This window comes from Myotis myotis, unplaced genomic scaffold (assembly GCF_014108235.1).
Source record: "Myotis myotis isolate mMyoMyo1 unplaced genomic scaffold, mMyoMyo1.p scaffold_m19_p_9, whole genome shotgun sequence".
NCBI classification, from domain to species: Eukaryota; Metazoa; Chordata; class Mammalia; order Chiroptera; family Vespertilionidae; genus Myotis; species Myotis myotis.
The window spans coordinates 15969577-16041665 of NW_023416401.1; positions in this window are offsets into that span (position 1 = coordinate 15969577).

The following is a 72089-nucleotide window of genomic DNA, read 5'->3' on the forward strand; positions in this document are numbered from 1 at the left end:
GGGGTTTCTAGTACTATTTCAGCTCATAAATATTACTTATCTGCTGTCTCACCTTACTTGTATTGGGCAGCGGCCAGCTTACAACTCCTTTAACTACTGTGAAATCCTGCCTCATCTTTTCTCCCTCCTAGGTCTGGTATGAAAAGGTACCAGCTTCTCTTGAAGGTAACCTGCATCACCAGTGCTGGAGAGTTGGAGGTGGTAGTAAGACATCACCATGGGTTCCATTTTTATCCTGTGGGCCCTGGTTTACTATTTCCCATTCCCATTTTGTATATTTTCTTCCCAAGTGCTGACATCAGTCCAGAACCATAGACGCAGGTAACTACTTTACATAGACTGTATAAGCAGCTCTCAAGTTATGCAAAGTTAAATTCCTATAATAAATTCATTATTCTATATTATTTCTAGTAGTCATAATAGTTCTGCTTCTCTGACTGAAATTTATCTGACAGGATAGATAATTCTAGGCTACATTTGTAGGTAAGGAAATGTAATCTCAGAAAAAAAGTACATAGTTATAGACATGGACCCAACTCAGGTTGATATAAGTCCATGCACAATAATAGCTTAACGGATTAAGAAATTAGGGTAGAATGGAATAGATTGGGAAACTTCTTGAAGTACTGGAGCCATTACTTATATGTATTATCAAAAGTAGAATGGGAGGTCAGATACATAAAGAAGAAGAATTGGACGATGAAGATCATTTCCTCTTTAGACTGTCCATGTTTACTATTTCCTGTGAATTTTCCTTTCTTTTCTTACATTGCTGCTACCATTATAGTAAATTATTAGAAAAGTAAATGGTTGAGAATTAGTCTTATAAAAAATTAATTCCTACTTTTCCCCCTTAACTTTTTACTTTTCACTGAGTAAACCAAAATGTAGCACTAAAAACAATATCCGTGTATTCCCATGAGCTTCATTTGGTTCTTTGAAGAGAGAACTGTGTTTTTAAAATTGTCATCATTATTCATATATTTAAAGTTAAACCATCAGATTAATTTTGTCTTTTGATCTTGAACCTAATATACTAAATTTTAGAAAGAGTGTAGATGATCAATAGCTGGCAATGATTACATTTTTATAAGCAGACCTCCAGTCCCAGTTTCTCAGAGTCTAATGCCATATATTATGATAGAATAGTAAATATGCCTTTTAGATACTCTCTCCCTCTTGCTGTTTGACCTTGCAGAGAGTTGCAGAAGTTAAATGGAGCACAGGTTGGGAACATCCATTGTTCTCATCCCAGCTGCTCTCAACTCACAGAGCACATTGTCAGTGAAATGGAAAAGAAATTAGCAGCTCATTTTGTGCAACGTGAACTTTCTCTCTGTCTCGTTCATGCTTGATGGGCACACTCTCTTTGATAAATCAGTTCTCATGCCTTATTGCCGTGCAAGAACTGAAAGTAAGAAATGTCAACAGCACTCCCCTGCTTCCATTAGAACTAATCATGTTTTTCATCTGTCAAGGTAGTAGCTAACTTTTATTTAGATCCCCCCTGTTTGGGGGGGATCAGGTTGAGAAGGCAATTAGAAAGATAATGGAGGAAAGATTACTCAAATGCCCCAAACTCCTAGGCACTGAAGTAGTTATGGGCTTTCAGTGTTAGCAGTAAAGGTAGTAAAGGGCTGATTCTGCATGCTATTGTGAGGAGGCTGTACCTCACTGCACACCTCTGGCCTCCTTACACGCAGACTTCAATTAGCAGTTAAGGATGAGTTCAAACAGATTTAAATAATTAGTCATTTTTGAGACCTTTATGGGGAAATTTAACTCAGTCACGTTTTTAGCCAGCCAAAAAAAGGAAAGAAAGGGAGAAAGTCAGCGGGAGCTAGCTGAATGTGCAGATGTGGCTTCACTGGAGCATCCAGAGATGAGGGCAGACTCGGTATCTGCTGAGTAGCCAGCAGTTCCAGGACAGTAAAAGCAGTTTTAAGGTCACAGGAATTACTGTCGAAATGTAGTGCATTGGCAATAACAAATATTCAGGGGAAAAACAGTGCTCAACAAAGACTGAAGGTCAGTATGTCTAGGAACTTTTTTAAGTGAATATGTTTCTTTATAAATTTGCATTCCATGAATAATGCCTTGGAAAAGGTGACCTCCTTTGGCAATCTTGTAGAGGGCCACAACACTCTCTTTTGAGTCTCCAAGTACTCAGACATTAAATGATAAGGAATCATTGGCTTTGTGAAGCTATGCCAAATCTGTTCTGAGTGCACTGACCAGAGAGTGAGTGTTTGGGAGAGAAATAAATGGTCTATTGGTTTGGATGGCCCCAGAACCTTAGAGATCTGGGGTATTATATAATTCACGTCTTCTTTACTGTATGTCAATAAAGGAGACCTGGGCAGGACCTTGTTTATCATTAGCACTATCATAACCATCATTTGTATTAATTTGAAATTGTATCTGGGTGCACGTACTAAAGTCCCGAAGAGAAAATCTAGTTATGTTTTAAGAGTAAGCTACATTGGATCCAGACTCCTTTATGTCCCACATTCCTTGGCATACATATTTTTCCATTTAAAGTCTCACAGGATAACTGATCACATTCACATCCCAGGCAGAAAGCAGGAAAAGGAGACAATGAGATTTATGTACCCTTTTAAGGAGGCTAAGTTAGAATTCAATCCCATAAATTCTGGTTCATCTCATTAGCCAGAATTTTGTCACATGGCCACACTTAGCTATAAGAAAGACTAGAAATTATAGTCTTTTATCAGGGCTCATAGCTACTTCAACAAAATAAGGGTTCTTGGGATATTGGATATTGGTTAATCAACTCACAATTTCTACTATATCATCATTCATTTTAAAAAATAAGCCTTAAGCCAAAGTTCTTTGCTAATAACTTAAAATCTTACATTATTAGTGCAGATACTCATCAAAATAAACAAATAAATATTAAAAGCACCTGTGCATAGATAAATATATAAAACATCAGCAACAAAATTGATATTGAATAATACTTAATATGTTAGCAATTAAAATAGTTCCTGGCATAGAGTAAGTTATATTTATTTAATAAATATATTATCATATTTATGGATTAATTATTACAGAATGTTCACTAAATGCCAGTAGAAATTCTAATGCCTTTATGAGATAAGGACTCAAAGATTATTATGACAAAGAGGAATATTCATAATGATGAAAGTGTTAATTTACCCAGAGGTATGATAATTAATAAATAAACATAATAATGTAGTCCAAAAATATTAGAAGGAAACGGACAGAAGTGAAAAGAGAAATATGCCATTAAATAATAATAGTTAGAAAATTCAATATATCATTTTCAATAATTGATAGAACAGAAAGTAAATTAACAAGCATATAGAATACTTGAATAACATTATCAATCAACTAGACCTAACTGAAACTTATAGAATAATTCACCCAACAAAAAAAAAATCCAGATTTTTTTCAAGTGCAAACTATGTCCTATTACCACAATAGAATAAAATTAGAAATAAATTACAAAAATAAATTGAGAAGCTCTCAAACATTTGGGAAAATAAACAAAGTACCTCTATATAACCAATTGGTAAAATAAGAAATCACAAGAGAAATTAGAAAATATGTTGAAGTGAAATTGAATTATATAGCTATTTATAAGATACAGATATATCAATTCCTAAAAGAAAATTTAGATGTTTAAAGGTCTATAATAGAAAAAATACAAAATCAGTTATAAAGTTTTTTAGTTTGTTAAAGCAGAAAAAAGAAGAATAAACTAAACCCAAAGAAAAAAGGGTAAAAATTAATAAAGAACAGAGAAGAAATAGATGGAATAGAAAGCAGAAACACAATAGAAAAATTTTGGGAAATCACAAGTTGGTTCTTTGAAAAGATCAAATTGACATTTTTATTAGACTGAACAAGAAAAAAAAAGAGAAAAGGCAAAAATTAAAAAAAAAGTAACTTGAAAAAGGGAGCACTACTAAGGGTTTTATAGAAATTAAAGGATTTTAAAGAAATAACATGAACAACTTTATGTCAAAATATTAGACAACTTGAATTAAATAGACAATTGTCTAGAGACACAAATTACAAAATCAACTCAAGAAGGAATAGAAAATTAGAATAGACCTATAACAAAGAAATTTGATTGGAAAATTAAACTTTTCCAATAGAGAAAAGCCAGACCCAAATGTCTTAATAAAATTTACCAAATATTAAAGGACAAATAGTATTAATTTTGCACAAACTTTTCCAGAAATGAGAGAAGAATGGACAATTTTCCAATACATTTTGAAAGGTCAATATTATTCCCAACAATGCCATACAGAGTTTTAGAAGGAAAGAAAACAACAGATCAATATCTTTAATGAATAGAAACACAAAGGCTTCAACAATCCTAATATATAAAAAGCCAGGGGCTGTCATCACCGAAACACTGGAAGGATGACTGAACAGCAGGCTGTATGGGGCGACCAGGCCAGTGTGTGGGGGGGTGTAGTAAGGGGCAACCAGGCGGGGGTGGGAGGCAGTTGCAGGTGACCAGGCCGGCAGGGGGGGAGTTGGAGGCAACCAGGCCAGCAGGGGAGACAGTTAGGGGTGACCAGGCCAGTGGGGGGCAGTTGGGGGTGACCAGGCCAGCAGGGGGGACAGTTAGAGGTGATCAGACCAGCAGGCAGAGGCAGTTAAGGGTGATCAGGTTGGCAGGGGGTTGCATTTAGGGGCGATCAAGCAGTCAGGCAGGTGAGCAGCTAGGAACCAGCGGTCCCAGATTGTTAGAGGGATGTCCCACTGCTGGTTTAGGCCCAATCCCTAGGACATCCCCCAAGGGGTCCTGGATTGGAGAGGGTGCAGACTGGACTGAGGGGACTCCCCCCACCCCCGTATACAATTTTTCATGCACCAGGCCTCTAGTATATTAATAAACTTACCAAGTTGATTATACACTGTGACTAAATGTTTTTTATACTAGAAATGCAAGGTGGTAATATCTGAAAGTAATGTGATAACATCATGCTAATAAAGCTCAAAAAGCACTTTATCACCCAATAGATGTAGAAAGAAATTTGAAAAAATCCAACACCCATTCATGAAGAAAACTCTCAAAAAATTTAGAAATAAAAAGGAATATGAAAACTAGAAATGAAAAGGCATTTAATAAAAACCTATAAGTAAGTTGATACTTACTGATTAAAAAAATGAATGGTTTAGTCTAAAATCAGGAACAATTCAAGAATGTGCACTCTTGTCACTTCTGTTTAACATTTCATTCACTGGTCTTGCCAGTGCTAGAGAATAAATAAAGATTCACAGGTAGTTGCAAAAATAGTACATAGAGGTACCTGATACCCAACGGTATCTCCAATTATTTGATTTCTCTCATCAATGTTCTGTAGTGTAAAAGCATATAAATCCTCACCATGCTTTTTAAAATCCATATCTAAGTATCTTTGAGGTACTGAAATTTGAGTTTAGTTTTGTTTTGGGTTTCCATATGTTCATTGCTAGCTTATAGAAATGCAATTGATTTAATATATTAATCTTATATCCGATAAGTTTACTGAACTCATTTATTAGTTCTGGAGTTGTTATTTTATTTTTTATTAATATTTTGGGATATGCTATATAGACCATCATGTCAACTGTAAATAGGGATCATTTTATTTATTTCTTTACAGTCTATATGTTTTTTTAAATTTCTTTATTGATTAAGTTATTACATATGTGTCCTTATCCCCACATTACCCCCCATCCCCCCAACTCATGCCCTCACACCCCTGTTGTCTGTGTCCATTGGTTAGGCCTATATGATTGCATACAAGTCCTTTGGTTGATCTCTCCCCTTTACCCCCAGCCTCCCCTACCTTCCCTCTGAGGTTTGATGGTCTGACTGATGCTTCTCTGTTTCTGGATCTGTTTTTGTTCATCAGTTTATGTTGTTCATTATATTCCATTAATGAGTGAGATCATGTGATATTTATCTTTCTCTGATTGGCTTATTTTACTTAGCATATGCTCTCCAGTTCCATTCATGCTGTTGCAAAAGGCAAGAGTTCCTTCTTTTTTACCACAGCATAGTATTCCATTGTGTAGATGTACCACAGTTTTTTAACCCACTCATCTACTGATGGGCACTTAGGTTGTTTCCAAATCTTAGGTATGGTGAATTGTGCTGCTATGAACATAGGGGTGCATATACCCTTTCTGATTGGCGTTTCTAGTTTCTTGGGATATATTTCTAGAAGTGGGATCACTGGGTTAAATCGGAGTTCCATTTTTAGTTTTTTGAGGAAACTCCATACTGTTCTCCACAGTGGCTGAACCAGTCTGCATTCCCACCAGCAGTGCACGAGGGTTCCTTTTTCTCCACATCCTCGCCAGCACTTATAGTTTGTTGATTTGTTGATGATAGCCATTCTGACAGGTGTGAGATGTTACCCCACTATTGTTTTGATTTACATTTCTCAGATGATTAGTGACTTTGAGATGTTTACATATGTCTCTTGGCCTTTCTTCTGTCTTCTTTTGAAAAGTATCTATTTAGGTCTGTTGCCCATTTTTTGATTGGGTTGTTTATCTTCGTTTGGTTAAGTTGTATGAGTTCTCTGTAAATGTTGAAGATTAAATTGTTATCGGTGATAACATTTGCAAATATGTTCTCCCATGCACTGCTCCTAGGGCAATGGAAACTAAAAAGAGAAATAAACAAACAAATGGGACTACATCAAAATAAAAAGCTTCTTTACAGTCTATATCAGTGGTTCTCAACTTTCCTAATGCCGCGACCCTTTAATACACAGTTCCTCATGTTGTGGTGACCCCTAATTTCATTGTTACAAATTGAACATAATTAAAGCATAGTGATTAATCACAAAAACATTATGTAATTATATATGTGTTTTCTGATGGTCTTAGGCAACCCCTGTGAAAGGGTCGTTCGACCCCCAAAGGGGTCGCAACCCACAGATTGAGAACCGCTGGTCTATATGTTTTGTTTCCTTTTCCTGCCTTATTGCATTAACTAAGACTTGAGATTTTATTTTAGCTTATTAGTAAAGTTGATTGCATTGTTTAATTTTTGAACCTTGAGTCAATCTTGCATCCCTGAAACAAAATCCACTCGGTTGGGATATATCACTGCATTAAATATAATAATATTTTTTGAGGATTTTTGCATCCATGCTCAGGAGTGATATTGAGATATAGTTGTCTTATTTTTAAATTTTCTTTCTTTTTGATATAAGAGTAATACCACCTTCATAAAATTATTTGGCAGTCTCCCCATTTTTTTTTTCTTTTCTGGAAGAGATTGTATGCAATTACAGTTAATTTTTCTTTAAAGTTTAGTAGAAGTCTTACATGAAACATTCTGGGCTTTCTGGTATCCCTTTTAAGATTTTTTTTAAAAATCATAATTTCAACTTCTTTAATGGTTACTGCATTATTCAAGTTACCTATTTTATATTAGATGAGTTTGGTAGTTTATGCTTTTTATGGAATTGATCTATTTTATTTAAATTGTCAAATATATGTGTATGGTCTTATTTATAGTATTGTTTTATTATCCTTTTGTGACTGTTTTCTATTGTGCTGACTACTGTTTAATTCCTAATATTGGTAATTTGTGTTGGCTTTCCTTCTTGTCAGCATTGCTAGAGGTTTGTCAATTTTATTGATCTTTTCAGAGAATAAGCTTTTTTTATTTTCTTTATTTTTTTGTTTTCAATTGTATTGATTTGTGCTCTTTATTATTTCTTTCCTTGTGCTTGCTTGGAGTCATTTTGTTCTTATTTTTTAATTTAATAATGTGAGGGCTTTTATTATTGATTGAAGACCTCTCTCCTCTTTTATAAGTTAAGCATTTTGTTATACTTTTGTTGTTGTTGTTTTGTTTTGTTAATCTTCACCTGTGGATATTTTTCCATTGAAATTTAGAAAGAGTGGAAGGGAGAGGAAAAGACAGAGAGAAACATCAATGTGAGAGAGACACATCAATTGGTTCCTTCCTGCACGAACCCCAACCAGGACCAGGGTACCTGCAACCAAGGTACCTATCCTTCATAAGAATCAAACCTGGGACCCTTCAATCCATGGGCTGACACTGTATCCACTAAACCAAACCGGCTATGGCTATACATTACCTTTGTAATGTTTTACCTGCATGTTACATGTTTTAATTCTACATGTATTTTATTTTCATTCAGTTCTATGTGTTTGTAAAAAAATAATTACGTAAGGCTTTCTCTTTGATTCACAGATCACTTAGAAGTATGCTATTTAAGTTTCTAGTATTTGGGTATTTTTTTCTTATTTTTCTGTTATTGACTTTGATCCTATTGTGGTGGAAAATCACACTCTGTATGATTCCAATACTTTTAATTATGCTGAGCTTTGTTTTATGGCCTAGGATATGGGAAATAGATGTTCAGTTAACAAATTTATAGACAGTAAATTCATAATACAGCTAATATGAGCCATAGTCATCAATTTAAGGAAGGAAACACATGAACAATATACAGAATAATGTGAGGAATGTAAGGAAAGCAAATGAACAATTTGTCTTAAAAATGAATCATAAAATTTTTTTGTGAGCTTTCTGATTGTTCATTCTGTCTGTAAATATTATAAATACTTTGGGCAATCTTTTCTGTATTACAAGTATAAATGCAGAAAGAAGGCTTAATTGCTCAAAGTTTTTAGTGGTATGTTAGTTTTTCTTTGTCAACATCTATTTCCTTTCCCCAGTAGCATTTCAGTTTTCCTGTTGGGACAGTGTCTATTCTCCACTGAGTGTAATTTAATTAACTTTATCCTCCTTTATAATGAGTTAAATGAAAGTACAGTTTAGTGATTAAGTTTTAGTCATTTTGCCAGAGAATTTGAATCCTGAGCAAACTCCTGGAAAGACTGGGGAATGGCTGGAAGCAATTCATGTCTGAAGGATCCTTAGTTGATGTTTTTTTTAACCAGCCTAATCCAGTTGTGAAATAGTTGTCCTTCTTTTTGTTGTTATATCTCTTGCTTAATGTCCTTTCAGAATTTTCTGCTTCTTGGATTTTTCAAGCGATGAACATTCAACTTCCCACTTATATTGTGGAACTGGACCCCCACATCAATGACCTTTCAGCAAAGTCCCATGTTTAAAAAGAAATGGTTTATAGTTATTGCAGGCAAAAACTGATTGTGATGATAAAGGAAGTTTTCTTATTTTGACTGTAGTTATATCTGGAAAAATAGTGTATTCTAGTATTTAAAAGTTCAGGTTCTGTCACATACTACATGTGAATCCTTGGGAAAGTTACTTAGCCTTTTTATTTTCCAATTGGGACTATTAAAGTTACATACATCAATGAGTAATTCTAAGAATGAAAGTAATTAATATTGGTAAAGAGCTTGGAACAGTGGCTAATCTGTATTAAACATCCAGAAAATATCAGAAATTGATTTACATCAGCTATTTGTGAAAAACTTCACAAAATATACAAACTTCAGATTTCTAAATAGTGGAGGGGGTCAAAAGCAGTCTTATTATTATTATGGGGGACATTTTGAGTAAGAAAATAGGAAAAAGTCAGATTATTAAAAAAATGGAAGTCCTTAGAAATTTAAGAAACTGAATTAAATTTAAAGGAAATCAGCAAGCCTCTTCCTTTCATAAGGTAGTAGTTTAAATAGAGAACAAATTTTCCTTGTGATGACTAGGAAATAGTGAGGAAGATCATGAAAGTTTTCACACATCCACTCTTAGGCATCATTCAAAATCAGGCTTAAGCCTGACTTTTTCCAGACTTTTTTCAACAACTCTACATTCTTCTTGACCTTATGTAGCACAATTAACCTGGCAATTAATTGTTGTCTGCTGAAAATCTTTGGTGACTTCTTGTTCTCTTTATCCTCTCCACATTTATTTACCCCTGTCTTACCTGCCCAGTTTATTCTTTTTTTTTTTCCAGTCCCATTACTACTCCCGTAATTTAGGCCCTCATTATTCTCAGGTTGACTTTGCAATAGCTTCTTAACATGTCTTCCCACTTTAGACTTGATACCCCTGTTCCAATGTCTTCTCTTCCTTTCCAATCTGTTCTACAGTTTGTCACCAGAATAAGATGCTTCAAGGTCCACAATTACCATCTTCTCTCCAAAGCTTTTTCAGATCTATCTCCTACTAAACAGCACAGTTACCATCTATGTGCACTCTTTAGCATTTAAGTAAGACCTTCCACAAACTGAAAAACAGATTTTCTACCATTTTTTTTGCCTTTTTTGAGTACTTACAAGCAAAAAATATATTTTGTCCCTATTTACATCCCTCATATGCTATAACTATATATTTCACATAGTAGCATTGCCAAAGTCCACCCTAAATTGAAATAAATTACCATCTAATTGGTACTTAGCTGTATATCTTATCCACTTACTTTTTTCTTTTTTGAGGTAGGAGATCAGGCAATATTTTCTCATTCTTTACACCACATCTAACAAAATGCTATGCATAAAGACTCATTAAATTGTTAAATTGAATATAGCTGAATTGGAAATCTTAGGAGCTGGAAAAAGAGAGAGCTAAATTATTTTTCTCTGATTTTATTGCTTATTTAATGTAAAGCTTTGGACAGTTCACCTAAATACACAGTGCTTCATTTTCCTCATCCTTTAAAAGTCAATAATGATATGTTCTTTGCTCCCTGGGTGCATGTGAAAATAATTAATGTATTTTGTGAGGGTTTGGAGAATGCTGAAGAAGAACATTATTAATCATCATCAGGAACAGCAGGAGAAAATACTTGCTAAATACTGATATGAGCATTATTCTATGCAGAATGAGATAAGTAGGAAAGTTCCTTGTCCTCCAGGAGCCAACAATAAAAAATGAAAAGCACATCCAGATGTAGCATCCTTGAAGAAAAATATACTCAAGGGCACCCAAAGACAAGTGCCAAAACCAGATTGTAAACTTCCTGAAGCCAGGTATTAATATACAACCCATTAAACCAATTAGTAAATCAATCATAGCTTGAGGAAAATAATTTCATAGTTGACATATGTTAAGTAAGTTTGATACCAACTCATACAGACACCTTAGCAACAAAGGTCAAATGAAGATAGAATCTAGGCATGGAAAAACACAAACCAAAACAAAAAAAGACTACAAATTCATAATGAATCCTGATGTAACTGGGCTGCTGTACTGGAACCATAATGAGGTATATTTGGGCACATGTGTATGTGTGTATGTGTGTGGGCATGGAGGAATGCTGGTGGTGGGGTGGTGGGGTGAGGAAGAGGGCAAGGATTTAGAAAAAAATGTCAGGGAGAAGTAGATTACCATTATATAAATGTGATCCACTAATGATTTTTTAAAAGATCACTATACTTCTTTAAGGAAAGAATACCTTGATGGGTGGTAAGGCTTGGCAGAAATTTTTTTTATAGTAGTGATGGCAGGAGTGATTTGGACTTGAATAAGACTGTAGAGTTGGCATGATAGGTAATATATTCTAATTTCCTATTGGCTAAACAGGATGTCTGCTATCCTAGTTCAATGCTGTGGACCGATCTCTGACACCTTTAGGAGAGAAAAATATCAAGAAACTGAGTTTTTCACTAACATTACTACATAATGAATTGATTGCACAGCAGGAAGACAATAATGAAAAAGGTAGACTGAGTAGTTTGATGGAATATTCAGTTTCTCACCAGGCATGCTTGTCAGCATGTAGTCACTGCACTGGTTCCAATTAATCCTGGGGTTTGGATGGTCCATAATGGTGTTAGTTCCAGAAAAATGGAGGAAGACTACTTAGCCCCTGGCTGAAATGGGCAGCTCAGGTCCAAAGTGACTGCTTTTTGAGTCTGTACTCTAGGGGGCCAGCAGGACCCCAGGCACTTCACAACTGAATCACTTTGACCCAAAGTCATTTGTTCAATCATAGTTGACAAAAGGTAACAGAGACTTTCTACTGTTGGGAAAACAAATGGATCTCTTGGCTGTTTTCATAAAGATTGAGGGGGACTTAAAATAGCCTGAGGTTAATATTATAAATCTTTCTAAAAGAGATTTTCAGAACATATTCTTTATCCCAGCATTGGATCAATCTCACAAAATGACATATTTTCAAACTACAATGAAGCAAAACAACTTATTCTTCAAAAAAGTTGAAACTATTAAGAAAGCTTTTCCTTTCCTGGCTTTTTAGTTTGTTTCACTTATCCTTTTATTCTTGAACCTCAACCAAAGAAATAACTCAGACAAAAATGTGTGATGAATACGAATTGACCTTTTCAATGGCTTTGTGACTATTCACATAATCTTTATTGGTATCCAGAGAGTTCCTTGAATGCCCAATGGTGGAGTGATTCGTGGTAAGCTGGTATTAGGCATGAGCTTTAATGCTGTAGGGGAGAGAAAAAATAACATCAAAAAACCATAATATAATAAAGGAATCCAATCTCTAACCCATGTAATTATATAGACCTGCTACAAAATTAAAATGCCCTGGTAGTGTTGACTAGTAAATATTTTTGGCATTGTCCTGCACATGCTAATTTAAAAAAGAGGAGAGTAAATAATAAAAATTAATTTTGATCTTTAGATGAAAAGATATTTTGAGGAGATATGAGAGAATCTAAATTAAAATGGAAACTGAGCACAGGAACAAGACTTCAGGGAAAGAATAAACCAATAGCGCCAACTATAATATATTTATACTACTTTCCGGTAGGCCTTACAGTTTTATTTTATTAAATACTTAGTATTTATCCCCCTTTCCCCTCTTATATTTTTAATCCAAACTTGTTGACATCTCCTCTTGCATTGGGACAATTTTTGAAGCAGAATGGCCTGACTTTAATTGCAGCAGCATCATTTACTGATATAACCAAAATGAATGAATGTTCAGATTGTCCTCTAACTAATGGGAGGCCATGTTATACCCCTGACTCTGCTGCCCTCCATGCATGACTTGCAGTCTCAATTTGCTTATTATTTCTGACTGTGTGTTTGGTGTGTACACATATACATACACATGTGTGTGCATTTGTTTCAAAAATATGAAACCTGACCAATGCAAAAATTCTTATCAATAAGAAATAAAGTTTGTTGAGTGATGGAAAGTAAATCAACCCGTAGTATAAGAACATACATAAGAGACTGTTGTTATCACAATCAAAATGTAATTCAGGAGAAATTTATCTTAATACATTTGGTCTAATATTTACAGTCACTAAGTGTGTGAAGGGGCCCCTTAGATCTGTAATACATTATCACCTTTGATGGGGGAAATTTCATGGAGAATAATGTTATCTAATTTGAAGATTAAAGAAAGATTCACCTTTTCAAATACCCATGGGGGTTCTTCCTTTTCTTGCTAAGACCTGCTACATTTCTATAGTGCCTATTATAGGGTAAATTGAGTTTTTCATCACATTGTTATTAGCTCTTACAGAGCCTGAGGAGAAGTTGCTCTGACCTTCCTTCAGTACTTGTGAATCAAACCTGTTTTTAGGTCTCAGTTGCCAATTCTGGCTCTTTTCTGCCACTTACTAGGCTGTCTGAGCCTCGATTTTATAATTTGTAAAATGAAGTAATTGAGTATAATGGTCTCTAAAAATCATTTCTAATATTAAAAGAGACAAGTAAAAACAGAGAAGAAGAAGGAGAAAGAGGACACTGAGGAATATTTGGAAACCTTTGCTTCATGGTCTGATAGAGAGAGACACCATTTGTCATCCACAGTTTATGCACTGCTGAAAATGCAGTGGCCAGGTAGCAAGTGCACCTCATAACTCTAGGACCTATTGCACATAACTCATTGTTATGTAATTTTTATTTGGTGCCAGGTGGGTGCACTGTTTGCCCAGAATTTATACTTTAGCACAACAACAGGGCACACCAGACAAAGAGCTGGGTTGGGATGTCTTTGTTCAGGGAACAATTAAAATGTATTTGTACTGAGTAATAAAACCTTCCCCAAATGTAAGGCACTGCAGTAAGGCAAAATGTGTGATTGCACTTCTTCCATAATAATGTCAATGCTATTCCCCTTGACTTGCCAGTAATTATGGAACTAAGGTAGCAAAATTTACAAAAAAAAAAAAAAAAAAAAAAAAAAAAAAAGAAAGGAAAAGTATTAAAAATCATCATCAAGTGCCCAAATGTTAAATATATTTATGTTTAACTACAAATATAATTAGAGATTGATGACACTTTGTGAGATAAAAGGAAGAAACATAAAATTGATAATTTGGGAAATTTTATTGATCTTAGAAGTCTCTTGGGCATTCACCTTCCTTTGGTGGAATAGAAACTCTATTTCTTAATCCGTTTCCCAAGAGCCTTCACAAAACCAAAGTCTCAAGACCAAGATGGTTTTTTTGTCCATGTGTTTTGTTTCCATTGGCAACTTTACTCCTGGGGATGTTTAGCTCCAGACCCCTGAAGTGAGTGAGAATAGAAGAAGGAACTGCTTTTCCTTCAGATCCTGCTAACAGTAAGCTAGGTTTTCTTCACCCTAAACTTCACATTTAATTTCAGCTTATGCTATTTGGAAGCTTTCTAGGCATTTCTCACCTATAGTAGCCTCGAAACTAAAGGGTTTTGGATGAACTTTGTTGGACCCACAAGGCAAACCCTTCCAATATGATTTTTGTATGTTAGAAAGCTGAGCCCTTGCATGTAGCTTGAATTTTGTTCAATGTTTAAAGAAGTGTCTCAGCCACAGACACATTTTGTTTTCCTCAGAGTAAATTTTGCAGCATCATTTGTGATTGAAGCCTCTGTGTGCTCGCCAAGCCTTATCATCTCTCATTCAGAAAAAGAAAATCAATTTTAATTCTTGAAAGATGAGCAGTGAGTGTTATTTGTTATTTATACTTAAAGAAGGGTCATTTCCATTCCACCCATTCCACCACCAACCCTCTCTCTTCCTAGGGGCTTACAGAAGGAATTTACAGGAAACCAATAGATATGGATTATATTATATGTAAGGCCAGTTACTGTACAAATGTCTTTGACATTTTGAGACTAATCCTACACTAAGGGTTGAAAATATAAGGAGAGTCAATCTGAACATCTACTGTTATCTTACTGGCAAATTCAGTAGGTCCTACCACTTAACTGTAGCTAAGTTTAGTTTTCACATGGTGGAAAATCTTGTTCACAGACAGATTGTCTTGGGATGTCACTTTTAGCAAAGAGAATTCATGTATGTTAGTCACTTCGTTAAATTCAGTTACTGAAAATAGTAGGAAGTCAGCCTTCCATATCTGTTTGAATGGATGAATGATTACGTAATGCATTCTCTGGGAAATGTGCAGTCACAAGTAACTTCATTTATGCTGAAGACAGGATTTTCTTATTTTTCAGCTTTAGTTCACCTTCCATTCTCGATCTTTTATTTTCTTGGAGAGGCTCTTTAATTCTTCACCCAGTGAATGTACAATAATAAGACACATAAAATAGGAAGAGATGGACTATTAGGGCTAGGAGAAGCTTAAGTTACTAAATAGACTAGAGTCTCTGACTCCATTCTGGAGCCAGGTAATCCTTGAATATATCCCAGAAACACAAAGAGAGCTTCAGATAAAATATGTTCTGCTGGGGTCAAGAAGTAAAATGCATGAAAATCTAAGAAGTATAACGACATGGAGAATAGGATTCATATATTCATAGATGACAGAGAGCAAGATGAGTAGATCAATAATTAGACAGATAGGTTTTAATGATAAGCACTGAAACATATTACCATAAGTTAGGAGTATAATTAATATTTGATAAAAGAGTGAATAAACTAACAGCCAGCAGAGCACACAATGTATTGTCAGACAAACCTAGAGATTGTGTCTAAACTCAGGGACTTCTTACTTTCTTTTGCAATCTCCCTCCTTTCTTCATCCCTAAAGTGAAGATAATAATAATATTAATCTTCTGAGGATATAATTAGAATACATACTCACACATACACAGGAAAAGGCCCATCAGGTCAGATTTGCTCAGCTAATATATATATATTTAAATTCTTACCCAAGGATATTTTTCCATTGATTTTTAGAGAGAGTGGAAGAGAGAGGGAAGACAGAGATAAATATCGATGTGAGAGAAATACATTGATTGGTTGCCTCCTGCACACCCTCTGACCAGGGTCCGGGCCAGGGAGGAGTCTATAACCAAGGTACATGCCCTTGATCAGAATCGAACCCAGGATAGTCTGATGCTCTATCCATTGAGCCAAACTGTCCAGGGCTCTTGTTTATTTTATTTCTATCATTACTAATAGTTCTAACAACTACCACCTGTAATAGAAGAAAAGCATGATTTCTTTTTTTAAAATATATTTTTTATTGATTTCAGAGAGGAAGGGAGAGGGATAGAGAGAGAGATTGAAACATCAATGAGGAGAGAATCATTTATTGTCTGCCTCCTGCACACCCCTTACTGGGGACTGAGCCTGCAATCCTGGCATGTGCCCTGACCAGGAATTGAACTGTGACCTCCTAGTTTATAGGTTAACACTCAACCACTAAGCCATGCTGGCTGGGTGAAAATTATGATTTCTAGCTCTAAAATTTAAAATATATTTATAAGCAAAAAATTGTATCCTAGACAAATCCTGATTGAGTAGTTTCAAACAACTGTCCAAAATGTTCTCTGAACCTTATTAGTGCAATGTCTATTTTTTAATGTAAAACACCCAACATCTTTTACTTAAAGAAATACATTTCTCACCTACATGCTCACTGGCTTTTTGAAGAACTGCCCCAATTTACTTGGAAAGATAAAAACTAAACACATTAATATGTGAGACTCTTATCCTGGAGCTCACAAACTTTCCAAAAGATTCATGTATAGATTTTAGCGGGTTTTGAATTTGGATGGGAGAAAAATTACATCTATCTTTTCATTAACCTATAACTAAAATTTATCATATCCTTCAATTATGAATGTAGGTTACAAACTACAGTGTTACTAATAGTTTCTGAGGCTGTCAACAATAGACATCACACATATTTTCACATTATATTACTGTTGTCACAGATACCTTGAACTATCTTTCAAAATTATAGTAGTTATTAGGCCTGCTACTAAATTGTGTTATATGTGCAACCATCATATATAGAGCTACATCCCAAATTTAGCTTTTATGATATATTGTAACTGTATTTTAATATAATTGGTTTCTTATATATCTTATATATTTTATACTTAAGAATAATTATTCTAAGAAGGAATCATAGTCTTCATCAGACTGTTTTGAGATTCATTGCACAAAAAAGGTTAAGAATCTCAGGAATAAAGAGATAAGTTGGAGGATAAATAAACATGATTTTTATCTAATGATTAGATTATATTTTGTAAATGAATGAATATGTTAGGTATCTCTGAAAGGGAAACCAGAGTTCCTGAATGTTAAAAAAAATGGTTACCTGTGAGTTTTAGGACAACCTAAAATCTTTGGAATAGACTTAACAATAATTGGTAATGTGTTCTGGCAAAGGGATCTTCACACTGGTATGGTTATGTGCCCCTTAAAAGAATATTTTAAATTGGCTTCTAACATTTTCAACATAAATGTACTTAAGCGGAGTATAAATTCTTGTGTATTATAAATAATCATATTTAAAAAGAAAACCATTAATTACAATGTTCTTGAAACATTTCAAATAAAATATAATTACAAAGGTCATTTCATACCTTCAGTGTTTATTTAACAGGGTATACAAATGAGTTCTATTTTTACAGTTGGAAAATTTATATCCATTTTTAAAAATCTTTTAAAAATCATATTTCTGTTCCTGGCATTAGAGAACTGAAAAAAAAAAAAAAGCAATTACAGTGCCTGATTACAGAAATGACCTAATTTCTCCTTATTTGTTGTTCTGCTGACTTTTACTTGGGTCAGTGAATCAGTGTATAACTGAAATGGATGTAGGAAAGCAAAAGCTATACCACAAGTAATAGAGGACCTGGGAATTGATTTTCCTCAATCTACCCATGTCCTTAAACCTCTCGCAAATTCTTCGCACATATCCCAGTTGAGGGCTACTCTTCTGGCTGAAGGGCTTAATAAGTAGGTGGTGGAGCACTGGGAAGGCCTTTTTGAAGCATGAGTCATAGAAGAGCTGTAGTGTCATTTGGGGAGATGCCATGAGGTCAGAAGCATGAACTTCTCTTGGGAAAATATATGAAGGAACAGATGGGTAGAAGCATCAAAGTATTTAGTTTTACCCAAAGATTTACTACATGTTGGCTGGTTTATAGCAGCATAACCATGGTGCAATGATTGTTCTTTTCTGGGTAATGTTTACAGGCACCATGATGAATTCAATGGCAGGTATATTGATGCAAAACATTATCATTTCTTAATCAACCACTGTAGCAGAAAATATATATTATTTTCATATCTCAAAGCAATTTTGTAATGTCACATTATCAGCATTTCATAAGTGAGAAGAATCAGAAAAGTTTAAGACAACTTATCTGAGGAAACACAGAAAGTGGCCAATGTTAAATTTAATTTCAATCTTATATGACACCTGTATCAAGCTCATGACACTGTAGGTGGGAGATTGAATTCACTCACTTGTAGGTTTTTTTTTCCCCAATAGAGGTGCTATCTTTATGCCAAGGTGGATAATGTGCTAATATAAGGAGATCATCATGAGCATATGGTGTTGTGCGAGGTCAGTTGAGGACAAGTAACTGTAAGGTGGCTGGGTTGGAGAAGCTAGATGGAGGATGCATGACCTGAAGTACATTGTCTAAAATGAATAAGAGTGGGTATCTGGGAAAGTATGAGGACAATTTAAACAAAGTAACAGGGTAAGGAAAGACATAAAGCAGAAATTAGCCTTGCTTCTAGAGAATTCGCTGAAAATATTGGTCTGACTAGAAAAGAGGGAATATAGAAAAGAGAGAATGAGGTTGCATACAACAGACTAAAGACAGATTAAAGAAGTTCATGAAAGCCAGGCATATATAGTAATGTAAATAGTTGGGGACATTTTATAATTGAAACATCAATGATATTTGTTCAATAGATAGCACATAGTCTGTAATATCATCAGTTTCTAACATTTTACACACACACACACACACACACACACACACACACACACACACACACATGCGTACCATTTCGGTTTTTGAAGCAGTAGGCTTGCTCCTGTATCTTTGAGCAATTGAGTAAGTGAAATCAGCCAAGGGAACTTAAAGTAAAATAAAAATAGAATGTCTGCTGTTCAAAGAAATCATGGATTAAAGAGAAAGAAGCTAAGTAAGACTGTAGAAGGTCTCAGACAAATGCTAGGATGTGGAGAAGAAAGAATTGCAATAAAAGGCCAGAAAGAGCCAACAGGTAGCAGTCCCGGGAGCAGCTCAGGAGAACTCAGGAAAAAGGTCAAAATGATTACTGCTCCAAAGCAAGGAGATACAGTGATGCTTTTTTATACTTTATCTTAATTCTTTTAAGGTCTGAATCTCCCAAGATTAATATGGGGAGAAAAAGCACCCTGGTCTGACTTTTATGATAAAGCTTTAGGTCTTGAATAAGATATTTTCTTTTGTTTGTTTTATGTTTTGAAAACCATAAAAATTCCTATTTTATATTCAGTACCTTGTCTTTGCAAAGGGAAAAAATAGGTTCTTTTTGGACTGCCTTTCAGAAAAATAGAGGATCATGGAGGTGAAAGTAACCTCAAGAGGTTTCTGTATCTTACAGATACAACACGGAAACCCGTAAAGTTTGTCTTTCTGCACACCTAATTCGTTTTTTCCAGAGCATGTGTTAGCATTTGTTAATTGAACAACTGGTCTGTACCAAACATCTTACATACAATTTAATCCTCACCATTGAACTGCAATGGGTATATTATTGTCATTTAGCTTTAGAAAATTTATGAGGCAAAAGAAATAGATATAGCTTGTAGCAGAGCTTGAGATTGGATACAATGCCAGCAAACTTTCTGCCTATTATTTTGATGTCACACAGTATGACCCAGCTCTCTTCTTGGTTCATTAAAATGCCTAGTGCCCTGGTGTTCTGCCATTTCTAGCCTCCCCAAATCTACTCTCCTCTCTGTGAAAGATCCATAATATGTTCATTTCAGTGAATGTAAACCACGTGGTTACTTTTAGGTATGTTACCTGCACTTGAATACTGTGAAATGCAAGACTTGACTCTCTGTTGGTTGGAATTTTACAATGTAATCTTAACATTTTCTAAGCAATTTCTATTTTGGAAGGTCCTCAAGAATGGGCTTGATGTATACTCCCTTGCTTACCTTCCCAGTGTTTAATTACTCTTCAGACCAAAGCTGACAAAGCTGTTATAAACCATCTATTTTGTTCTATAAGGGTTGTTCCTGCAATCATAAGCCTATCCTTGAAATGCTGTTGTCAGCTCATCCATCTAGCTAACAGCATCTTCAAGCTCCTACAATTCCTGGACCTACTTTCTTTTTCTATCAAAATTTCTTTCTATTTTTAGAGTTGACCTAGGAAATGCTGGGTATTCTTGTATTTGCCCCCCCCCGCCCCCCCCCCCCCCCCCCCCGTTTATCATGCTATAGGTACAAAGCACTTATTACATTCCTCATTGTTTGAAAGTTAACAGTTATTTGTTTGTTAGTTGGTTACTTGCTACATGCCTGGCAACCCTATCATCCTCTTAAGATGCATGGACCCCCATTGGATTACTTCATACATCTACCCCCCAGCTATGTCTCAGATTTCTTGAGCTATGAAATACAATTGATCATGTAGTAGTTGGTCAATAAAAATTGACTAATTTATGGCATTCATCCTCTCTCTTTCTTTAGGGAAGAACTCCCCAATTTATAGCACCCAGGGGAGAGTATTACACATTCACATAACATAGGGTGAAGGACATCTGTTTTCTATGTTACAATAATCCTACCTCTTAACTATCTTTAAATGAATATATAGCCTTAAACAAATTCCCTGGTCTTCTCCCATAGTCATGGAGGAAGGAGCCCTGCTCTCAAGCCTTTTCTGAAGTTAAAAACTAAACACTTGCCCTGGCCAGTTTTGCTCAGTGGATAGATCATTGGCCTGTGGACTGAAGGGTCTGGGGTTAGATTCTGGTCAAGGCACATGCCTGTGTTGCAGGCTTGATCCCCAGTAGGGGGCGTGCAGGAGGCAGCCAATCAATGATTCTTTTTCATCACTGATGTTTCTATCTCTCTCCATTCTCCCTTCCTCTCTGAAATCAATAAAAAAAAAATACATATATTTTAAAAAGCATGTGAAAGTAGAAAACCATGTCTTGTTCCTGTTCTTAGAGGAAATGGTTTTACTTTTAGCCTATTAAGTATAATGTTTTTTTTAAAAACAAACAAAACAAAAAACTAAATACTTTCCTTCCTCCCCTAAACATTAACAAATGCAATAATAACAGAGAAGCTCATACCTATCTGTGAATCATTTACAGTATGCAACAGATAGGCTTATAAACCCCTTCTAAATTTGTCCCTCTGTAACCCAAATCAGCTTTGTTAGAAGTCCCAGACTCTGAGTTGGCCCTCAGTAAACAGGTTTGGTTGAATCAACTGTGCCTAATCCCCAAATTCCTAGAACTGAAATAGAGGATGCTCTTATCTTTAACTTTCACTGAGTTCTCTGTTATATAATTTGTTTCCCTGTTCAATTTATCATGTGAAGGGGATCTAATTTCCAGCCAGAGAGCTAGTTTTTGTCACTCGCATGTAGCTAATCAGCAGTAAGAGAAACATAAACACACTTGACAGCCCCATGGCTTCTATTAAAACTTGTTTTCCTCAGACATTTTCTGGGAGTGTCTAGAACCATACTGAAATGAAATAAACACATAAACTTAGGCTACTGTAACTAACAGACATATAATTGCAATAATAAAACAGACGGAGTTCTAAACTAAAGAACACTGGGATGTTTTTCTATTTTGGAGATCATTTCTATGTGAGTAAAGAAAAGTTATAAACTCCATTGGCTGTGTCAGTAAAAAAAAAAAAAAAAAGCATTTATTGATGGGTTTGAATCTCAGAAGCAGGCAAACCATCAGAGAGGGTATTTTGATAAGGTATGAAAAAGTTCTTTTATAGAGGCAATGATGTGTTTTCCTTTTGAAGTCGACACGATGGTTTGCAGTGGACTTTCACAGTTAAGTAATCTAAGACTTTGAATAGATAATGAAAAACAACCTGCTTACGCTGCAAGAGTAGCAATGAAATTTTTTTGTTCGTGTGTCTTTTGGAACTAGAAAAGGACTGGGATGTCTAAGGGAAACATCTTAGCCTATTGAACAAAATTAATACATATTTTTATCACCCTCAATTTCTAACACATTATAAGAAATGACTGGGTAAAAAGTTAGTGCATCTCTAAAGAACAGAATTAATGATACTAGACCCAGTTGAATTATAAGATATGGTTGAAAGGAACTGATTTTATATAGCCCTTAATATATACTCCTATGTCACAAAATTTCTAGCAGATTCTATAAATGGAATGCACAAAGCGAGGGAAGAATGTTTGTCTAAAAGAAGATAAGGTAAGATGCAGGGTGGAGGATAATTATATCTGTTTGAAAATCAATTTAGCTGAAACATTTATTGTCTGGCTCCAAACAAAAATTAAAAAGAAAACTAGACAACACTGCTTTGCTGACAGAACTCTGTAGGTGATATTAGCATCAGCCTGTCATGCACTCTGGGTTATTTTTGAGTAGGTGAAATGAATTATTCTTAATTATTCTTATTTTTATTAGGCAAACTCCAAATGTTTCCCTGATCACTACTCATTCATGTGCCTTGGCCTAACCTCTGGCCCTTTAGCATTTCTTATCAATAAGAATAGATCTGATTTCATTAGTTTTTAGTTTGAACTTGAAACCTACTAGTATATGCTTCTAAGTTCTGCCTGCCTACTGCCCTTGAATCTGTCTTTATATCAAATTCTAAGGACTCCTTGGGGGTGGTTTATTATCACAGTTGACCCCTTCATTTTATTTTCATCTTTGCCAAGAAATCTTTTTTTTTAAATATATTTTATTGATTTTTCTACAGAGAGGAAGGGAGAGAGATAGAGAGAGTTAGAAACATCGATGAGAGAGAAACATCGATCAGCTGCCTCCTGCACATCTCCTATTGGGGATGTGCCCGCAACCCAGGTACATGCCCTTGACCGGAATCGAACCTGGGACCTTTCAGTCCGCAGGCCGACGCTCTATCCACTGAGCCAAACTGGTTTCGGCAGAAATCTTTTTTTTAAAAGTATATTATTATTGATTTCAGAGAGGAATAGAAAGGGGAAGAGAAATAGAAACATCAAAGATGAGAGAGAATCATTGATCGGCTGCCTCCAGCCTGCTCCCTACTGGGGATTGAGCCCGCAACCCAGGCCTGTGTCCTTGACCGGAATCGAACCTGGGATCCTTCAGTCCTCAGGCCAATGCTCTATCCACTGAGCCAAATCAACTAGGGCACAAATCTTCAACTGGTCATTGAGATCACAGATATGCCACTTTTATGAAGTGGAACATAATATCAGTTAAGTTGATGTCCTAGAATAAACACTCCTGTTCTGACGCTAATTTTTATCTAAACCCCATCATCATCCTCCTTCCCCACCTAATCTCTTGCTTAGAGTGCTTCACCCACTTGAAACAATTCTCTCTGGACTTTCTTTGTTTGTCTAACTTTTATTTATTTATTTTTTAGTTCCCCTCCTGTTTTTGTCCCTTTCTTACTACATTTTCCTCCCTCACTTTTGTATATTTATTATGTTATGACCCTCTACTGCCTCATTCTACCTTGATGACAGATGTACTACCTGAACCTATATCAATATATAGTGAACAAGAGGTGGTAGTCATGGGGCTGACACCAACCTACCAAGGATACAGTGACTGATAAATGATCTGAGTCTCTGATGGCATAGCTAGACATACCATGGATTCTTAGTATGAAAGAATGACAGAAAAACAAACAAACTATTTTAGCTAATCTTGGGTTCTTGATTATTCTCAGCCAAATTTATTTCTAACCAATAACATAATCAATATGTATTATTGAATGGGTTAATAAATAAACAAATGTAGGCTTGTCCAGTGCTAGATTTAGCTCCTAATAATGTTTCTTCTACAAAGCCCACAAATATTTTTGTTTGATACTATTCTATACAGAATTATTGCTGGGTCTGTTATACATATGTGCTAGCTCATCACAATGAATGAAAAGCTCTTTAGAGCAGAGGATGTGACTTACTCTTCTTTCTATCTCTGCTAGATCAGTGTGTAGTAAAAACCTAATGATGCCCTAACTGGTTTGGCTCAGTGGATAGAGCGTCAGCCTGCAGACTCAAGGGTCCCACGTTCGATTCCGGTCAAGGGCATGTACCTTGGTTGTGGGAACATCCCCAGTGAGGGGTGTGCAGGAGGCAGCTGATTGATATTTTGCCGGGAGCCGGTCCATGCTTGCTGTTTCAAGGGACCTGGCATATATGGCATACTGTTCTTAATATGTTTGCTCACCTTCTTGGCACTATGTGTTTTAACCAAGGTCTCTGAGAAAGGTTGTTTCCCCAGGTAGGGATTTTCCCCTGAAGTTAGGGAGGGAATAAAACCTCTTAACTAAGTGCCAGGCGGATAATTAATCACTTTAACTATGAACAATCATGCTTAAGCTACATAATCTTTACTCCCTGGAATGGAGATAAGAAACGCCCTAACCTTTGTAATAGAGATTGATAGGATTGAATCAACTGGTATAAATACAGATGTAACAAGACAGCAACACACAGAACTTAGAATACAGAGCTTAGAACACAGAACTAAGAAGACAGAACCTACACAGAACCTACAGACAGAAGAACTTCGCTGGAGAGAACATGGCAAAAGATCCTGGACTGAACCTGACTACAGAAATTTGCAAGAGAACCTGACTAGAACCTGGTGACTGAACCTGGCTGGAGAACCTGGACAGAACCTGGCTGGAGAACCTAGCGAGGGAACATGGCTACAGAACCTGGCTGGAGAACCTGGAGAACCTAGCAAGAGAACATGGACTCAGAACCTGGCTGGAGATCCTGAGCAGAACTTCGCTGGAGATCCAGACCAGAACTTGGCTGGAGATCCTGGCTAGAGATCCTGGCTAGGCTGCTGATCAACTGAACGCTGTCTCTGTGTCATTCCTTCTTCGCCGACTCCATCCACACCTTTGGGGACCCCTGGACCTGCTGGGGTGGGACCCCGGCAATATTTCTCTCTCATCAATGTTTCTGGCTCTCTATCTCTCTCCCTTCATCTCTGTGAAAAATCAATAAAATATATTTAAAAACACACAAACCTTATGATTATGATAATGATAGTGATAAGACTGATAAATATAACAGTAATAAAACACCAGCAGTGAAAAGAATTTAAGTCTACTGTCAATTGCTTACATATTTCAAGCAATGGCTGACTGTATTCTACACTTTTCAAACAAAGCATTGTAATAAACATTGGAGTTTGTTGGAACTATAACAACAATTGAATTTAAGTTCAACACTGCTTCAGTCTCCAGTTGAAGAGAAGGGTTCTTTGCACAAGGTCTCCAGTGGATACTAGCTTTGCCATGACCTTCAAGCCCACAGATATGTCCATACAAGCCTTCCATGATTGTCCCATGACTCTCAGAGAGAACAAAAGTTATTCTGCATAGAATAAAAATGAATAATGATTGATCTAGACATACATGAGGACGAGGAGACTTCTTCACCAAAATGTGCCAGAGCAGCCAGAATCTTCTTGTAGTCAGTGTCTATTGGAGAACTGCAGGACACTGAAAAAAGAGACAGAGGAAGATATAAAAAGATGGAAGAACATACCGTGTTTATGGATTGGTAGAATCAACATCATTATAATTTCCATACTACCCAAAGCAATCTACAGATTCAATGCACTCCCCATTAATATACCAACAGCATATTTCACAGACCTAGAATGAACTCTCCAAAAATTCATCTGGAATTAAAACAGATCCCCGAATAGCTGCAGCAATCCTGAGAACGAAGAATGAAGTAGATAGGATCTCAAAACCAGACATCAAGCTGTATTACAAAGCCACTGTTCTCAAAACTGCCTGGTACTGGCACAAGAACAGACATAGATCAGTGGAATAGAATAGAGAACCCAGAAATTGACCCAAACCACTATGCTCAATTAACATTTGACAAAGGAGGCAAGAACATACAGTGGAGTCAAGACAGTCTCTTCAATAAATGTTACTGGGAAATTTGGTCAGATACATGCAAAGAAATGAAACTAGACCACCAACTTACACCATACACAAAAATAAACTCAAAATGGATAAAAAACTTACTACCATAAAGACGGGAAACCATAAAAATACTAGAGGAATCCAGAGGCAGCAAAATCTCAGACGTATGCTGAAGCAATTTCTTCACCAATACAGCTCCTAGGGCAATGGAAACTAAAGAGAAAATAAACAAATGGGACTACATCAAAATAAAAAGCTTTTGCACAGCAAAAAACAAACAAACTAACACCATCAACAAAACAACAAGTAAGCCCACTGCATGAGAGACCATATTTGCCAATGTTATCACCGATAAGGATTTAATCTCCAACATTTACAGGGAACTCATACAACTTAACAAAAGGAAGATAAACAACCCATTCCAAAAAATGGGCAACGGACCTAAATAGATACTTTTTAAAAGAAGACAAAAGGAAGGCCGAGAGACATATGAAAACATGCTCAAAGTCACTAATCATCAGAGAGATGCAAATCAAAATGACAATGAGGTATCATCTCACACCTGTGAGAATGGCTATCATCAACAAATCAACAAACAACAAGTGCTGGAGAGGATGTGGAGAAAAAGGAGCCCTTCTGCACTGCTCGTGGGAATGCAGACTGGTGCAGCCACTGTGGGGAACAGTATGGAGCTTCCTCAAAAAACTAAAAATGGAACTCCCATTTGACCCAGTGATTCCACTTGTAGGAATATATCCCAAGAAACCAGAAACAGCGATCAGAAAGGATATATGCACCCCTATATTCATAGCAGCACAATTCACCATAGCTAAGATTTGGAAACAGCCTAAGTGCCCATCAGCAAATGAGTGGATTAAAAAACTGTGGTACACCTACACAATGGAATACTACGCTGCGGTATAAAAGGAGTTCTTACCATTTGCAACAGCATGGATGGAACTGGAGAGTATTATGCTAAGCGAAATAAGCCAGTCAGAGAAAGACAAATATCACATGATCTCACTCATTAATGGAATATAATGAACAAAAACAGATCCAGAGACAGAGAATTATCAATCAGACCATCAAATCTTGGAGAGAAGGTAGGAGAGGCTGGAGAAGGGGGAGAGGTCAACTAAAGGATTTGTATGCATGCATATAAGCCTAACCAATGGACACAGACACCAGGAAAGTGAGGGAATGAGTGTAGAGGTTGGTGGGCAATGGGGTGATAAGGACATATGTGTAATACCTTAATCAATAAAGGAAAAAAGAAAACAAGTGCATTTCAAAATACACCAATCATTTGTTGGGCTAATTGGGTGTTTCATTCTATTTAACAAAACAAAATGCTAACATTGATCTATGTAAGGAAAATGCATTTTTACTTAATCAAATATGAAAATTAAAAAAAAATACTATTGCAATGAGCTAAATGTTCTGCTAATGTATCTCCAAAGACACTTAACTTTGTTAAAGTAACTACCTCAACTGAGAGAATCTAGGTGATTATTAGTATTTTAAAACATTGGAACTCTGTAGGTAAAATGTACTGATTCAATTATTTTTAATAAATTATAGTACAAATGTGAAAAAAATTCATTAGACTACCCCATCACTCTCCAAGGTTATGTCACAGATCCCTACCCTACAAATAGTTCTTAACTAGGTTAGGTTGATATGAGTACAGTAAAAATAAAACCTTGTAAAGTCACTGCTTGGAGTCATTTGGAGGAAAAGGTCGTGGAGGTATTGATTCCCCTTTCACCTTTTCTGTTGGTTGTTTTTGTAAGGTGTGCATTAGCTCTTATTTACTCTGGACCAGTATAGTCATCATAGCTTCTGTTCTTGACCGAATAATTTTACCACAAGTGACTATTAAACTCTAGAAATAAAGTTAATTAAGGACAAAAGGTTGTTGGGTTGATTGGCAAAGGCTCAGAATGAGGTTTTGAAAGTTTGTCAATTTGGAGCAAGCTTTTTATCTCTCTAATGAACTCTAACTGATACCTTAAGCGGGAAGCAGAGGTTTCTCTTCACAGTTTCTGATTAACCACATTCATACAGTGTAAATGCAGGCGTGGTTTTCCCCCAGCAGCCAGAAGAGCTTAGCTGCTTTCTTTTCAACCCCATCTTCTATTTGCTTGTAGCTTTTCCAGGACCTAAAAATAAGTCTGCCTTTTCCAGCACCTAAAATAAGCAATTTCTGAACGATTGCAGCCTACAGTTACCTATCAAACTTTTTAAGAGACCAAAAGACATACAAATAAATCTAAAATATCATAAGGCAAAGCATATGTGCTTTGATGGTAATAATGTCTTACTTTGTTCTGACTTATAATAAGGCAAAAATAAATAAATAAATGAGACAAAACAAAAACTTTTTAAAAAATCCTTAAAACAACTCTGGGTGATAGAGAAGAGCTATGCTGAGGGTTCAGATGATGACACTGAGATTCATAGGACTTTTCAAAGCTTCATAAATATTAAGTGGTGCAGCTGCAATATCACCTTGGTTCTTCTGATGAGGAAACCACAGCCCATCCCTCGCCCTGCTGCTATTCAACCTCTGTGAAATATTGCAGTGTTTGCTTTCAAACACCTAGAAAGTAACAACTGCATTTTAACTATTCTTCCAGGGTTTATAAAAGCCAAGAATAGTCTTTTTTCAGTCCTTCACAAAGAGTGGTTGTGTGGATAGTATACAACACTTCCAACAATTTAGTAAGACACTTGTCTTAGAGTAGCTTGAAAATGTAAAATTGTCAGCCACTGAATTCAAATTCATCCCTAGCTTCTTAGGATAGATCAAAAATAGGCTGCTGGGATCTCCTTTTCTTTCTTCTGAAAAATTTCCAAGCAGATAAAAAGCCGCACCAATTAAGAACTAGCACTATAGTCATTTCCAGAGTGATAAACTAAGTGAAAGGAGGGACCTTTATATATACCTACATATATGAAACCCTAAGTGACTGGTCCACTGAGCGCCGCTCAGCTGAGGGATGGGCACCAGATGCTGGGCTCAGGGCTGGCTAGCACAGTTGTGGCTGCGCGAGCCACTCCTGCCCCCGCAGCCATGCTACCGAGCGGCAGCAGCAGGCACAGTGGGGCTAGGATGAGCAGGAGCAGTGTGGTGCCTGGCTTGGGCTTGAGCTCCTTCCTGGCTGCCTGCTGCTTCATGCACTACTACATCCCTCGGGGGATGTTGGACTGCCGGTTTTGGCCCACTGGCCTGTGGGGATCAGGCAGAAACTGGCAGTCCAACATCCTCTGAGGGGTCTCAGATTGCGAGAGGGCACAGGCCAGGCTGAGCAACCCCACCAGTGCACAAATCCATGCACGGGGCCTCTAGTTTATAATAATTGTCTTTGTGCTACTATAGGTATGTGTATGTGGGGGACTGTAAGCTTGTGTGTGCATAACTGTATTTATGTAGGCAATGCTAATGATAATCAATGTTTTATTACATTAATATAAAATGTTAATTGTTTAATAAATAAAGATAGAAGTTAATTTAAAAAGTGTATTAACTCTTTCAATACAATACTTGTAAATGTAAAGCGGTTTAGCAGATGAATACTTATCTAAAATTAATTATCATTAAATATAGGCAGTTTTTTTTTTAAGTTTTTTTTACAGTGTTTTAAAAAGAATACATAAGTGGTAGAATAAAAAACTGAGGGCAGAGGGCAATTTTTCATTTTCCTTGTATCTGGGGTACTTCCTCAGCAGCTGTTCACAATAGGCATGCACTGTACTTATGTTCAATGCATGGGTAGAATCTTATACTTTTGTATTAAGAAGGACCATAATGGGGGGGCTATGGGGACAGGGAGAGTACAAGAAATATCTAGCCCAGTTGCAGTGGCTCACAGGTTGAGCTTCAACCTATGAACCAGAAGGTCACAGTTTTATTCCTGGTCAGGGCATATGCCCGGGTTGTGGGTTTAATTCCCAATCCTGCAAGAGGCAACCTGATCATTGCTTCTCTCTCATCATTGATGTTTCTATCTCTCTCTCTCTTTCTCCCTTCCTTTCTGAAATCAATAAGGATACATTTTTAAAACTTAAAAAAATAAACATTTATACCTTGTCCACAATTTTTTTCTGAATCTCAAAATGCTCTAAAACAATAAAGTCTTATTATAATGAACAATATAAACTGATGAACAAAAACAGATCCAGAGACAGAGAAGTATCAATCAGACTATCAAACCTCAGAGGGAAGGTAGGGGAGGGTGGGGGTAAGGGGGAGAAATGAACCAAAGGACTTGTATGCATGCATATAAGCCTAACCAATGGACACAGACACCAGGGGGGTAAGGGATTGAGTGGGGAGGTTAGGGAGGAGCAATGGGAAGATAAGGACACATATGTAATATCTTAATCAATAAAGAAAAAAATAATAACAATAAAAAGGACCGTGGAAGTTTTATACAACCCCCCTCATCCAGAACAACATTCAATTCCCCATCACATTTGTCCTTTATAATTATCCATCTTTGTTTGAATGTCTCAGGAAGAGGAGTCTGCGTTGTATGATACAAGGACAAGTGCTTCAATTGCTGAAAAGTCTCATTTGAGTCAAAAACAAAATCTTTGTCACTTTCTTTAATGGTTTAAGTTTAGTGGTTTGAAGGAGAGTAAATAAAATCTGTTGCCTTTTGATTTGTCCTTATTTTTAATATTAATGACCCATAGTTTTGCCTTCAGGCTCGTTTCTTTGATGGCTCTTAGGACAATATAATTTCTAGATACTCTGCAATATTGAGCAGCCTCCTCTGAATCCCACTCCTCATTTTGCCAATGCTTTCCTAAACATGATAACTAGTAGTGAGTCATGAGCTTCAGAGGTGGTATGATCTATGAAAAATGCACTAGAACAATGACTTCTCATTGTCTCAATAAAATCCATACTTTAATGATATATAAATTTATTTGCATTACATTATGGCTTCCTATTAATTGGCAATGAGTTAAAAATCTCAGATCCTTTTAGATGACAGTTTTTAAGCTAGGTAGTTTTTTCAATAATTATGAATCCACATTTTGGCACTATCATACAAATCATTTTTTTCCATTTAACAATGAGGTTATGTGAGACTTTGAGAGAAATTACAAAACAACATAACCTAGATCTAAAGAATTCACTTGTTCTAACAAACTACCTTGTGATTTGTTTGCAGTGGTAGTTTGGCATGACAAATCCAAACTGCTTCATTAATTATTGATTAAAATATACTATAGAATTTTAGTATAATAAAACAACAAAATTGCTCCTATGATTTCCAATACCCACTTTTTTGGGCTCTTCATATTTTATTTTAGCAGCAAATAGAGTAGTGCAAGTTGAAAGTGATATAATTGTGTTCTTTGACATTTTCTGTGTGTCACTGGTTAATGATATTTTTTAGAGAAAATTATCTTTTCCTTCAAGATTTAAAACAATTTTGGTCAATGATTCTATGGCATCGTAATTTCAATGGTTATTTTTATTTTTAATTTGGAGAGTTTAAACTGATCAGATGCTGAAAGACTTTCCATATCCTGCCGTCAATTTTTCCTACAGTGTAAAATGTGAAGAAAACCCCAGGGGCTGAGAGAGATCCATATGATGCTGCTTTCTCTTTAATGTGTTTGGAAGTTGCCTTGTCTTCTTCGAGTATTAGCAATTGTCTTCAAGGTTTAATTTTCTTTCCTCTATAAGCTTATTTGGTGTTAACCAACTAACCAATCCTATTTTTGAGTTTATTGGTTTTCACACTTATTTTATTATGCCTTGCTCAAAATGTTAAAAAAAAAATAAGTTCTTAATCTCCTTTTGATAATCTTTGTTTCATATCTGATTAATTGAGCATGGAATATGAAACAGGGTAAAATTTCCTCTGTAGCTTTAATGTTTATTTTTCTCTCCATAAAAGCAAGGTTGGGAGTGAAAGAGCAAAAATTATGTAGGTCTACTTGCACAGATTAGGTGAATAGGATAATAATATAAAAGTGGCTCAAAAATGCAAATGGTGAGTGTGAACAGCACCAGTATGAATAGTGTTAAAGAGAAAATCCAAATGAAAGGTCTCATTGAGCCTGACCATGTAGCTCAGTGCTTGAGCACTGACATATGAACCAGGAGGTCACAGTTTGATTCCTGATTAGGGTACATGCCCGGGTTGTGTGCTCGATCCTCAGTGGGGGTGTGTGCAGGAGGCAGCTGGCCATGATTCTCCCTCATCATTGATGTTTCTATCTCTCTTTCCCTCTTCCTTCCTCTCTGAAATCAATAAAAATGTATTAAAAAAGAAAAAGAAAGGTCTGATTGGAATATCTATTCTCAGGTGGACATTTCCTCCGCTACTTTCTGTCCTGATATTGTGATGAAGTGAAAGTTTTACAGAAAAGGAAGCAGGCCGAAACCGGTTTGGCTCAGTGGATAGAGCTTCCGCCTGCAGACTGAAAGGTCCCAGGTTCGATTCCAGTCAGGGGCATGTACCTGGGTTGGGGGCACATCCCCAGTGGGAGATGTGCAGGAGACAGCTGATCAATGTTTCTCTCTCATCGATGTTTCTGACTCTCTAGCTCTCTCCCTTCCGCTCTGTAAAAACTCAATAAAATATATATTAAAAAAAAAAAGAAAAAAAAAGAAAAGAAAAGGAAGCAGGACTGTGGAGAAAAGACACAGAAGAGAAGAATAAAAAATGTGACCATGGGTCATTGTGCCTCCCCCTTCCAATCATTATTAGGTTCAAGGTTATGTTGTGGGTCCATCAGACCAAGCCTTTAGGGTCCAAACTTTAAACAAATTGCTTGGTATATGTGCAAAGCTCTGTTATTTTAATGACTGGAATGGCATACAAAGGGAAGGAAAACTATCCACCCAACAGTTTTACTAATATGCAGCCGGAAAAAGAGGCAAGTCTGCAAAGAGTAGATAAAGGCATGTGGTGAAGAGGAGGAGGAAGGAAGATTGCACAGATCTAAATAAGAAGCAGAATTGAGTGTCATCTACTAAACATACTAACAAGCTACACAGTGCTAATATTTTGAGACTAGATTCCTTTAAGGGTTAAAATTCTTGGCTTTATGTGAAACTTGGCTACTTGTACTGACATTGCAAATGGATTTATCTGTATTATTATCTTGATTTGAACTCATTCTTTCTCTTTCATTGTACTCCCCATTTTGCCAAGAAAATTTACTTTCAATTACACATATATCAAAACACTTAAACATTAGTTTCACTTGCCTCTGGTTAATAACTCACCTTATATTCAAACATCCATCAACATAAAATCAGCATAACAACTTTTATGAATCCCTTTATCATCAGCACATTCTAAATGCTTATACAATTCACTCTCTGAATTCATATAAGAACTTGCTTAATAGCCCTTAAAGTTACTATAAACCTTGGTTGCTTTCAATCATAGGAATATTATTCATATTTTAAGAGTGAGCACAGTTTTAGTAATTGCCAAAGTTTAAAATCACTGGGATATAGATGTAGTTATCCCTATAATAAAAAAAAAAAATCTTTTTTTCAAATGGTTATAGAATCTCTAGTATTTTCAGTTGCCTTCTGTCTACCAAGAACTCTTCATAACCATCTTGATATAACTTTGAATATATATAATGAGTTTTTAGTGGAGAAATCTTCTAAGTGTCCCAGTTTTGGATTTGGCAGGACAGTGGGGCAGGTGGCTGTTTTGTCTGGAGGCTCCCTCACAGCCTGCTGTGGAACCTGCCTCAGTTGTTCCAGGGTAAAGAAATCATGTTCTGGCGAACAGCAGTACTGAGTGCTGAACTGGTTTGCAGGGAGCCAATAAGCAGGAAACAGGCACTAGGTGTACATAAAGTGAAGTTTCTGGAAGGATTAAAGGCACATGAAAAGAGAAGATAGAAACATGGCCAATGACATATTTATTTTACTTCATTTATACTCGGGGCCATCCTTGAATGATGCTAGCTGTTTTTCCTGCAATTCAGCAATGATGCATATGAAAATGACATAAGCTATTTAAAAATAATTATATTCATTGAAAATGACTATACATATGACAACAATAAAGAGAAAAATAATTTAGTGATGCCTGATTCCTATAATCAAGGGTACTGTTTTAGATTAAGCTCAGTCCATATCTTCCAGATGACATGCAGGAGTTATATGAGAAGGCATAGAACAGCATATAAGATCACATTACTTTCTTCATTCTTTCAACATAAATTTATGAAATAACTATTTATTTCCACTGTATACATACTTGGGCAAACTACTATGGGAAAGTTAAGAGAGTTAATGTCAAGACTCTCATCCTTAAGGTTTTCATGGTTTAGCAAAACAATTTGTAAGCTCAATTAGTATTATAATCAAACATATTTGCTACATTGACCCAAACTAGTGTGATGGCCTTAGGCTTCATGACTCAAGTCTGATTTCAAGTTTTCTGTGTCTAAATTTCTTTCCATAGCTAATTTTGACGATACTTATATTCTAATAATAGAGATTATTATTATTATTATTATTATTCATTTCTGGAGATAAACAGGAGATACTTAAGATACTTACCTTTAGTCAGGTAGGATATATGTGGGTTTTTTGTTGTTGTTTTTATGTTCCAGTTCTCCTTTTCCTTTTATTTTAATGTAGAGAAGCTGATATTTTTGCCCAGGAAGGATTGTGTGAGCAATCAGATTTTTTACTGTAGGATAAGTGGCTTTCACTGTTTAATAATTATGTTTTAATAGAAAATGTGCCTCCATCAAGTTTGCCACTCTCTGAGACTTATGGTAAATGAAGCTGACCCCTGCAGAGTAGGTGGAATCATGTTGCCTAGAGTTTCATTTTCCTAAAGGTCTTCTAGAAATGAAGGATATTGACTCCTAATGCCCATGGTTTGAAGTAGACCAAGCCAGTGGGCAAAATAATCTCTCCCAAAGCCAACTAGAAGGAAAAAACAACAATGAAACTGATGTAAATTGCCCTGAAAACAGAGAAGTGAATCCTAGATCTAGGTTTAAGATAAAGCTGTAGGAGGTACTGGGAGGAAAGCTGGTCCCGGTCAGGGAAGAGAGATTGAGACTGGCAACTATCTCTGAGCCAGTCCTTTTTGTCTACAAAGCCCTCCCACATATGTAGTCAAGCAGGATAATTAAGAGTGATCTGTATTGTGGTCACTTTGTAATGCAACAGCTTGTGATATACAGGGAGTCCAACCATGATACATAGTTGATGAAACTTAGTCTTGAAGAAAGGCGGTCCTTTTATCTTAACAGATTCTATTGCCTACACAGAAATCTAAACTAGTCAGGGTGCCTGCAAGACTTAGAGAGAGTTCTTTGATCCTTACACCCACGAATGTAACATAATGTAAGACACAGCTCTAAAGAGTCATTATCAGTCACATCAGATGACAGCAAGAAGCAATGTTGGAGATAGTCCTATTGGACTCATTCCCTCTTTTACCCTGAGGCTCAGGTTCTGAGGAGGTAGGGTGGCTGAGTCTCAAAAATAGGAAAAAGTTCTGTTAGGAACTCTTGAGGGAAATAAAATATTAATTAGAACTATTAAAGTGCCCTACCAGTATTTGTGCTTTGTGTTGTAAAGCAGGTCATAGTAGTTATAAAACTGGATAAACAGTTATATAAAAATAGAATAAATGGGCTGCCTGGAATTATTGTTTAAGAACTGAATACAATATGTATGTTGAGTTCTGAAACTGTCCAGAGAGAGATCAGCTATTACAGGCAGAAAGGAGGCATCCTGATGAAATGAGAGTTTGGAAATGAGCTGATCTTTGAAAGCCTGAAGAGTTCAGCAAAGCAGAGAAGATATGAAAGAACACACCAGTCAGGGAAATGGCACAAACAGAAGTATAGAGAAAAGAATGTATATAACATATGTTTAGGAATAATGAGAATATAGTAAAGTGTAAAGCACAGATTGTTTTTTCTTGTTTTATTACTAAAGGGATAGAAGATAAAGGAATTTATGACAAAAATTGACCATATCTAGAGCTACCTCATTAAAATGGACATTTTGTTCCAAAATACAATAGTACATAGCGTTAATATTATACATGGTTTACCATCAATGGGCCAAGCCATATGTAAATGAAAATGTGCCGGACCAATAGGTTTTTTTATTATATCACTGTCCCAAGTCCCAGTTTGTGTTTAAATAGAATAGTGACCATTGCTGATTTTGCTGATTTAGAATACAACAGACCCTATTCAGAGCTAATGCTTTCCACAGTTCCAGAGGGCATCTCGCACTCTATGTCCCAGGTGCACTACATCCCTGGATTGAGCTCTGCACACAATGCATGTCAGTAGTTGGTGACCCTGACTGCAACATCTCCTCCATTATGTGAGTGTATAAGTGTGTGGGATATCAAAGAAAGAGGTATGGCATTTCTTGGGCAAAGCATTGCTCTGGACTTTTTACAGATTTCATTCTATATAACCTTTACAGAGTCCTTATTGGGTAGATACTACATTCCTCATTTAACAGTTGAGAAAACGGAGATTTAATAATCTCTTCTTAGCCATACTCATAGTTTTGTGGTTGGTGAAAATGGAAATCATACATAGATCTACCTTAATCCTTGATACCTTAGGGTGTTTTTCAGTGTGACTTTTAAGTAGAAGGGTTGCAATTATTATATGCATAAAATTGTTTTATAAACTGAATACTATTCCAAATTATATAAAACCCTACTATTTCTCGAAGTGCTTACCTAGAGGAAAAAAGAATAAATAGGTAGGATGTTTAAATTACAGTATGAGAGACAGGGAATAAAAAGGACAGAAAAAAATAAAAGAAAGAAAAAAAGCAATGTATGACTTATTAAGGAAAGAACCAAAGTAACATTAACTGATGAGGCTGTGTCTTCAAGGAGAGGAACATAATTCATTCATTTATCTAATCACTGATTTTTTAGGTATTATATTGTTGTACCTAGCTTGTCATATCAAGATGAACAAGGCATTACTTAAGGGATTATTTTTGTTGTTGTATTTGCTGCTTGTAATACAGAAGCTCATTCTTCCCTAAATCTTTTGCATGAGTATATTTCATAAGGCTAGATATCTCATAGAAATGACACTGCAAAGTTCCTGTTCTCCTGGGTCTTTATTTACTGTATTCTTTTATTGTTGTTGCTTCTTTCTTATAAATATAACTAGTGCCCCAGTGCACAGATTCGTGCACATTGAAAGGAAATTAATTAGAAGGTGGCTGGTGGGGTGGGACTGGGCTAGATGGGCTGGACCTCCTGCAGTCTCTACCAGGCCAGGCCACGGCTCAAAGGGTGTCTGCAGGGTGAGCTGAGTCCCTCTAGAAGTTGGGGCTGGCCTGCAGGGATCAAGCCAAAACTGGCTCTCTGACACCCCTCAAGAGGTCCTGGATTGCGAGAGGGCAGTTCTCGGGTGATGCATCCCAGAATCGGGCTCCCTCCTCTCTGGTTTTGGGGTGTATCACTGGAGAACCACCGCTATAAGTCACTGCAGCTTGGCAGCTCCTGCGTTGAACATCTGCCCACTGGTGGTCAGTGCGTTGAGCATTTGCCCACTGGTGGTCAGTGTGCATCATAACTACCAGTTGGATGGTCGGACGGTCACTTAACCTTTTATATATATAGAAGATTTTCACATAGAGATCATATATAGCTGGTATAGCATAAATTGAATGCTTATGACAAGGAAATGTATTGGACACTGGATGTTTGTTTCTTGTCTATCTCACTGAACTGTAAGCTCTTTGAGGGAAAAGATGCTGTATTCATTTTTTTATGTTCATTACAATTTGAAGCAGTTACTAATCAATATTTTATGTAATTATCTTTTATGTCACACATACCTTTTTCTTACTTTCCAAGGCTTAGTATCAGCCAGTTTTTATAAATTTCTAAAATGGACATTTTCATGTGCATGCAATTGTCTCCTAATTAAAAAGTAAGTTTTCTGAGTTGAGTCTATGTGATAAACTTTTCTTTATCTCCTAGCCTACTGAGCCTTGTTCAATGCTAGATATATGGCAATAGATTCATTGATTGAATCACTCTCTCTGTTTCTCTGTCTCTCTGTCTGTGTCCCTGTCTCTGTTTGTCTTTTTTTTCTCTCTCTCTATGTGTATATTACATACACACATATATACATACATGCCTATGTACACAGATACCTATATATGTATATATTTGTATATATTTTACACAACATATTTGTATTTTACACAACTTCAACACAAATATTATGGATTTTAACTCAATCATTTGACAGTTTCTCATAACCATCAGTATTTCTTTTGAATTAAAAGAGAAGAGAGAAAGCATAAGTTCTTTTTTCAGTGTGACCTCCATGGGAAATAATTCTCCACAAACTGTTTGGAATTCTGGGTTTTCATAAACTTGCATGCAAGACTTAGAGTTCTTTGATCCTTATACTCACGAATATAACAAATAAAATAAGCCATTTGGTGCACAGAACTGCTGACATAAATGTGAATTAGGGCTTTGCAGTAGGAGTAACACTGTGTCTTTTTACATTTATCCCCGACATCATGTGCTAAAAATCACCTTATCTGGTGATGCACTCACCCAATCACTCTTGCAGTACACATCTTCCTAAATACCTTCTGGCCCCAAACAGAGAAATATTGTTATGATCAGATCTACTTCTCTAGTTTCCTTCAATGTAAACTTTCACAAACTTCAAAGAGAATTTTGCAGAATGAATGGCACAGTAATTATTCATTTCTAGGCCACAGGCATTATTTCACTAAGAAAGTACTTTTCCAGACTGATGGACAGTATTTTTATAGTTGCTCATAGAAAAATAAAATCACTTACTACAATTTGATTTTTATGTTGCTGTGGTTTGATAAAGGTTAGTGTCAGCCACCTCACTTTTAGAATTGAACTAAACGGCAACAGTTCACAAAAGCTGGTATTCTCCCAAAGAAAGGAAAAGTATAAATATGGGATCTGTTTATAAGGCAATCAAGACTCTGAACAATATAGTCAACCATGAATCATGGAACCTGTTTTTTATAAAGATAAGCTTATTAAATACACTAAAGACCCAGTTCATGAAATGAACTGGGGGAAAAATTCCCTCAGCCCAGCCTGCACCCTTTCTAATTCAGGACCCCTTGGGGGATGTCCGACTGCCGATTTAGGCCCGATCCCCAGGAAGGGCCTAAACCAGCAGTCGGACATCCCTCTCACAATCTGGGATGGATTGTGAGACCGCTGGCTCCTAACTGCTCACCAGCCTGCCTGCGTGATCTCTCCTAACTGCCCGCCCCCCACCAGCCTGATTACCCCTAACTTCCTCTGCCTGCCAGCATGGTTGCCCCTAACTGCCTTCTCCCACCAGCCTGGTCACCCCTTATTGCCTCCCCTGCTGGCCTGGTTGCCCCTAATTGCCCTCGCAGCCAGCCTGGTCACCCCCAACTTCCCCCCTGCCACCTGGTCACCCCTCACTACCCCCCCCCCCACTGGCCTGGTTGCCCCTAACTGCCCCCTTGCCAGCCTGGTCACCCCCAACTTCCACCCTGCTGGCCTAGTCACCCCTCACTGCATCCCCCACCGGCCTGGTCGCCCCACACAGCCTGCTGTTTGGTTGTTTAGTTTTCCCTCACTGCCCCCCTGCCAGCCTGGTTGCCCAACGCAGCCTGCTTATTCAGTTGTTTGGTCATCCCTCACTAAGCCCCCCACCGGCCTGGTTGTATGCAGCCATCTTGTGAGGGTGTGAGGGTTAATTTGCATAGTACCTCTTTATTATATAGGATATCTAATTTGACTTTGAGATACTATATTTTTCAAAGCTATTGTCTTAAAAACTCCCTTATCTGTCTGTGCAATGATCATTCCTGCTATAAGTTGAGTCACTCCTGGCAACATAGAGGCTTATTAAAGTGAAGTGATGATATGATTCTGGAAAAGGGAAGGGTTACAGGGAAATTTCCTGCTTCTCCAGTTTTTAGAATAAAAACCCTAAATTGTTTCTGTATATAATTTCTATGAGTATTCCCAATGAGGATACCATCAATATTTATTTTTTTATCTATAGTAATATGCTCATTTTTCATCTAGATTAGAAAGACTTGGACTTTAAAATCAGAGTTTTAGTAGCTATGTGCCCTGGTCTTTATAAAATAGGATTTGTCTGAGCATTAAATAAAATATTTATATAAGATCCTTGCAGTATCTAGTTTATGATAGATGTTCAATAATTGCTTTATCCTCCTTTTTAACCTGTACCTCCTTAGGGGACTAGTGGGGTGATTGTGTAGAAGAGCCTTAAAATTATAGGTTCTGGAAAGGACTGGGTTTAATTCTAGCTTCTTTTTATTAACTCTCAAACTTTTTATTAACTCTCATATATCTGAGTTTCAGGTTTTCATCTATAGAATGGGCAACAGGCTTTCTATCTTCTAAGATTATTATTGAAAGCCCATGAGATAATGGGTATTAAATGCTGATAACAGTGGGTGGAACATAGTACATGCCATAGAAATGCTTGCTACTAAAGAGAATGATCATGTGCCCTGGGACCCAGTGCTCTGAGTTTGTGGTTGATAGGACAGGAGAGACACCTTGGGCAAGTGCCACTGTGAGTCAAGGAGGAAGGAGAACTTCCTGAACTGAATGGAGAGGGGACCCAGAACCAGTAAAAGCAAAGCTGCTAATCACCTATTTTAACAAATGAGTTGAAAATTCAATATTTTACAAAGGCAGACAACTGAACTTAATTAAAAGTCAATGGGAGTGCAAACAGGAAGAATTAGACGTTTTCTGATTGTGGTAAAAAGTTGATGTTTTGAAAATAGGTTCCTGCTTAGATAAAACCTTCTACTGAGTTGCTCTCTGCCAGGAGGACTGGGCTGCATCCAGCCTGGCAGTCCAAGGGAAGAAGTAGGAACTCAAAAGGGAATAAACTTATGCCTGACAATAAGCTTTGAGCAAAATATGTCTAAAACATATGTTTGGATACATGGAGTATTGTCTCAAGGGCAAAATAAAATTTCTAGAGTCCAGACTTAAATACACCATGCTGAATAAAGAATATGAGGAAAATAATTACCTTATAATTTGGTACAATAAGTCTGATAAAACTGAAGTTGCCTCAGGATTTAAGACCCTCCCATCCCCCTACCTCACCCCCCTCCACACACACACACACACACACACACAAAGCACTAGAACAGAACAGAAGACCTGGAATCAGTCATAACACAGTACAAATTTTTCTTATCTTGTGTAATGTTGAAAACAATTTGAGATGAATATTCTTTAAAAGTTGATAACCAAAGTACTGCGGAAGACATAAGACATTTAATATGCAAGGTCTAGTTAAGAGTGAAAAGTGATGTGAAATGGGAAGACACCGAGATTTAGGTCAATGTCTTAATTTCTTTGCTCAATTTCTATAGTAAAATACAGAAGTCACCTTTTCTCTCTTCTCCTTCCCTACTGACTGTGCAAAGGTCTTCTAAACACATTATGAGATAATTATATTAAGGATGATCATATGGGATCCTCTCCACAATGTGTGGTTTTTATACTTACTCAGGAGACTCTTAGGGAAATGGCAACTGGTTAAAATACAAAAGAATGCCCATCAACTGGTAGACTTCCAAGCAGAACATTGCCATTTTGGAGAACGGTGGTCCTTGTGAATTCAATCACTATCTCTTTCCATAAAGATCAGCCCTACTTAAGCCGCATGCTCTCTCCTCGTGCAGATTTTCTCTGCATGAGAGAAGAATTTTAGGTCACTTCAGCCTGGAACATTAAAACAAATGCTGATAGTTCAAGGTTAATAGATGCATAAAACAAAAGTAATTCCGTGTCAAAGCTGAGGTGACAGGCGATTTGACTTGAGGCAGCCTTACAATCACTCTTCTACATGTGCCTCGTGCTGAGACCAGGCAAAGGCGTTATGTTTCTGACATCTACTTGTCAGGAAGGTATGACAGTAGAGATTGTTTCTATCTCTGCTGCTCCCAGATGTTAACCTTCTAGCTTTCGTTTGTAATTGTGGTTCTGTGGAGCTTTAACATTTTCTATTGATTCAATAGAAGCGATAACATTTCCAATCATAAGACAGCATTAGAGAAATATCAGGCAATTCACATATCAGAATGTTTGATAGCTGGGCTCACTGAATTAATTTCTGTCACCTTTGCTAGGAACCCTTTATCCTCTTTTTAATACTGAAGGACATCTGGGAGTAGTTGCTGCCACTTTTATTGTTCAATAAAGTAGACAAAAGTTTCAATTAACAACCAAGGGACCTCTAGGAAATTGTTAATGAGAATATATTTTACTCATTTTACTATATTTCTTTTTTCTAATGTGCCATCTGTGACTTCAAGGCTGTACTTCACTCAGAAGGCACACATAGACACACACATACATAGTCCTCCTAATCCAGTTTATGTTATATTAACTAAAATATTCAGCCAAGGTAAGCCAACATGTAGCCCATGAGAATATGGAAACTGTAAGTCAAAAAGCTTGAGAAAATGTGACACAAGGGTTAAAGGTCGCCAGGTTCTGGACTGTGAGACAAGAAGTTTCTGGACTCCACTTTCTTGCTCTTGACACTGGGACTGAAGTACCCAAGAATCCCTTCCACTGTGTAACCAGTACCTCTTCAAGAAGACAAAAAGTTATCCTGCATTATTTACTCACCTCAATTCTCATTATTTTATTAAAGTTTTGTATTTTGAGTTTTAAAAAAAGTTTACTAACTGCATTTTGAAAACAGTCAATGAACAAGAAAGAAGTAGGGATCTAGTAAGAGAAATTAAACATGTGGCAATATTATACTTTTTAAAGTTGCCCTGCTCGACTCACTCAACATAACCCTTGCCCCTCTTCATGAGTACTTTCCTGCATGTTTTTACAGGCTGTGAACATTTTGATTTTACATTTTTCCTTATCATATTTCTTTCTAACAAGCTCTGTCACTTGTCCATCTGTCCACTGATACCTGCCCATAGATGAATTCCAGCTCACCTCTTTGATGAAATACTTCTTGCCTCTGACCCCTCTCTATCTCTCACTACATAAATAATGATTGTTAATTTTAGAAGACAAAGACCTCTTTGAGAGCCTGATACTTTTTTTTTTCTCATAAAATTATTCATTTGGTTTTATGAGTTCATATATTGAAACTTTAATGTAGACTGTTAGACAAAAAAGTATTTATTGGTGTTAATGATACATAAGTTCAATATATGACTTATAATGTTAGCCTGTTGATATCTTTGCTATCTTCCACAGCTCAGTATTATATAAAATGTAGATGCCAATGTCTTATTTATTATAATTATTATCTAATATATTAATAAAATATTAAATAAAAAGGAGCAGATAAAACCCCATGAGTCTAATTCTAGAAACTTCTATACAATGTACCTTAATTAACCAGCCTTATTTTGATATGGTTTTTAAAATAATCAGTAAAAGAAATTTCTTTCCATTTAATTTATATTTTTACATTTTATTTTTAAAATCCAAGAGGGAGATGCTGTCAGCTGTCTTGAGGAAATCTAGATTTGCTATGTCTACTGCCAAAGAAACTATAGGCTATTGGAACATGACTTGTGTGTAGTACAGGCTTAGAAGGTCCAGCATTTGGGCCTGGCTTATCTCAGGCACTTACAAGTAAACTTTTTATTTTTTTTTAAATTTTTTATTGATTAAGGTATTAAAAATTAAGTTAATTATCTCCCCCATTGTCCCCCCATCCCCCAGTCTTGCCCTCAACCTCACCCCCTGTTGTCTGTGTCCATTGCTAATGCTTATATGCATGCATACAATCCTTTGGTTGATCTCTTCCCATTACCCCTCCCCTCCCCTACCTTCCCTCTGAGGTTTGAGCATCTGATTGATGCTTCTCTGTCTCTGGATCTGTTTTTGCTCATTGGTTTATGTTGTTCATTATAATCCATAAATGAGTGAGATCATGTGATATTTATCTTTCTCTGACTGACTTATTTCACTTAGCATAATGCTCTCCAGCTCCATCCATGCTGTTGCAAATGGTAGGATTTCCTTCCTTTTTCCTGCAGAATAGTATTCCATTGTGTGGATGTGCCAAATTTTTTTAATTGACTCATCTGCTGATGGGCACTCAGGCTGATCCAAATCTTAGCTATGGTAAATTTTGCTGCTATGAACATAGGGGTGTACATATCCTTTCTTATTGCTGTTTCCGGTTTCTTGGGATATATTCCTAGAAGTGGGATCACTGGGTCAAATGGGAGTTCCATTTTTAGTTTTTAAGGAAACTCCATACTGTTCTCCACAGTGGCTGCACCAGTCTGCATTCCCACCAGCAATGCACAAAGGTCCTTTTTTTCCACATTCTCGCCAGAACTTGTAGTTTGTTGATTTGTTGATGGTAGCCATTCTGACAGGTGTGAGATGGTACCTCATTGTGATTTTGATTTGCATCTCTCTGATGATTAGTGACTTTGAGGATGTTTTCATATGTCTCTTGGCTTTCCTTATGTCTTCTTTCAAAAATTATTTATTTAGGTCCATTGCCCATTTTTTTATTGGGTTATTTGTCTTCCTTTGTTAAGATGCATGAATTCCCTGCAAATGTTGTCCAGTTTTTTGGAGTAGAGTTGTTTGTAGGTTGTTTTTTTTTTTTTTTTTTTTTTTTTTTTTTTTTTTTTTTTTTACAATCCTTTGTATATCAGTACAGTCAGTTGTTACTTCACCTCTTTCATTTCTGATTTTGTTTATTTGCATCCTCTCTCTTTGTTTCTTGGTGAGCCTGGCGAGAGGTCCATCAATCTTGTTTATCCTTTCAAAGAACCAGCTCTTGGTTTCATTAATCTTTTGTATTGTTTTTTTTTTTTTCTTGGTCTCTATGTCGTTTATTTTTGCTCTGATCTTTATTTCCTTCCTTCTGCTTTTGCTGGGCTTTTCTTGTTGCTCTCTTTCTAATTCTTTAAGTTGTAAAGTTAGATTATTTGTTGCCAGTTTTTCTTGTTTTTTGAGGTAGTCTTGTAGAGCTATGAACTTCCCTTTCAGGACCATTTTCATTGTGTCCCATAGATTTTGGATTGTTGTGCTTTCATTGTCATTTGTTTCCAGGATGCTTTTTATTTCTTCTTTGATCTCTCTGGTAACCCAGTCATTATTTAATAGCATGCTATTTAGCCTCCAAGTGTTTGATTTTTTTTCATTGTTTTTATTGTAGTTGATTACTAGTTTTATGGCATTATGATCTGAGAAGATGCTTGTTATGATTTCTATTCTCTTGAATTTGAAGAGATTTTGCCTGTATCCTAATATGTGGTCTATCTTTGAAAATGTCCCATGTGCACTGGAGAAGAATGTATATTCTGTAGCTTTGGGGTGAAATATTCTGAAGATGTCAATTAAGTCCATCTGATATAGTGTGTCATTTAGGATTGCTGTTTCTTTGCTGATTTTTTGTTTAGAGGATTTATCCAGTGGTGTCAGTGGGGTGTTAAAGTCCCCTACTATGACTGTATTGCTATCAATCTCTCCCTTGATATCTTCCAGAAGTTGTTTTATGCATTTGGGTGCTCCTGTATTGGGTGCATATATGTTTACCAGAGTTATATCTTCTTGTTGAATTGCTTCCTTTAGTATTATGTAGTGGCCTTCCTTATCTCTTGTTATGGCCTTAACTTTGAATTCCAGCTTGTTTTGCATTTCCATTTGCCTGAAAAATTTTTTCCCATCCCTTCATTCTCAGTCTGTGTGAATCCTTTTTTCTGAGGTGGGTCTCTTGCAGACAGAAAATATATGAGTCATATTTTCTTATCCATTCAGCTACCCCATGTCTTTTGATTGGTGCATTTAATCAATTTATGTTTAATGTTATTATTGATAAGTACTTGTTTGGTGTCATTTTTATTCTTAATGTTTGTGTTTCTTCTTGCCTTTCTGTTTCTTCTTTTTACAGTGGTCCCTTTAGCATTTCTTGCATTGCTGGCTTGGTAGTAATAAACTCTCTTAGCCCTTTTATGTCTGAGAAGCTCCTGATTCCACCTTCAAGTTTGAATGATAGCCTTGCTGAGTATAGTATTCTTGGATTCAGCCCCTTGCTTTGCATTGCTTTGTATATTTCATTCCATTTCTTTCTGGCCTGGTGTGTTTCTGTTGAAAAAATAAGTTGACATTCTAATAGGAGCTCCCTTGTAGGTAACTTTCTGTCTCTCTCTGGCAGCCTTTAAGATTCTTACTTTGTCGTTGGTGTTTGCCAATTTAATTATGTTGTGTCTTGGTGTCAGTCTTTTGGGGTTCATCTTGTTTGGGACTCTACGTGCTTCTTGGACTTGCATAGTTTTTTTTTTTTTCATGCCAATATCAGGGAAGTTTTTTGTCATTATTTCTTCATACAAGTTTTCTATTTCTTGCTTCTCTTCCTCTCCTTCTGGTACCCCTATTTTGCTAATATTGTTTTGTTTTGTGTTGTCCCAAAGCTCCCTTAGGCTCTCCTCTGGCTTTTTAAATCTTCTTTCCAGTTGCTGCTGTGTTTGTGTGTTTTTTCCTACCTTGTCCTCTGATTTGCTGATGTGGTCCTCAGCCTCTTGTAGTCTACTGTTTAAGCCTTCCATTGTGTTCTTTATTGAAACTATGTCATTCTTCATCTCCTCTTGGTTCCTTTTCATGTTGGTGGCATTCTCATTCAGCTTCTTATAATTCTCATTGATTTGTGTGTATTTTTCATTGAGTTGGCATATTTGTCATCCAGCCATTTGAGCATCCTTATAACCATTACTCTGAATTCTTTCCCTGATATGTTGCTGGCCTCTGTTTCATTTAACTCAGTTTCCGGTGCTTCTTTTTCTTTCCTTTGGGGATTGCTTTTTTTTAAAATGATGATTTTTTAAAATTTTTATTTAATATATTTTATTGATTTTTTACAGAGAGGAAGGGAGAGGGATAGAGAGTTAGAAACATCGATGAGAGAGAAACATTGATCAGCTACCTCCTGCACACTCCCTACTGGGGATGTGCCCGCAACCAAGGTACATGCCCTTGACCGGAATCAAACCCAGGACCCTTGAGTCTGCATTCTGATGCTCTATCCACTGAGCCAAACCGGTTAGGGCTGGGGATTGATTTTTTGTCTTCCCATGTTTTGCTGTAATGTTTTAATTGTAGATCCAATTGCTTTGCTACTCAGGTTCTTTTGGGGATGGTGCTACTGGTGTGATATCTCAGGTCTCCTGGGCTTGGTAATCTAGCGTAGCTACCTACTTGAGCTATTTGGGTTCTCTTGATGTAGGCCTGTGAGCTGGAAAGGCACAACTGCGGTGTCTAGAAGTCAGCAGCAGCCTTGGAGGAGGCTGTCCAATTTTTGCTGTCTTATGTTCTTTGTTGAAGTCACGTGTGCCCAGAGGGGACTCACTCAGGAACTGTCTGTTGGGGTTATTGGGCTCAGGAGGCCTACACTCTGGAAAGATGTGACTGTGGTGTCCAGAGTTCTGTAGTTGTGGGGTTGGTAGACTCAGCTTTTGTTGCTGCCTCCGTGGTTGGATACACGTGCCCCCAGTGGCGACCCATAGGGGCACTAGCAGTGCACTTGCCAGTGTGACATACTGAAGCACTCTGAAGGGCCCTGGCACTGAAGCCATGTAATTGAGGCGTCTGTGGGCAGGTATCCGGGATGAGTGAATTCAGAATTTCTACTGCCTGGGGGAGTGCATTGCTGTTTGTCCAAGATCGCACCTAGCTGGGGCTCACAGCATCTCCCACGAGCTCCCTGTGGGTAGATGGGCTCTGGGTGCCTGCTGTTTGGAAATGTGTGACTGTGGCGGTGCATTTGCCGGCACAGAGCTCTGATGCATTCTGAGTGGCCCTGGTGCTGAAGATGCGCAGCTGGATTGTCTTGGGCAGTTATTCACGAAGAGGGAATTCAGAATTTCTACTGTGGGGCAGCGTGCCCTTGTCTGTTCAAAATCACACCCAGCAGGAGTCACAGCAGCATCCAAGAGCTGCCTATGGAGTGGTGTTCCCTGGAAGTCTGCGCGCTGGAAACACACGAATGTTGGAAACGTGTGAATGTTGGACAGGTGCAAATGTTGGAAACGTGCGAATGTGGCATCTGAAGGTCTGCTGCTGGGGAGGGGAGAAGTTGCACTTACTGCTGTGGGAGTGGTGCACCTTTGAAGGTGGAGGTCCTAGGGTCCATGGGTCTGTGGGTGGGGCAACAGGATTTTGGCTGGAGTGGCTGCTGGGTCCCGGGCAGTGTCCAAGGCCTATCTGGGTGGTGGTGCTAATGAGTTCCTAGAAGAGGTCGATCTCCCCTTCAAGATGGCGTGGGCTCCGTGCCTGAGTCCCACAGTTCGCAGTCCGGGGAGTGCCCGCAGCGGTGGTAGTCTCTCCCTGTCCAAGAGAGCCTGGTCTGCCAGCCTCTGCTGCTTTTGCCAGATTTAACTGTCCCTCACTCACTCACACACATGCCACACACATCCACAAACTCTCCTTTCATCCTCTCACTCACTCACTTCCTATCCCTCACCTTCGTCTTGCCAGCCACCATCTTTTTATCTCTCACAAGTCAGCCTTTTAATAATTATTTTAGAATTCTACTTGGAAGTTAGATTTCTTACTGGTCTACATTTGTAATCATCTTTGATCCCTCTTTTGGAAATAGTAGTGGCATTTTTTTTGTCTCCTGTTTTTATATGAATGAATAAAGTCATACCTAAGAGAAAGTAAAACAGTAGTGCAATCACACCTGAAGAATGGAGATCTAATATTGCTATTGGTACACAGAGATGAACTCTGACTATGGACAGACTTTGGAATTCAGCAAAGAAAATGGGGCAGTTTCTACTTTGTCAAATTTATTAATTAACTCATTATTTTGCCCTGCTCACTGGGTTGGGGAAGACACATACATGGATTGTAAGTTCTTTGTAACATTATCTTACCTTATCTAAGTGTGTGGTCAGTGGGCCAATATCATTGACATTACTTGGGAGCTTGCTAGAAATGCAGGCATTTGGGTCTACCCTAGAAATCCTGAATTAGAGTTTGAATTTTATTTAGATCCCTAAGAGATTCATATGTATATTAGTTCATATTCATGTTAACTGGTATAGATGGTTCCTTTGTCTGTCTTCAAACTTACTACTTTCCCTCTAAATATCCCTACAGCCAATCACCTACCTGATCCATGCCTTCTCCGACCAACAAAAGTGTTTGCATTGTATAAATGTGTTTCTTATATTGTCCAAACAATCCTCAACAAGAGCAAGTCGTACTTCAGGATACAATCTTTATCCCATATTGTTTATATATTTGCCTCCTAGAGAAGCTCTTTTAATATTGATTAGATGTCAGAAGATAAAGACCTAGTTGGTTGTTTTTTTTGTTTGTTTGTTTTTTAATTGTTTGATTCGTTTTCCATGAGGTGGTTCTTTCTTCAGAGACAAATTGTATCTCATTACCCATTTAGAAATCCAGGTTATACATTTTTAGGTTAAAACACATATGAAAAAAATACTACTCACTATGGTCAATGTTTAGGGATTATGTTAAAGGCAGATTAATACATAGTTAGTGTAAGTGCTGGAAGGATGTTAATAGCAAACTCATTCTTAATAATGTTTTACACAATGGTATGTGTTCAGTAACTGTTTATGGAAAGAATTAGAAGGGTGAGAGGGATTTGGGGATGTAGTAATATAGGTAAGTCATAGCATTTCAGATGGAGACATTGTGTGGCTTATCCCTTTCAATAGTAAATACATAGACACGGGTTCTTTTCTTTAAGGTTTATTCTGCTGACCTCTTCTACCTCCATCAAGAAGAGAGCCCCTCCATCTCAGAGGTTCCATCACAGGAGACAGATATTTCCCTTAGTCATAGTGTAGAAGCCAGACACCAGTGTTTTGAAACCAAACAAATATGTAATTTGTCAGTCTGCAGATAGAATGTTTCTGCCTTCACATTCAAAATGGTTTTCATTTATTCATGTAAAAAAGAACCATTTCAGTTATAGTTGTAATATTTACTTATCTGGTTTCCTCATGATGGATAACAAATGTATCCAGAACTTCCATGCATCAAAAAGATGCCACTTTGTAAAATGGCAATACAATTCCATATTACAATAAAAACAGATACCATTCAAAATGCCTCAAATAGTTCCAAAAGCAATTATGGCATTTCGTACATAAACATTACTTACAAATTCATAACCACCCATCAAAATTATTTCACTAAGGAAGCTAAGGAAGCATCTACTATGATTTATGCATTTTGAGTCTTTATTTGTCATAGGCAACTGTGAAAAAAAGGCTCCCATTAAGCACTGTGGTCCGAAGTGAAGTCAAACAGTTTGCCATTTACCTAGGAACATGTACTCTCTTTTTAAGTGGCAGCTCAATCCTTTTACTGTAATAAAGGTATAAAATTCACATTTTCATCCCATAGAACTAGATCTGACCAGTACCATCTGCAGGGGAATGGTGCCTTAGCAGCCTTATTTCTTTGCCTAAATGAAGAGCAGAAAGAGCTCCTTTTAAAGGCTGAAAGGATTCATTCTTCATATCCTATCCAGAATAATGCTGAATTATTTCTTAGCTACATGTAGTGTTTCATAAATCATAAAAAGAATAAATCTTATTAAATCACGTGTAGATTACAGGAACCTAAAGGCGAGGTCCATTCTCCAAAAGACAGTGCTGTCCTCACTGATACTTTATACTTTTACTTATTTAAGAGGAGAGAGCTTCTTTGAGACCTGCTTAACTAAAAAAAGCACCTTATTTTCTTCTTTTTATAAGGAGTCAAGTGTCAAATAACCATGGTAGACCTGTTCATCTACTAAAAGCCGAAATATTACAAATTTCAACATTCTATACATATATGAATAATGGTCAGTGCATACATAAAGTATAATGTGCAAATAGATACATTTTACATAAAAATTTTGAAACATTGTCATATCTATTATTTTCTTTTAGAAGCATAAAGGAAAAATAAAATTTGGCATACAATAAGTATGTTGGGAAACAAAAAATCTTTACAATTAACATAAAATAACATGCTAAAACCTATTCTTTATGAATCAAAATATTTTATACATTCAGCTCTTAATCTGATGCAGTATTATATTCACAAAAGTCTAGTTTTATGCTTTGGGAAAAATAAACTCACTTTTGCATGTCAGAGAACAAAATATTAATGCAAAAGTTATGGTTCTCTTAGCGCTGTGAACTTTGCACAGTACAAATAATACATTAAACAAGGTAGATACTTTATAGTTGGCCTAGTGAAGAAAAACTCAATATGCATATTTTTATGTATTGAGTAGATTTATTGCCAACATGCTCATTGCCACTTGGCCTCAGTTCACTTTCACGTCCTTGAAGAACCACACATTTCACACATTTTAAAAAACATTTAGAAGATTTAAAAGCATTTGCCAGTGTCACAAAGCAACAGCTCATGGTATAAGCATCTCTAATAAGTGAGTCTAGCGATAGGGAATATGAAATGTTCAATGGGGTGTTTTGTATTCTGCAAAGCTTTCTAACTTTATTGACTCACATTGAGGGTGAGAACTGGTTTCACAAATTTAAGGATGGGTGGGATTCATTTTGTTCCAACCTGGCACATATGTGGTGCCATTTCACCTGCAAGTTGACAAGTTAATCTTTATTGAGGGTGTTTCTCCATTCTAAGAAATCATTTAAGGAATGAAGGGAAAAAATGAAGGGAGGAAAGAAGGAAAAACTATGTCACATCAGTGTTACTAAGATTAGGATTGTAGGATGATTTGGCTAGTAAGGGACAACTAGAGGATGTTACATGATGGGAATGGAACTCCTAAATATTCTGATAGTATTGGTGGTAATACAAATCTGTCATGTGATAAAATATGTACATGTACATCATGGTGAACTCCAAATGAGAGCTGTGGTTTATTTAATAGTATTGTATCAATCTCAATTTCCTAATTTTAATAATGTACTCTGGTTATTTGGGATGTAGTCATTGGGGGAAGTTGGGTATAGAATACATGGGAACTCCTCTAATACTTTTGCAACATCTTATGAATCTAAAATTATTCTAAAATAACAAGCGATCCTTTTTAAGTGTGGAAGAGAGATAGAGAATGGGCTGGGGAAATAAAAAGAGTTTATTGTGAGTCTAGCATGGGCAGGTCTAAGTTGCCTCTCCCAGATCTTCTGCAGGTGGGACTAACGCCCCTTGCCAAAGGAGGTCAAGACTCATTGAACACTGCTCTTGTATTGGGGACTTGAAAGAAGGACTCAGAGAATGGAACACTGAAAAAAAGATAGACCATGACTCCATACCATCTTTCAGTCAATGTCCTTGACCTTGATCCATTCTTATCCATGAGGCTCCTCTTAACATCTGAGCTGGTTAAGGTCAGAGGAAGAGTAACAGATTGGAGCTTTTCCCAGTGACCTGAATAGTGTAAGGAAACATAGAAAGCTATTGAGGAACTTTATAGACAGGTTTGTAAATGTTTTGAATACATTAAAAACCAAAACGATGATGCCATGGAAATAAATAACTGCCATTTTCTTGGTGGAAGTTGTGTCTATATAACATCACTAAAACTGAGTTAATCTATTCAGAGATTTTTGTGAAAATTATTTAATTGCAAGAATTACCAGATTATCTAACAGTTTTTTAAACAACCCATTATTTTTTGAAGTAAAAGGGCTTTTTTTCTCATTAAAATATTTCCCATGCACAAATCAATGAAGAATAGGATGACAGACATTCTTCCTCCTACTCTTTTAGATTTGCTAATCATTGAAGTTTATCTAGGGCAGAAATAAGAGCATGGAACTGGTCCTATGGAACTACCAGGAGTGGGCAAACTTTTTGACTCGAGGGACACAATGGGTTCTTAAACTGGACCGGAGGGCGGGAACAAAAGCATGGATGGAGTGTTTGTGTGAACTAATATAAAGTCAAAGTAAACATCATTACATAAAAGGGTACGGTCTTTTTTTTTTTTTTTTTTTTTTTTTTTAGTTTTATTCATTTCAAACGGGCCGGATCTGGCCCGCAGGCCAGTTTGCCCAAGGCTGATAGGCTCTGGGCTCATTTTGAGGGGCCATTGACTGTCTAGTGTGTGAGTAGGACCACCTTAGAGCAAGCTCATTTTGATACTTGAAAAACACACAATGCAATATACAGATCATGTATCACAGAAATCTATACTTGAAACCTATATAATCCTATTAACCGACGTCACCCCAATAAATCTCATTGTTGGACATTAAAAAAAAAAGGAAACTCTCATTTCATTTTTGTTTCTCTGTTTTTTTCGTTTTTTTCTTTTTTTCCGTAGGCCCAGTTTCATGAGATCCATGGTAAATTCCTTTTCATGGTGAGTAAGCTTACTCAAACTTCTAGCATTGTGTTAGAAATGCTAGCCTTCATAATGCTGAATTCTAATTTATAGAAAATGGTGTTTCAGTGTGTTATATAAATATAAATGCTAATCACTTTTTAAAAACAGTGAATCCCTTTATGTAGCAAGATTTCTATAGTGAGATTCTGAAGAAATAATAGAAATGCTAATTATTTTAATTAGCACGAGGGGAGAATCTATTAAAAGTTTCTGAAAATAGTTGCTTCTTTAATTTTATGTGTTTTATGGCCTCTTTTAAGACCACATTCAAGCTATATGCCAAGATTTTATTTTTTATATAAATGGTTTTATTCAAAATTTCCTCCCAAGTTCTTATTTTTAAATGGTTTCTATGTGAGAGACTGAATCAATATCTATTGTGTATTTTAAATCTCTATAATTGTATTAAATAGATGGAACAATTAAGTAAAGAAATTGATGAATATTATTTTGGGAAAAGGAGCTAATATTACTTGAAAATTTGTTTGGTATGTATGTCTGATAAGTGATTGTTTAGAATGCTTCCAATGAAAGTTTCATTGAGGTCAGTCTCTTTTCAAAGTGCATAGGATTGTTTTTTAAAGAAAATCTTCAGGCTGAGAGTATGTCTATGCAAGGATAAATGTTCTGGTTCTAAACAAATCCAAAATAACTTGTCAATTGTGTATTTTTAATAAAAATTATCTGTTCAATGAAAATATAATTTAAGTAGAACTGGGATGGGAGAATCCAGGAGTTGGGGTAATTAATGCTTAATAAAATGGCCTGGTATTAAATAGGCATGGAGTAAATCCCAGCCTCTCCACTTTCTAACTATGTGATTCTGAGCAGGCTTTTATTTTTCTTTAACTCTTAAAGTTTCAGTTATCTGTTGTCAAGATCAAATGGGATGATTCATGCCACCCCCAAAATTTGCACAACATCTGGTACATAGGAAGTGTTTAGCGTGCACATTGCTATTACTGGTTACACTATTATTAGGGTTAGCATTTTATATAATTATCAATATCTCCACTGAAATGACTTTAATACAATGGAGCAATACTCTACCTACTTTTTTTAAAAAATATATTTCTTTATTGATTTCAGAGAGGAAGGAAGAAGGAGAGAGAGATAGAAACATCAATGATGAGAGATCATCATCGATCAGCTGCCTCCTGCACACCCCCTACTGGGGATGGAGTCCACAACCCAGGCATATGCCCTTGGCCGGAATCAAACCTGGGACCCCTCAGTCCGCAGGCTGATGCTCTATCCACTGAGCCAAGCCGGCTAGGGCTCTGCCTACTTTTTTTTAAATTACTAATTTTCAAGCACTTTTTTTGGCTTTATCAACTTCAGTACAATTCATACAATAAAAATTACCAGGTGCCCACCAGATGCCAAGATTTCTGATACAAGCCTCATCTATAAAAGCACAGGAGATGGGAACCAACTATGGAAACCAAGAGCACATTTTGACAAGTGTGTTATTGGAAATACTTAAGGAAATAAGGAAATGTAAGAGGGATGTCTCTGTTGAGGGTGACTAGAAAGGATTCTGAAGGAAAATGACATCTAACTTGATCCTCAAAAAATAATGCTGAGGACAAGGGAGGGAGCAGGAATATAGTCAGGGCAAAAGTACGTGCAAAGGCAGGAGGTTTCATAAAACTGGCCTTGTTTAAAGCATTTATTATTGTTGTTAATTATTGATGGAGAAAACATGCAAGTTCACAAAGCAGTAGCACATGCACTGGGAGAAGTAAGCAGGAACCAGGTTATGAAAGAAATCAAATGTTATGATGAAAGGCTTAGCTTTACTCAGCAAAAAGCACAAAGCAATTTGAAAGCTACATGTGGGCCAGTGATGACTGTGGATGGCCCTACAGAGAATGAGCTGAAAGATGTGCATTGGGGCGGGGGTGGTACTATAAGTGGAGGGGGACAAAACTCTCGAGACTATGACAAAAATCCTAGAAAAAGATGAAGAAGGGAATAACACAGAGGGATGAGAGAGAATCAAGAAACAATTAGAGGAAAATATAAACAGGCCATAAGGATTGACTTGGCATGAGGAGTTTGAGAGCTTAAAAAATGGAATGGGCACTTTGGCTGTCAGCTATTATCAAGGCAATAGGAGGAGGGGTGAGGTACACACACAGGATCTGCAAGGCTAAGCCCGTCCATTTTTATGCTCAGTGGGGTTTTGTAGATAGACTAAAGCCCTGAGAAAAAGTCTGCACCAGAGATTAGCTCTGAGAGATACCAGAACTGCACTGGGACAGAATGGAAGACAAAGGAAATAAATGGAATTGATACTGTTTTTGTCACTGAAGCCAGTAATGAAAAGTAAACTGAGGCAGCCTCTCACGAGGGTCAACAAAAGCTGAAAAATAGTTTCTAGGTGAAGAGAGTAGTGAGCAGAGTCCAATTCCACAGGAAGGTGAGGTGAGGTTTGATCAGGCGTGCAATGTCCACTGTACTGGTGGTTAGTGTGACCTTGATGAAGATAGTTTCTATAGAAGAGCAGTGAGCAGAGGTCAGATTGACACATTTAATAAGTGAGTGAAGAGGACTGAGAATGTTAGTAACTCCTGGACCTAAAGTTATAATTCAGTGTCAAGAATGGCAATAACAGAGCTCACTTTGGCCAAAGCAACATGTCTGATTTGGCAACTGCCGTGCTGAATCTCAGCTCACTTATCTTATTGGCCATCATAAGATCAAATTGTCGACCAGAGCATAGCTTCTCTGCATTGTCTGTTATTAAGGAGGCAGGAGAATGGAGGTGAGTGTTCTGACTTCTAATATGGATCAGCGATTTGAGTCTCTGGTTACTTAACTATCGGCTGTCAACTTGAAAATGGTTGGCCTGGAAACATTTAGCCACAGTCTCAGTTGGAATGTTCACATCTGAATGAAGTTTGTCTTTCCAACTTTCCAAACTGTTCCGCTGGCCTAGAAGGGTAAAGTGCATTATTTCCTGCTATTTCATTTTTATTAAAACTGTTTGAACTTGGAAATGAGGCCTGATGGTCCCATTTTCAGAAGGCTGAAGGTCACTGGGTGTTTCTGTGCAAAAAGAGAAAACAATGTGTAACCCCTCTGGCACCATAATCGAAAGAAATAGTGTGGTGATTACAGCCCTGCATGGAGCTGGCGGCTGCTACAAATACTGGAACTGAATTTGATAGGATCCTGTATTACCGTGTAACAGAGTATCATTCCTTACAGTTCCAAGGTCAATGTCTCTTTCTCAAATAACATTTCGGACCCATAATTGTTCATCTACATGCCAGCAATTATGGGGGAATTGATCAGCCAGTAATTAATGCCATGCTATTACACTTTTTAATTTGTAGATTATGCAGCTGCATGCGTCCTCACATTTTTAATTTGTATATTATACAGCCACAAATGTTTACAATGCCCTTTTTAATCTCCTTACACCACCACTGCCATTATTCACTATAGATTAATGATACCCAGGGTGCTGGGGTTTATTTCATTTACCACTCTTACCAGGAGAGCAGTTAACATTACTGTGCTCTATTACCTAATGTGTTACTGCAGCTGCTAGCAAGCATTGGTTACCCTTTAAAATATTACCAGCCAGTTATTTTTTTTTCCTATTTTTTAGCTCTGTTGTCACCAGCAATATGACTCCATGGTATTATTATACTTTATTTCCAAATTTACTTCAAGTGGTTCCATCAGAGATGTTTAAATCATTCATTCTAAATAATACCAATGACCCAAATCCATCCTTACCTGCCCTGTCTATCTTAGGGCCTATGTGACCAATACAAATTTTTCTTTTATCTTCCAACTCCTCTTATTCCATATCCCAGCAAGTCAAATTCATAAAAAGAAAAATTCAGATAATACCTGACTCCGTTTTAATTAGCCATAAATAGATATTCTCAATATTGACTGAACATGCTGTTTTTAATACTTTAAGGTGATACCACTGACTGTGTTTGGGGTTATTATGGAGCATACATCTCCTCGGGTTTTCTTCAAGGTGATCCAAAGTTTCAAGGAGAGGGCTGAATCTGTCTCCTTGACAAAATGTAGTGACAACGTTAGCACTAACACTATGCTAAGCCACCAGTATCCACAACATCCACAACACAGCAGAATTCTAGGAAATAGATCATATGTACAATATTCTATTAGTTACTGGGCAGGATGCTGTCTATCATCAAAACATTTCTGTTTCTGAATAGTAGATGTTAAGAAAATATTAAAAAATAACAATAATCTATGTATAAGTAGATAGGAATGAAATGATTATACGAGAGCACAGTGAACAGGAGATCCCAAGGAATGTAATAAATGGACAAAAATGTTTTATAACCGAATAGAAGAATAGTTTTTCAGAGGGAGGAGACAGTGAATCCAGGAGGAGTGACCTGACTTGAGTTGAACTCTGCAGAAGGAGGCAATGGGGACAGTTTAGAATGGAGAGAAACACTTTCCCTGAAGAGAATGCAAAATAAAGACACTTCTTGTGTTAAATGTTTGTTATATCATCAAACATTATAGAGATAAATATAGCGCTCAGGTTCTTGGTGAGGAATAGTAAGACTTGAAGCGGACATTCTGCCACCATGTAAAAATGGGCCTAGAATACCCATACAAGGTCTTTCCACTTGATACTGTGCAGAGAGTTTCTGTGGGACATTTTTAATTGGCTTTTGTTTGTTTGGGGTTATTGTTGTTATTTTTGTTGTTGTTGTTATTGGAGTGCCATTATTAAAGCAATATTTTGAGGCAAATAAAAGGGTACAAGTTGATGAGTTAACTTAGGTGTGAGATGATAAAGGTATAAACACTGATAACATTTACCCAGCAGTTCCTAGATACCTCTTGTCTCCTTCTTGACACTGCAGGCAGATCCCTCACCTCCTCTCTTCTCTGTGCCAACTATACACATACTCAACTACTACCCAACTCTACCCATACTCAGCTACTACCCAACTCTGTCTGTACTCAGCTACTACCCAACTCTACATATATTCAGCTACTACTCAACTCTACCCATACTCAGCTACTACCCACTTTTAAAGATTTGGAACTTGAATCCTGCATCACTTTTTTATCACAAAGATATTTATTAGTTTTTATTTTAATGTGATATTACACATGTGTATGTCTTGTTTCCTAAAATGAAGTATAATTATAATAATGGTTATGGGTCAAGCCCAGAATTAAGTATTTTATAAGTATTATTTTATTTTTACAATTGTCTCAGAATAGGTGCTTTAAAAATATATATATTTTATTGATTCTTTACAGAGAGGAAGGGAGAGGGATAGAGAGTTAGAAACATCGATGAGAGAGAAACATCAATCAGCTGCCTCCTGGGTATGTGCCCACAACCAAAGTACATGCCCTTGACCGGAACTGAACCCAGAACCCCTGAGTCCGCAGGCCGACGCTCTATCCCCTGAGCCATACTGGTTAGGGCCAGAATAGATGCTTTTATTTTATTATTTTTACTAAGAAAATCAGCTGAGGTTTAGTAATTATCACACAGTAACATAAAGGACGGAATCATAATTTAAACACTAGTCTACCAGTTATATTGATTTCTTTGCTCATGTACTTGTACATTCACTCATTCATTCATTCATTCACCGATATTCATTAAGTATCAATCTTTATACCAGAGTTGATCTTAGTCAACAATAATAGCCTAGTGCCACCTGCATGTTAAGCAAGTCCTACTCACATAATTTAATCAGAAAGCACTTCATTGTTGTTAATCCTCACCCAAGGATATTTTTTCCATTGATTTTATTTTTAGTGAGAGTGGTAGGAAGGGAGCGGGAGAGAGAGAAAGAGAAACATCAATGTGAGACACATTAATCGGTTGCATCCACAAGCGTGAGCCCTGGCCAGGGCCGGGGGATCAAACAGGTAACCTAGGTACATGAGCTTGACTGAAAATTGAACCTGAGACCCTCTGGTGTGCAGGCTAAAGCTCAGAGCACTGAGTCACAACAGCCAGGGCAGACAGTACTTTTATAGTCTGTCCCACTGAGTCCTTTTAAATTTGTTCTCATATACTGATGACATATATGTAAATTTTCATGATTTGGGGGTAATTTTAAGTAATAAAAGGTTCTTATACATAAACATTTTCCAACTTTGAGGAATAACTGACAAATATAATTATATATGTTTAAAATATACAACATGATGATTTTATATACATATACATATGGAATTATTAACAAGATCAAGATAACACATTCATCACCTCACATATATAATTAACTCTTTGTGTGGGTGCGTGTGGGTGTGCGTTTGTGGTGTGAATACTTAAGGTCTACTCTCGGCAAATTTCAAGTAAATAATACTGTTTTTTTATTTTTCTTTCTTTTTTTAAATTTTATTTTATCATTTAAAGTATTACAGATAGTAGTCCATATGTCTCCTTTTTTTTCCCCCCATTGACCTTCCCTGGCCTCCCCTACCCCCTGGCACATGCCTTTACCCCACGCCCCCAGTATAATACTGTTTTTTAACCATAGTCACCATGCTATACATTAGAGCCTCAGAACATATTTTTCTTATAACTGAAAGTGTGTACCTTTTAACCCATAACTTCTCATTTCTCCCTCCCACAGCTCCTGGCAACCAGCATTCTATTCTCTGCTTCTATGAAATAGGCTTTAATTTTTTCTTAATATTCCATTTATAAGTGATATCATAAAGTATTTGTCTTTCTCTCTCTGGCTCATTTTAATTTATAATAATGCCCTTCAGATTCATCTATGCTGTTTCAAATGGCAGGATTTTCTTATTTTTTTATGGCTGAATAATATTCCATTATATATTTCTATAATATCTATATATCTATATCTATAGCTATAGCTATATCTATATCTATCTATATGTTTGACCAAGTGGGATTTGTTCCTGAAATGCCAGGATGTCTCAACACACATAAATCAATAAATGTGACATGCCATATTAATAGAATGAAGGATAAAAATAATATTATTTCAGTAGATGCTGAAATAGCATTTGACAAAACTCAACATCCTTTCATGGTAAAAACTCTCAAATTAGGTATAATAGGTTTATACCTTAACATAGTAAAGGTAATATATGAAAAACCCATAGGTAACATTATATTTAATAGTGGAAAGCTGAAAGCTTTTTCTTTAAGATCAAGAATACCAGAATACTCATTTTTACCACTTCTATTCAACATAGTACTGAAATTCCTAGCTTGAGTAATTAGACAAATAAATAAATAAATAAATAAATAAATAAATAAATAGTATCCAGATTGGAAAGAAACTATTGAAATATTCTGTTTGCAAGCAATATGATCTTATACATAGAAAAACCTTTATAGATAATTAAGTCAGAATCAAAACCTTACATTTTATTCAATTTTATGGTTACTCCTCTTTACTAACCCAGAAGGCTATGGGCAAGTCCTCTGCAATGAGAGAAGAGTGGCATAGTTGGCATCTGCATGGCCCCGGTTTGCAAATAGCTCATGCATTTTTCAGTTTGCTAACTTTGACTAATGCTAATCCCTTCCAGGGTCAGAGCTAGGAATAGAGGAGTAGAAAGGTGTGTGAAGTCCTTTCATGACTAATAATTGAAATAGATCCATTCTCTCTGGACTGAGTGAGTTGGTGAAACTGACTTGTTCAAGTGAGGTTTTAGAAAACCTGTCAGCAGTCCCTTTATGTTGTTGATTCACTCTCCTACAGCTGGCGTTAGCCCTGCAGCCATCCATGAGGCCCTTCTACCCCTTTCTGGGAAATCTTTTTTTGCTCTTTCTGGTAGAACTTTGGGTATGTTTTAAAGGGCCAACATGTGGCCTAAGGGAAGTGCTTATCATGACTCTTTTTCATCTTCAAAGTCCAGGAACATAGATCACCCAAGGCAGCCAGCCACTTTTCCTTCCTTTTACCTCACTATCAGAACAGGTAACTTGCCCATCACTCATACCTGCAATTCTCCCAGACACAATCCAGTGTTCCACACACTGTAACTCTTGGAGATGATTCTGTGGCGCCCTCTCCTGTAATTTGAAATTAAGAGGAAAATATGCCTTTCCTTACTAATGATAGAGATGAGACCTATAGCAGATCAGGCACCATACACTCAAACTTTCTATTCCACAGTCCTTTTCTAGGCTTCTCAAATTTATTTTATACACTTGAATGATTCCACAAAGCATCAGTCCTTCTGCGAGTCCTGTAGATAGCCGTGCACCCCAAATTAGAATATAGCATGTTTTTTTGGGTCTCAGAATATCAGTTACAATCTTTTTTCATAATCCTATCTAATAAAGAGGGAATATGCTAATTGACCATCACACTATCGCAAAGATGGAAGCACACACAACCAATAAGGAGGGAATATGTTAATTGACTGCCCTCAAAGATGGCGGCACCCACAGCCACAAGATGGTGGTACCCAGTCCCCTCAGCCCCACTGGGGTGGCAGGCATGTGCCTGCCTCTGGAGTGCCCCAGTACCCTCAGCCTCCTAGTCAGCCAGGGCCGGCCCTAGGCACAGGCAAGCCTCGGATGGCAGCTGCCCAGCCTGCCAGGGCCACCTGAAGCTCAGGTAACCAGGGCCAGCTGAGACTTGCAATGCTGGCAGTGGCAGCAGCAGAGGTGTGATGGGGGTGTCACCTTCCACTGATTGCCAGGTCACCTCCCACTCCTGAGGGCTCCTGGACTATGAGATGGGCAGGCCGGGCTGAGGGACCCCCCTCCAGTGCATGGATTTTCATGCACCAGGCCTCTAGTATGTACATAAGCAAAGACGTAATTTAAAATAGTGATAATTACTATTAAGAATGTGAGAAGCTATGTGGAAGAAAGGGATGAGGAGTACAGCATTAGATGATGTGGTCAGGGGAACATTGAAGGGACAGTATTTAGAGGAACCTGATTGACTAGGAGAAAGCTATGCAAAAATTAGGGATCAGTACATTCCAGGCAGATAGTATTAAAGGATGTGGGACAGTGACCCTAACTTCATAATCACCTGAGGGGGCTTGTTAGTATATTGAAAACTGGGCCCCATCTTAGAGATTCTGACTTAGAGTGATTCTGCTCCCAGGTGACACTGTTCATGAGGAGTGGCAGTACTATAGGATATGAGGTCAGAGGAACCAGGAAGGTACCAGAAAAGGGATTTTGGATTTTATTTTATTTCATTGGGAAATTTAAGTCAGTAGAAGGCCAAGATCTAATTTGAAATTTCTAAAGACAAATATACTATAGGAAGGTAGGACATTCAGGAGGCTATTTCTTTGGAATGATGTGGTTTGACTCAGTATACAGCAGTGGAGTTATAGAGTAGTAGCAAGAATTGAAATATATTCTGGAGTATATGATGACAATAATTGATTATGGATTGGTGTGAATAGAACATGGGAAGGAGGAATCATCTCTAAAACCTAGATGACATACTATTTCATTAAGGATGATCAGTACATTTCACACTTCTTTTACTCCCCTTTAGTGCTTGGCAGATGGTTAGAGCATAGTGTACAAGACACTCAGTATATAAGAGGATTTAATCACATGAGACTCAAGTCATTTCTACATTAACGGTTCATTATACATAGTGTTTGCAGTATTTTCAAATATTAATGAATAAAATTAAATAAGAATTAATTCAGAAAACTTGGTGAAGTAAATCCAAAATTACTGAAGTAAATCAAGGAATTTGAGAACAGATTAATCATTAATGCTGGCAATTTGGGTAAAATAAATACAATGGAGTTTGGAAAAGGATTAATTTCAGGAAATGTTAGAGTTTTATTTTATCTACTTCCAAGGAGACCATGCTGGTAACAATTTATTTCCAATGGAGGGGGGGGAAGTGCTTAAAGCATTTTGCCTAGAGCAAATAGCTCAGTGTGCTCACTTACCCTTTCTATTCTTTCCTTTTCCAACCATATTTGTTCTCATACTTCAGGTTATGGTGGACATTAGGATGAGTGTCAGAATTTAGTCAATGAATAAAAGTAAATCATAGATTGTGCATGCAAATATGCCAGTTTTTACTTATAATGAGAAGTATGACAGCAGATACAGGAATCTGAAGAAAGGAATTATATAGGTAGAGTATACAAAATTTTAGGGTCATGTGGCAGCTTCATACATCTTTTCTCCATCTTGTTCATTTCATACTTGCCAGCCCCATGAGCTCTGGTGGAGTGTGGTACAGCCGGCCTTATGGTGCTCAGCAATTCAGAGTTCTCAGTAAAATATTCTAGTATTGGTCTAGTTAAGAAACAAGACAATATTAGCATTAACCACTAAGAAAAGTCCTGAAACCCATTTTTAGAATTTTGCTTACAAAATGCTAGGTAATTATTTAAAACAGTTTGAAGAAATAACACAATTCTTTAAGAACATCTCTAAATTGGTAACAAAATTCTATCTCATTTCCAATATGTCCTCTCTTAAGGACTTAAACTTCTAAGTCAAGGTATAAGATTTATGTAGGTAATTTTATTTATTTTAAGCATACTAAAACTGAAATTTCAGGCTTTTAGCACCAAAACGCTCAGCATTATGATTGTGAGGAAAGATACAGAAGTTGCCCCAATCATTAAGATTATCTTCTCTAAAACTGTATCCCAGTAAAAACTAGAAAAAATGGTTTATATGTATTTTCTATTGACCTATAATTTTCCTTTCAGAGGAACAAATCAATGCATATTCTCTAATTAAATCTTCATCCAAGAGCTATTGAGAATAAAAATCAGAGGTTGTAAAATTAAAGCACTAAGTAATCAACCTAACTCTGCTACCTTTGAATTATAAAGCACTTTCAATTTGTTTTTAAAATAATCACTACAGGTGTCTTAGGTGTCTCAGAAATCACCAGAAGTCCCAAATCAACATGGCAAACAAAGACAGGAAATCGGAGTTCATATAAACTGTTGAGTGTTAAAAGAGCCAATGTCACCCCAATAAAAGAGAGAGAAAAAAAAGTATGTGTGGGTTGAAAGAGAAGTGATACTTCACGTGGATGGAAGAACACAAATAATTGATTTTGAACATTAGACCTTGAAAAGATATGAAGCAGAGCACACTCAGGGCCAGACCCTGCATCCCAGGGACTGGACTAACAGTGGTTGCATGCATAGCTAGAGAGCCCTGATTGCCTACCGCTCACTGGTCTTCTGGGTAAAACAGATTAGCCTTGGATATCAGTCTACAGTGTTCTTGGTGTCTCTGGTGCCTGGCCATGAGCTGGAAAAAGAATGTTAGAGTGATTCCTTCTCACATTCTTAGATATAAGCAAAACGGTAGTTTTATGTCAGTTGAGCCTCAACAAGTGGCTTCAGATGCTAGAAGAAGCATTTTGTAGGGTTTCTTCAGGACATGCCAAGGGACTAAACATGGCTGAATGTTCTTAGGAATCCAGCTTCCAGAGAGAAGTCCCCTTTTTTTTTGGTGACCTAGATGAAACATATCTCAGGTTCAGAAATCTTCCCCTTTAAGAATGGCCTTTCAAATGGGCCAAGGGACTGATGAGTAATTAAATCTTTATGCATTCATGTAATTGTTTTAAAATAGGGAAATGAGTTTGCTTTATCCTATGTAAAGGTTATAAGATTTATGATTGTCTTTCATTCTTAGATGATTTGTTTCTAGGTTTTCAGTATTAAGATACCATTTATTTTATGAAAAGGCACTACAGTGCCTGTAAATGAAGAAGTACCTTTGAATTATAAAGCACTTTCAATTTGTTTTTAAAATAATTCCACACTTATTCACACAAATAGTGTGATATAGATAAAGAGATGAAGAAGTGAAGAATGTTTTTCTCTTTCTTCTAAATAAAGGAGGATGTTTTGGAGAATGTGTGTATGTTTGTGTGTTTTTAAGCTAGATCCTAAAAAATAGGATGATGATAACTAGAAATAGAATATTCCCAGCAGCATTGTCCTAGTGAGTGAAGGTGGAAAAGGACGTTGCGTGTTTAGAAGAAATGAGTATTCCAGCTTGTTTCTGACAGAGTGTTTGTGGAAGAAAGAAATGAGAAACAAAATGTAAGAATTAGATAATGCCAAAGCATGGATGGCCTTGAATGTCAGGACACGGATTCTGAACTTAATTTTGTTAAGAGTAGAAAATATTGATGACAGTTCAGGGACGCCAACCTATAAAAGTGAAGAAGTAGGAAACTTCATTCTTCTTCCTTTTCTTTCTTTGCATAAAGGTGTCTAATGTCATGCAAATAAGATGACATTATGGCTCAGCCAATTGATCTCTGAACCTTTCTTAGGAAGGAAATCTGTTTTTTTAAATTTATGGCATGAACTTAGTTTATTTCTAGAGGTTTCCCAACAACAAAGAAAGTACTAAGTAGGTTAAGTCAAAAAAGGTTCTTAAGGACCACTGTAATGCCAATAAAAAGTCATCAGGTAAAGTCTCACTTCATTTCAGAGATAACCCACTCTGACATTAAAGCATATAAACTGTACCCCCCAAACTGCATTCAGCTCAGGATGTCCCCTTATTAACACCATCCTCACCTACTTTCATCTTCTTCATGTCCCTTACATCAGTTAGATTCATCCAAGATTTATGACTCCTATCATAGATGGCTCCTTGTAGTGACAGTAAAATTAATTTAGCCCTTAGTGACACCAAATATTGGGGAACATCATACAATCCAGTTTGGGATTCACAACAGGTTACTGTTTTGTCACTGGAATCAGTTTATGGAGAAATCTTTTTACCCGTGTTTCAGCTTCTAAGGTTTGAACATGTGAAATCTTCAATTATGATTCATACCAGGAGTGGGATTTTTGGAATGTCCCCAAGCCCCTTAAATTGGTTTTCTTTTCACCCTCTCCCATCACCTCCTTTCCTATTGAGATTAAGGAATGTATAAAATACAACCTGTAACTGCCAGGAGGGATTACTACTATATATTATTACTCACAGCTCATTAACCTCCGAGCCCTGCTAACTAAGAAAATCCTCTCTAATGAGGTTTCCCTTGACTGCACTAAAGTACAAAAGGTCTAAAAGTTTTCCCTATTACCAATGTTCCTCAAATTATTGCACTGTAATTAAAATGTAACTTTGAGGCCAAAAAAGAAAAAAAAAAGGTTTAAATTTGGTTTAAACTCTAAAAAAGACTTTGTTAAGAACTTCTGCTTTGTCCTTTGGTAGCAACTAAACCATAGCAAACCATTCAGGTTGGCGGAGATGATTTTTCTCAGGACACCTGAATTGTACCTACATCACTCACGGGAGTTAGGCTTGGATCCATACAATTGAGACAGAAATACTATTGTAATATAGAAATATAAATGTATTTCTAACTTCAGTGATCTAAAAGACCCCTCATTTTCATGAAACAGTAATACAAGCAGCATAAGTCTACTTTCCTTGGCTGAGAGAGACCCAGACACTGAAATTAGGATTAGCAAATTGATGGGTCCTGTTATATTTCTTATTCAGAGGCCCAGAGTCCGGGTTATTTGTGTAGCTGTATCACAAGAATCTTAAGGAGTAGAGATGTAGATAAAACAAACAGAAGGAGCTGAGTTCCCAGGAGAAATTTATAATCTGGTGAAATAGCTAAAATTACGTATCCTTACCTCTGAGCTTTGAGTGTTTAAATGCCCAAAATGCAAATAATAATTACCTCTTGTAGCTTCCTTGAAAGCCTGATTTCTCTGTGTAGCATATCCTCAGAGGAACAGAGTAGAGAGTTAGGGACTCCCAGTCTTGGAAATGAAGGCTGAGGGAGGAATACAACTATTGCTTCTAAAATGATGAAGGGACTGGCTTGAGGGCATGCAACCTTGACCTCTGAATCCTGGAAGACTAATTAACAACCCAGGCTTTCTTGAAACTCAAACAATTGGAACTTAAGACATTAAAGATAAGTCTTCACAAAGGAAGAGTAAGCACCTGGCACTCATTAAGCAAAAACAAAACAAAACAAAACAAAACAAAACAAAAAACAACACATTGCAATATGAAAAGAAACAAAACTTCCAAATGTAGATCACACTTTCGTACAAAGGATCTAAAGGGCACTAAAATATTTAGGACATGCCCCTGATCTTAGCATTTAGGTCAAGAAGAAAAACCTGTGGATCATCCTGTAGTTCAGTAATAAAATTCTGAGTTATAAATAACACTTGGTACATTCATGGTAGCATTATTCATGTCTTCCTTGGAACTGCAGAAATGGTTTGATGAGAGATAATGCTAAAGCAATACTATAGGATGCCTTTGCTGTATGCCCATAGAGAGATGAGGTGAAAATAAAATAGGTGGTAGATATGCTAAATAGTAACAATTGTCCTCTCACAGGTTCATTAATATAAAATTTATTTTCAAAGTGCAAATAGGCAATAAAATGAAAACATACAATTCCCTACTGTCAAAGAGCTTATTCACAGCATTTTGTAAAAAATAAATGGACAGTGAACCCCAAAACATTCATTCTAGTTTTAGTTTTAGCACTAATTTATATTAATATGAGAAACTGATTTATCTGCACTGGGCTAAAATGTCTTCGTGCTATATTGGAAGTAATAATAACATCTTCCTTTATCACCAGATAATTTTAAAAACTAAATATAGCAAATACCATGTAGTCCTTTGAAAATAAAATATACTCTACAAACCTATAAAATGCAAAGTATATTTGTTAGTAACATCATCATAATCCAGAAAGTTTTCCTTTGCAGGCATTTCATTAAAAGGCAAAACAAACCAAGCCACAGCTATAGCGAGCGCAGACTTTTTGTGTCATTTCTGTACTCTAGCTACAGTGAATAGAATAACTTAGTCTTAATGTATTCAGAGCTGCCATTTTGGCATTAAAGCCTGAAGCATGGTGTGAATACTGGAGATTTAATAGGGTTGGTCTTCCCCATCAGGAGTGGAAAGTGTGTCTTCACCAAGCCCAGGACTGTTTTAGGTACCTTGAGTGATTGTTTAACAGTAATAATGTTCTCTGTCCTCTAGCTATTTCCTGCAGAAACAATCCATCACCAAAAATCAATTAGAATTCCACATAAGAAAGGGTGCAATTGAGTAGTAGGTTTTGTAAGACAAATTTTAAGGGATTAGAAAAGAAAGAGATTATGAGCTTTAATTATTTGTGGTAGAGAGTGGCAGATAAAGCTAGCTAGCTGACCTCCAAATATTTATATGTCTCACCCCTGTTTTTCCTTTCACAATGAGTGTGACAGGAGGCTGACACCCAGCTGCAGATATCCCCCAGACTGTAACATCCAGGGGGAGACTCTGTGACTAAGAGTGGGATGGAGTCATGCCTTCTTTCCAATCTCTCACACCAACTGACAGGCGTTTAGCCGAGGACTCATAAGTCAATAGAGGAAGGTAGAGCCAGGAGGTGTAAGAATCCTGGGGCTCTAGAACACAGCTCAGAGGAAAGCCACCTGCATACCAGGAACACTTGCATCAGTCTTTTACCTATATAAGGAGAAATCATATTTTATTGTGTTCAACTAGCCTATTTAGGGAGTTGTTTGTATAGCATGTAGGTTCCCCTAACTAATGCATTGGTAGTTCAATACAAAATAAATTAGAAATCATTGTTTATTAGATAGAATTTTCTTTTTAAAAAATATATTTTATTGATTTTTTACAGAGAGGAAGGGAGAGGGATAGAGAGTTAGAAACATCGATGAGAGAGAAACATCTATCAGCTGCCTCCTGCACACCTCCCACTGGGGATGTACCCACAACCAAGGTACATGCCCTTGACCGGAATCGAACCTGGGACCCTTCGGTCCACAGGCCAATGCTCTATCAACTGAGCCAAACCGGTTAGGGCAGAATTTTCTTTTTCAAAATATGTTTTCATTAATTTCAGAGAGAGGAAGGGAGAGGGAGAGAGGGACAGAAACATCACTGATGATAGAGAATCATTGATCCACTCTCTCCTGCACAGCGCCCACTGGGGATCGAGCCCACAACCCAGGCATGTGCCCTGACTAGAAATCGAACCATGACCTCCTTGTTCACAGGTCGATGCTCAACCACTGAGCAACATTGGCCGGGCATTATATAGAATTTTCAAAATAAATTATTCAAAATACTTAAATTTCACAGAACAATTAACAAAAATTGATTGAGGGAACTATGTCTTCTATAAAATGAAGGTATAGCTGCAGGGGTTATCATTATTCAGAGAGTAAGGAACTTGAGTTCCAATCCAGAATTGAATTATTTTGATAATCTTCAGAGTAGAGTGTAAAGTAGAAAATTCTAAGCATGATGCTCCCCTTCCAACTAAAAATCCCCTTCCCAATTTGATGCCAGTGTCTTTCTGAAAGGCTCTCTGAGTCCTGGGGCAAGGTGTAGGATGGTTGCTGAATGAGCACATCTAGGGCACAATCCAATATAGAAAATACAGGTGTATAGGTCCTGCCCTCAAAGAATGCAAAAAAGACACACAAAAATGAAACACAAAATTGGAATGAAACATTATATATTTGTGGTGTGTGTGTAATGGTTGTTTTATTTTTTAAGTATATTTTTATTGATTTCAGAGAGGCAGGGAGACAAAGAGAGAGATAGAAACATCAATGATGAGGAAGAATCATTGATCAGCTGCCTCCTGCACACCACACACTGGGGATAGAGCCCATAAGCTGGGCATGTGCCTTGACCAGGAATTGAACCATGACCTCCTGGTTCATAGGTCAATGCTCAACCACTGAGCCATGTTGTCTGGACAATGATTGTTGTTTTAGAAACAGTATGGCCAAGTCAAAGAGTTCTGCTTTACCATTGCATGAGGAATAATGCTGAAAGGAAATAATAATGGTGGGTGTGAGCCTTTTATTGAAGGACCAAGGGAAAAACATTCCATGTCTGTCCCTATCTCCTACAACCAGCTCCCTACTGATTCTGACCTGTCTTTATTTAGCACTTACAGAGCCCTTGAGAATTGCAGAGAGCTTTATTATTTCTTTATCATAATTAGCCACAGAAATAATATCTGGATTAATAAAGTATTGATTAAAATATTTCATACATATTCATATATGCTACATATTTCTTTCAGTTTTAAAACTTTTGTTGACATTGCTTGTCCATACCTAAATTGAGATCATGCTCTTTGATTGATGAAGTGTTTTGAGAGCATGCACTCCCAAGCACACGTACACATTATTAACTGAGCATATTTAGTCTTCAGAAGCTACTCTAATTTGGCATGTTGAATCTCTTACCAGTTGGAGCAAATTGATGTTATTTTTCCCTGTGATAAATATTTGCTCAGTGGCACAAAAAAAGTGTAAAAGCAAATTCTGGGAAAGCTACAAAGATGTCCTCTGTAATTTTATACAGTCTCCCAATTAAGGGGCAGATATTTCAGCCTTACTTGCCACAATACTGGTTTAGTCTCAGGAGAAGAAATCATTTGTGGGTGTCTCAAATTCACCCAGCTGGGCATGCCACACATGGTTTGATTCTTTTAGCTCCCTGGAAAGTGGAAGGCTGGATGCATTCATCTCAGGGGAATGCAGTATTCTCAAATAAAATGATATATACTTTCAGCTACACACACACTCACACACACACACACACACACACACACACACAGGCATACACATGAACATAATTATAGTCAGTTTCTTTTTGTACATTTTTTTTTCATTAAAGATAAGGAGAAACCATAAATATTTGTGAAGGGGGCAACTGTTCATATGATGTGAAGACCTTAAAATATAATTTCACCACTTTCAAGGTAATGGACACATGGTCCATTCTTTTCCATACACCTTAACTCTTTATTAGTGTTCATATTTTCTAAATATAGCAATGATATAGCATCTCCCCTCCTTATAAATCTACCTGACAACATTCTTGTAATTTTGAAATGAGATATAACATGTATAAACCCTTTGTAGTTTTACTCTTAGAATCAAGATACATGACTGACTACTCTTGCCAGGGTAGAGACGGATTGCAACAAATCAAGATCTTAAAGTCTTGGTAACTGATTTTATAGAAATGAAATTATAAATATCTATGAAAAAAGTAAAATTATTTAATGAATAACATAATTGGCTTTACAGAATGCACATGTATCATTTCTGTTGCTGTGGGTCGAGAGTTCATGAAGAGATGAGCTGAATCCTCTGCTGTGAGGTCCCTCACAAGACCATGATCAAGGGCTAGAGTTTCATTTGCAGATCACCTGCAGGATCTGCTCCTGGGCTGACTGAACTGATTGGGGAGATTCAATTCTTTGTAGACTATTTGACTCGGGGGTGTCAGTTCATTGCTGGCTATGGGCTAAGAGGCTGCCCACAGTGCCTTGCTATAATGGCTTCTACAGCAAGACAGCTTATTTTATCAAAGCCAGCCAGAGAACAATCTACCAGCAAGATGGAAATCACAGTCTTATATAAGTGAATCACAGAGAAGACATCACATCATTTTACCATAGTTTATTCAGTAG